The sequence below is a fragment of the Myotis myotis genome, unplaced genomic scaffold (assembly GCF_014108235.1).
Source record: "Myotis myotis isolate mMyoMyo1 unplaced genomic scaffold, mMyoMyo1.p scaffold_m19_p_1, whole genome shotgun sequence".
In the NCBI taxonomy this organism is placed as follows: Eukaryota; Metazoa; Chordata; class Mammalia; order Chiroptera; family Vespertilionidae; genus Myotis; species Myotis myotis.
Window position 1 is genome coordinate 39,421,395 of NW_023416313.1, and position 72,089 is coordinate 39,493,483.

Sequence of the window (72,089 nt, forward strand, 5' to 3'; positions counted from 1 at the left end):
CTGACCACCAGGGGGCAGACGCTCAATGCAGGAGCTGCCCCCTGGTGGTCAGTGCACTCCCACAGCCAACCTCCCACACAGGCCAACCTCCTACGGCCCCTCCCCACAGCTGGCCAAACTCCTGCGGTCCCTCCCCCCGGCTAGCTGACCTGATTAGCCCCGATTGGGGCTGGCTGGCCAGGGGGAGGGACCAGGACTAGGTGAGATGGCCCTGATCAGCTCTGATCGCTGGCCAGGTCGAGGAACCCCACCCATGCACAAATGTGTGCACCGGGCCTCTAGTCCTATCTATACTAATAAAATCATAATATGCTAATTAGACTGAACAAACTTCCAGACGTCATTCTGGACGTCCTCTGGACAAAGCTGTGGTGACAGAGGCTGAGGCAGAGGCAGTTAGGGATGATCAGGCCAGCAGGGGAGCAGTTAGGGGGCTATCTGGCCAGCAGGCAGAGGAGGTTAGGGGCAACAAGGCCAGCAGGCAGAGGAGGTTAAGGGCAGTCAGGCCAGCAGGCAGAGGTGGTTAGGAGTGATCAGGCAGGCAGGCAGGCTAGAGGTTAGGAGCCAGTGGTCCAAGATTGAGAGAGGGATCCCCTAAGGCCGTGGTTGGCAAACTGCGGCTCATGAGCCACATGCAGCTTTTTGGCCCCTTGAGTGTGGCTCTTCCACAAAATACCAACTTCTGTGCATGGGCCACGAAGTTTCAATCGCACTGTACATGCACGCCTGCACGTGGTATGAGCCGCATTTTGCTGACCACTGCCCTACGGAGTCCTGGATTAGAGAATGCTGGGAGCTGGTCCATGCTTGCTGTTTCAAGGGACCTGGCATATATGGCATACTGTTCTTAATATGTTTGCTCACCTTCTTGGCACTATGTGTTTTAACCAAGGTCTCTGAGAAAGGTTGTTTCCCCAGGTAGGGATTTTCCCCTGAAGTTAGGGAGGGAATAAAACCTCTTAACTAAGTGCCAGGCGGGTAATTAATTACTTTAACTATGAACAATCAGGCTTAAGCTACATAATCTTTACTCCTTGGAATGGAGATAAGAAACGCCCTAACCTTTGGAATAGAGATTGATAGGATTGGAATCAACTGGTATAAATACAGATGTAACAAGACAGAACTTAGAAGACAGAACCTACACAGAACCTAGAGACAGAAGAACTTCGCTGGAGAGAACATGGCAAAAGATCCTGGACAGAAACTGGCAACAGAACCTAGAGACAGAACCTAGCGAGAGAACCTGGCTGAAGAACCTAGAGACAGAACCTGGCTACAGAACCTGGATAGAACATGGCAAGAGAACCTGACTAGAACCTGGTGACTGAACCTGGCTGGAGAACCTGGACAGAACCTGGCTGGAGAACCTAGTGAGGGAACATGGCTACAGAACCTGACTAGAGAACCTAGCAAGAGAACATGGACACAGAACCTGGCTGGAGATCCTAACCAGAACTTCGCTGGAGATCCAGACCAGAACTTGGCTGGAGATCCTGGCTAGAGATCCTGGCTAGGCTGCTGATCAACTGAATGCTGTCTCCGTGTCATTCCTTCTTCGCCGACTCCATCCACACCTTTGGGGACCCCTGGACCTGCTGGGGTTGGACCCCGGCAAGAGAAGGTACAGGCTGGGCTGAGGAACAACCCCCCACCCCCATGCAAGAATTTTGTGCACTGGGCCTCTAGTATAATAAAAGGCTAATATCCAAATCAACCAAATAGCGGAATGACTGGTCGCTATGATGCACACTGACCACCAGGGGGACAACGCTCAATGCAGGAGCTGCTCCCTTGTGGTCAGTGTGCTTTGCTCAGCTAGGAGCCCTGAGCTGGGCTCATGACTGACGAGCATAGTGGTGGTGGTGGAAGTGGGCCTAAGCCATCAGTCAGACATCCCTCGAGGGCTCCCAGATTGCAAGAGGGCACAGGCCGGGCTGAGGGACCCCTCCCCCCGCCCCTCTTCGAGTGCATGAATTTCGTGCACTGGGCCTCTAGTTGTTCAATAATTAGTTACATTTCAAACGTCTTCACTGTCCCAACAGACATTTTGTAACCTTCCAACCAGTCACTTAATCTCTTTAAGCTTCATCTTTTTAAATCTTATCTGGGATGGAATTGAAACTTTACAAGTCTATGGTAAAGATTAGGGACAGCATGGCCAGTGTGCCTCAGTGATTGAGCCTCAACCCATGTACCAAGAGGTCATAGGATCAATTTCCAGTCAGGACACATGCTGACTCATTCCCCAGGAGGAGGCGTGCAGGAAGTAGCCAATCTCATTGCTGTTTCTAGCTCTCTACCCCTCTCCCTTCCTCTCTCTCTAAAACCAATAAAAATATATTTTTTAAAAAGATTAAAAATAATGTATAGATATCACCTGGCATAATGTGCTTGTCACATAGTAACATATAATAAACATATAAATGCAATACTAATCTTTAAAAATATATTATTATATTTTAGGGAAAAATAAAATAATATTATTTTTGGACAAGTCTAAATATAAGTTAGGAAATTAGATATATTGTTCATCTATCATAGCAAGTTTTGTTTTTCTAGCCTAAAATGGTAAAAACAACACAGTGGAAAGGGAAAAAATATAATCTGAATAAAAGATAAATTCATTGTCTTTGGTTTAGCTTACCTTTAAAATGATTTATTTTATGTTTAATTTTCCCCCATGTAAGATAACAACTGACTTATCCAGTGACTTCTTTGATCAACAGTACTTATTTCTGAGATATGTACATAGAAAAGTTAGGTCTTTGTATGTTAGGTGTTGAGAACAGAAAATCTCAAATATAAGGATAGGTATGAAAAGGGCCTCCTTTTAGCACAATGTAGTAAACAGTAAGCTCAATTACGTGGAACATGGTTGGTTTATTAGTAGGCCTGTGATTTAAGGTTAATTTATGAGAAAGCATTGTTATCTTTGCTAGGTTCCCCATTTCTTCCTTGAGTGTGGCACATTCAAATCACTCAGAGGGGAAAAGGCTGGAGCTCATGACAATGTGTATTATTTTATAAGAGATGCCTCCACGTAGGCCAATTAACTATGACACACCCAAGGGGTCTGACTGATAATCCAGAGTAGGTGCAGTTTCTGAAGCAGAAGAACCTCCAGGAGATGTAGCAAAAAGTAACAGCAGTTATTTCCCACATTACATGAGCACAACATCCATCACAGGAGCGGGACAGCCGCTGAGGCCGTTTTAATGAACTGTCTCAGGGAAAAATGTCTGCTTCATAGGTACATAGTAAAAAAGCTACAGCAAAACATTCTGGGTTTCTTCTGTGCTCACATCACAAGATAATGTCACAAGGATGTAGCTTTGAGACTCAAATATCATTGCCTTTTAAATGAGCAAACAAAAAATAATGGATTTGAGAATAAAAAAGAGCATGTCTAAGCAATAAGATATTTTTACAATCATGTTTTAAGATTAATTCATAATGGCCCTAATGCCATAAGATATTGTTTTAAAAAGTAAAACCAAGTAAAGGAAAAATTAGAGTGTATAACAAAGATCCAAATGTCCAAAGAAAACAAAAGAAGAAAATTATAATAAGATTATATTCAGTAGTCTCAGCAATTTCCATGGGTTTTTGCATAGTTTTATGTGTCATGGTATTAACAGATATTGACAGCTCAATGGTGCATTCAGCACCTTCTAAGAGCATCATGGGAGCTATAGAATTATTGCCCTAAATTTCCTGCATCTGTTTTCTTTTCAAAATACTATTCCAAATCATAGGCTTTGTCCTTTGCAAGTGTTCTCTCATTAGGTCGGAGTTCATATTTCCCAAGGGTTTTGATAAATCTGCTTGCTGTATGTGCTAAAATATTAATATTGTAAGTTCATACTTGGTGTTGACTTAATAAAGAGTAACTCAGTTTTGCATCTTAACCATATCTTTTCTTCACTTTCAGTAACTTAATATCTATCTATCTATCTATCTATCTATCTATCTATCTAGTTTAAAGTATTACATATGTCTCCTTCTCTGATTGACCACCCTGGCCACTCCCACCCCCGAGGGCAAGCCCCCACCACCCCGTGTCTGTGTTCATTGGATTGGTCAAGCTAATATGCGTGCATACAAGTCCTTTGGTTGATCTCTAACACCCCCGCTCCCCTGCCTTCTCTCTGAGGTCGGACGATCTGTTCAGTGCTACCTTGTCTCTGGATCTAATTTTATTCATCAGTTTATGTTGATCTTTATATTTCACATATGAGTGAGTCATGTGATATTTATCTTTCTCTGACTGGCTTATTTCGCTAAGCATAATGCTCTCCAGTTCCATCCATGCTGTTGCAAATGGTAAGAATTCCTTCTTTTTTACAGCAGTGTAATATTCCATTGTATAGATGTACCACAGTTTTTTAATCCCCTCATCTGCTGATGGGCACTTAGGCTGCTTCCAAATTTTAGCTATGGTGAATTGTGCTGCTATGAACATAGGGGTGCATATATCCTTTCTGATTGGTGTTTCTGGTTTCTTGGGATATAGTCCTAGAAGTTGGATTTCTGGGTCAAATGAGAGTTCCATTTTTAACTTTTTGAGGAAACTCCATACTATTTTCCACAGTGGCTGCACCAGTCTGCATTCCTACCAGCAGTGCACAAGGGTTCCTTTTTCTCCACATCCTCGCCAGCACTTGTCATTTGTTGATGATAACCACTGTGACAGGTGTGAGATGGTAACTCATTGTAGTTTTGATTTGCATTTCTTGGATGATTAGTGACTTTGAGCATATTTTCATATGTCTCTCGGCCTTCTCTATTTCCTCTTTCGGGAAGTGTCTATTTATGTCCGTTTCCCATTTTTTGATTGGATTGTTTATCTTCCTTTTGTTAAGTTGTATGAGTTCCTTGTAAATTTTGGAGGTTAAATGCTTATCTGAAACTAGAGGCCCAATGCACAAAATTTGTAAAAGGGTCTCAACCCCCACCATGGCGGCCAGGGGCTTCTGCCGCCTCTGCCTCGGCCCCCGCTGCCATGGCTTCATCGGGAAGGATGTCCGGTCTAATTAGCACATTACACTTTTATTATTATAGATTGCATTGGCAAATATGTTCTTCAATGAGCTTTCTTGTTGTTTTGTTGATGGTTTCTTTTCCTGAACAGAAGCTTTCTATTTTGATGTAGCCCCATTTGTTTATTTTTTCCTTAGTTTCCATTGTCCTAGGAGCTGTATTGGTAAAGATATTGCTATGACATATGTCTGCTATTTTGCTGCCTATGGAGTCTATTAAGATTTTTATGGTTTCCCATCTTACATTTAAGTCCTTAACCATTTTGAGTTTGTTTTTGTGGATGGTATAAGTTGGTGATCTAGTTTCATTTTTTTTTTGCATGTATCTGACCAAATTTCCCAGCTCTATTTATTAAAGAGACTGTCTTGACTCCATTGTATGCTCTTGCCTCCTTTGTCAAATATTAATTGAGTATAATGGCTTGGGTCTATTTCTGGGTTCTCTGTTCTGTTCCATCGGTCTATATGTCTGTTCTTGTGCCAATACCAGGAAGTATTGAAAACCGTGGCTTTGTAATTTAGCTTGATATCTGGGATTGAGATCCCTCCTACTTTGTTCTTCTTTCTCAGGATTGCTGCAGCTATCCCAATTTCAATCCCTAAGGTCTCCCTGGGGGTATTTCAAATCTTTGTTTCCCCTCTGAGCTCAACGCTGGGTGTGGCTGAGCTACTAGGAGGAACCTGGTCTTCAGGAGAAAACTGTCTGTTCAGGATTGGAGAGATCCGACTGACCCAGAGCTGGCCTCCTGATCGCCTCTCCCTAGTTTGTTCCCCAGCTTCCACAAAACCACCTTCCCCCGCACTGCAGCCTCAGTGATAGTTGGTAATGGAAAGATCCTATGCACTGGGTTTAGCAAGTAAAAGCAAGGAAGTGATAAAGACAGGCAACTGCACCGCTGTATGTCTCTCCTCCCACCACCCTGCCCCTCGTCACTGCAATGGCCAGTGTAGGACTTCAGGCTTCCTTTCTTGGCGCAGCTTCCCAGGGCTGTCGGCTTAGATCTAGAGTCCCCCGCTGCCAGCAGCCCTGTGGACTACCTTCCATAGTTGAGCACTACATGTCTCCCCAAGGGACGCAGAGTTGGTGCAGCGCAATCTCCTTCCCACACTGTAGTCCCAGCTGCAGGTGTTTCTCCCTCCAGCCTAGATCCTGGATCCCACCTCTCTTCAGGCGACCTCTCACATTTCTATCCATGGATTTTGTTTAATTTGTCAGTTTTAGGTGGATGTTATTCAATTCAACTATATCTTCTCTCTGCTCGGTGAGAAGGTGTCAGATGGGTCAGCCTATTCATCCACCATTAAAAAAAAATATATATATATATATATATATATATATATATATATATATATATATATATTTTATTGATTTTTTACAGAGAAAAAGGGAGAGGGATAGAGAGTTAGAAACATTGATGAGAGAGAAACATCGATCAGCCGCCTCCTGCACGCCCCCTACTGGGGATGTGCCAGCAGCCTAGGACATGCCCTTGACCGGAATTGAATCTGGGACCCTTCAGTCCACAGGCCTGCGCTCCAACCACTGAGCCAAACCGGTTCGGTTATTCAGCCACCATTTTGTCTCCCCCTGGACAAACTTCTTAGGAACCTATGACGAGGGAGGCTGGAGTCTTAGTGTTCATGGGTTTGCAGCCAAGGCAGCTGGTCCCTGGCCAGTGAGGCTGTGGGGTCCCGGGTGGTGTCCGAAGTCTCCCTGGGTGAAGGTGAGGCTGGTCTCCCAGTCATAGCCGCGCTCCCCTTCAAGATGGCACGGTCTCTGTGGCAGAGCTGGCCAACCCAGGAGAGATTTCAGCCATAGTAGAGGCACCCGGTTAGGGGAGCCTGGTCCACCAGTCCCCAAGAGTCCTGTGGAATATAACTGTCCCTCACTCACACATACGCACATGCCCCACACGTCCACGCACTCCCCTTTCGCTCTCTCAGTCACTCACACTCTCTTCCTCACTGCCGTCCTGTGGGCCGCCATCTAGGCATCCAGTAACTTAATATCTTTAAAAGAAGTGAAATATCACATCTTAAATAATTGGCTAAATTGTGTATATCTGCTTCCAATGAGTCTCCACTAAATTGTCTCCATGATGTGTCTTTAACATTCTCTGTTTTTCTAGAAAATTGAAGAATTTTGCATATAAAGAAAATAGTTGATTCATCAATGAGGATTTAATAATATATAATTATGTTGAGTGGTAAGTCTAAGACTGCATATTAACATTTTAAACATTTGGTTTTATTAAAAATAAAGTGCATTTTCTTAGGAATTTGTTATTTAAATAATTTAGATATTTGATGCATAACACATCATGAGAGATTAATGGGACATTTCAATTTTCAATTAAAATCTATTTAAGTTCATTAGTTGTACAATATTAACACAGTATTATGACAATATAACAATTATTACAATATTAACTCAATATTAACTGTTCAGTAGTAAACTTTCAAGCTAATAACAAAATATTAAGAATATAATTATATTTCTTTTAGACTTTTGCTCTTACCCAATTATCTTCCATTTACTTTTTTTTTCTTTGTGGATTGAGGAATTGTACTGAGAAGTTAGCAAATTCCAATACTTATATACATATATATATTAATTCTTTCCAATATCTCTGGTGCTTATATCCTAAAATTATTTCTTTTTCAAAATAATTTAAGTTTATGTCAACCTATCTCATGTTATAAATATCTTAACTTCTCTTAATTGTCTCTTAATTTCTTAAATACAGTCATGACAATAGCTCCTAGAATACCATGGATTTCAGTTTGAGTTCAAAAATTAGGATTCTACTTTCCATCAGGCTGTTAAGAATTATGATAATGCTGCTAATGTTGTCTTGTTAGAGTGAAAATGAGTGAGACATACATATCTCTCAAGCAGCAGATTAAGACCTAAGAATTAAGTACCTTCTTAGTCTGCTTGGGCTTCCATGACAAAATACTCTACACCAACTGCCTTACACAGCAGACATTTATTTTCTCACGGTTCTGGATACCGGAAGTCCCACACCAAGATTCTGACTGGTGAGAGCTCTCTTCCTGGCTTGCAGATGGCTGCTGTATCTCCGTGTGTTCACATGGACACACATACGTAGTGAGAGCCATCTTTCTCTCTTCCTTTTCTTGGGAGGCCGTCAGCCCTGTTGGATTAGGACCTCACCCTATGACTTCATTTAACCTTAATCATCTCCTAAAGATCCTATCTCCAAATACAGTCCCACTGGGGGCTTCAACATAAATTATAGGAGGATACAATTTGGTCCACAGGAAGTACCAAGACCACATATTCAATCATACAATTTGGAAATAATTTATGCCTTGATTATTTTATTCAGCAAGTGCTACCACAGTAGCTTTTCCACTTGCTAACTTTCTGGAAGGCATCAACATTGCATACCTTAGCACCTGCTTCACATTAATTTGAACAGTTCAGCAACTCCGAAAAGAGTTCAGCAATTTTTTATGCAGCTTTAAGTGTTCAATGTACTTCACTCTATTCTTCAAGGAGAAAACTTTATGCTAGAGTAGCAGGACCAAAGGTTCTTTCTGAAATTCTTTGCCCATGGATTAAATCTCTTCATCCCAGACAATTTACTAAACCAGAAATTTTCCTTAAAGCCATGCGTTCTTCGATGCTTATATTACTGTACCCTCTTCTTTTTCCTGTGTTCCATTCTCACAAGTAAAAGATATCAGTAATGCTGGTAATAGCTCCTGCTGGCCATCTCAAAGTCATGTCCCTGTTTTATATATAATATACCCAAATAAGCATTGACATTCAAGAAACTTCTTTTTTTCCCAGTTGGCCAGAGACATCAATTTGAGTATGGTAATCGCAGCCTTGCAAAAAAGATTGAAAGCCTGGGAACAATACTAACTTGTATTATTTAATTTTTTGATGTCTTCCTGTTTTGTAATAAATACATATTTTTTTGCATAAAATATAGTAAAATTAGCATTCAGCTTAGGAAGACTTTCTCTGATTAAAAAATGAAAATGTACAGAAGCAAAACCTCCTATGAAAATGAAAGATTTTTTTTTTCAAATTTACTAAAAATCTTATGTGGGACTTTGGACTACCACAGAGAGAGGTAATGCCTGGGAAGTCATTTGTCGAATAAGTAATTTTTAACTGCATTTTTGTGTGGCTGGGAGATTCCCAGCTGACACCTGGAATACATTCATTTCATATAACTAAGCATCTATTTCCTGCCAGTTGTATGATAGAGGTACACAATACTTTGTAATATTTTAGTGGAAAATCTACTGAAAACAAGGATAAGCCATGTTTGTAATGTTGTCTTTAATTGGGGTGACAGGGACAAAAACTTTCTGGAGGTGAAATAACGAACTATTTAATACTGGTATTCAAACTGTTTGCTTCCCTACCTGAACATGAATGAGGTATAACACATTTATAGAAGCGATTCATTATTATTGGGACCTCACCCAGAAGTAGAGAGGGGGGGTGTTGAGGGTGTGTATACCTGCATTTCTGGGGCTTGTAGAGAAGACTTTGCTTATTAAAAAAATCTTTCCATTTCCAAAACTTGCCATTTTGGAGGCTAAGTATTAATCATTATTTACCAGATTGAAAGTTTGGCTTTGGCACCATAGGTTACAAAACCTCTCTCAAGATTAAAGGACAAGCTTCTCCTGACTACAAGGTCAGAGTTTTCCACTCAGTGTTCAAGATCCAGGGCAATGTCAGCTGTGATCATGAAATTTTAGCTCACTTCTCTGTAGAGAGCAGTCAACCCCTTCTCTCCCTTATGCCCCCACTGCTAAACCAGAAACTGTGAAATGTATGAGATTTCACCCAACTTCAAGCTGACAAGTGAGCCTGTCACGATTTCATGGATTACAGCAGAAAACACAGTCTTTTGGATCAAAACACAAGATAAATTTTTACTCACTGCTACCCCAGTAGCCAGAGTTATATATTGTGCCACTTCTCTGAGCCCAAATTCCCAGAAAGGGATGACAGGAGAGTTTGGTGTTGCCTGTATATGCCCCAGGTGATGTGTTGTAGGTGAGAAACCTGCTGGAAAGTTATCTATCCTCCCCTATGAAGAGATAAATTACCTTTCTGACACTGGAATGCAAGGATAGGTACACTGAGGAGGAGAGGCAGGCATCTCTACAAGGTGTCCCCAAAAATGCATACACATTTTAACAGCCCAGTGTTGAAAATAAAATGTATTGTAATAAACACTGAGTTTTAAAGTGTATGTATACATTTGGGGGGGGGGACACTCTATATACATAGGAAATGAGAGATCAAAGAATGTTCTAAATACAAATTTGAAACCTTTCCTCTAAATTAAAGAAAACTTAACCTTTTACAAATGTTTTTGTTTAATTTTGGTAAAATTTATTACTTTTCATTTACAGTTCTATGAGATTTAAAAAGCTCATCCTATCTAATAAAAGAGAAACATGGTAATTATCCATACCTCCCCTACCCTTCCCATTGGCTAATCAGGGTGATATGCAAATTAACTGCCAGCCAAGATGGCGGCTGGAAGCCAGGCAGCTTGAAGCGAACATGAGGCTTGCTTGCTTCAGTAACGAAGGAATCCAACGTTCCCCACCTGCTGCTGCCGGACTCTGAGCTTGCAGTTTGAAACATTGTTACAAATATAGAAGCTAAACAAAACCCCAGAAACCAGCTTTCAGCCAGCTGGGACCTCAGAGTTGGAGTTGAAACAGTGTTTCGATTATAGAACCCAAACAAACCAGATACCTGCTTTCAGCAGCGGAGGCCTAAGAGCTGGAGCCAAGCCTCAGAGCTAAAGCTGGCCCAGAATAAAAAAAAAAAGAAAAAAAGGAGCAGTTGGGAGCTTCAGTCACCCACCAGCCTGTAAACAGCCTTCAGCTGCTCACCCAGACTGGCCAGGCACCCCAGTGGGCACCCCCACCCTGAAGGGTGTGTGACTAGCTGCAAACAGCCATCATCCCCTCATCCAGGCTGGCCAGGCACCCCAGTGGGGATCCCCACCCTGATCCAGGACACCCTTCAGGGCAAACCAGACGGCCCCCACCCGTGCACCAGGCCTCTATCATATATAGTAAAAGGGTAATATGCCTCCCAGCACCGGGATCAGCAGAGCCGCGAAGCCTCCTGGCACCGGGATCAGCATGACAGGGGGCAGCGCCCAAACCCCCTGATCTTCCTGAGGCTCTGTGTGTGACAGGGGGCGGGGCCACAACCTCCCTATCTGCCCTGTTCTGTTCGTGACAGGAGAAGGCACCCCAACCCCCTGATCAGCCCTGCTCTGTGTCTGATAGGGGGGAGCTCCCCAACCCCCTGATTGCCCTGCGGCTCTGTGTGTGACAGGCTGTGGTGCCCCAACCCCCTGATCGGCCGTGCTCTGTGTGTGACAGGGTGTGGCGCCCCAACCGCCCCCCACCCCCCATGGGCCCTGCTCTGTGTGTGACGGGGAAGAGCCATAACCTCCCCATCGGCCCTGCCCTGAGTGTGACAGTGGCAGTGCCCCAACCCCCTGATCGGCCCTGCTCTGTGGGTGATAGAGGGTGGTGCCCCAACCCCCGCCCCCCACGGGCCCTGCTCTGTGTGTGACGGGGTAGAGCCATAACCTCCCCATCGGCCCTGCCCTGAGTGTGACAGGGTGTGGCGCCCCAACCCCCTGATCTGCCCTGCTCTGTGTGTGACAGGGGAGAACTCCTCAACCCCCTGATTGGCCCTGCTCTGTGCGTGACAGCGGTGGCACCACAACCCCCTGATTGACCCTGCTCTGTGCGTGGCAGGGTACGGAGCCCCAACCCCTCTGATGGGCCCTGCTCTGTGAGTGACAGGGGGCAGTGCCCCAACCCCCTGATTGGCCCTGCTCTGTGGGTGACAAAGGGTGGCGCCGCAACCTCCCCATCGACCCTGCCTTGAGTGTGATAGGGAACGGCGCCCCAACCCCCCAATCGGCCCTACCCTGAGCGTGACTGAGGGTGGCATTGCAACCGCCAGATCCGCCCTGTTCTGTGCATGACAGGGGGCGGCACCCCAACTCCCCAATCAGCCCTGCTCTGAGCCTGACCAGGAGCTGTACCTAGGGATTGGGCCTGCCCTCTGCCACCTGGGAGCAGGCCTAAGCCAGCAGGTCATTATCTCCCGAGGGGTCCCAGACTGTGAGAGGGCACAGGCTGGGCTGAGGGACCCCCCTCCCCCCCGAGTGCACAAATTTTTGTGCACCGGGCCTCTAGTCTATATATATAAAAGCCTAATATGCTAAGTGTCCAACCAAGCAGTTGACCAACTGGTCACTATGACATACACTGACCACCAGGGGGCAGATGCTCCAACCAGTAGGTTAGCTTGCCGCTGGGGTCCAGCTGATCAGGACTGGGTGAGATGGGGCTGGACATGCCCTGGAGTCCTCCTGCTGTCCCTCCTGCAGTTACCCCCTGGCCACCAGCCACCGGCCCCAATTGGCCCCTATTGGGACTGGGCGAGATGGCCCTGATCGGCCCTGATTGCTGGCCAGATGGAAACACCCCACCCATGCGTGAATGTCATGCACCGGGCCTCTAGCACTGACATAAAATACAAACACAATGAAGGTGCAGAACAGTTCTATCACCTCCAGAATAATCTGCTTTAACACACACACACACACACACACACACAATATATATATATATATATATATATATATATATATATATATATATATATATATATAATATCATTAGAGTTCTAAAGTCCAAAATGGGCCAGTCTCACTGGTGTTGGTAGAGAGGTTTTCATTCTAGAGGTCCCAGGTGAGAATCTTTTCCTGGTCTCTTTTCATTTGTAGAGGCTAAGTGCATTTCCTTGGCTCATAGACCCATTTGAGTATCTTCAAAGCAAGAAGACTGGGCTGAGGAGTCCTTTTCACATTACTGTCTCTCTGATTCTGTCTGTCACTTCAATCTTATAGGGGGCTTGGTGATTACATTAGCCTTACCTGGGTAATTCAGAATAACCTCCCTATTTTAACATCCTCAATTGAATCATGTCTGCAAATTGCCCTTTACATACAAAACAAAATATTCATAGATTCTGGGGATTAGGGCATGGACATATTTGGGGGGAAATTATTCTGCCTGTTACAGCATGGTTCATATGCTCTGGCTTTATGGAAGTATACTATATACTGTTACTAATTCTTTGACATTTTCCTGGTTTATAAAGAATGGTGTAGTCTATAATTCTGCTGACTTGAGTGAACAAGGTGAGTGCTCACCTTGTAGGCTTATCATCTTATTTATAACACTATCTTGGTGGAGGTTGAGTTTTAAGGCACATGATTTGATCCAAAGTATTTTTAATACATATAATGAACTCGGCTTAATAGAATGCTAATATATTTATGAAGTGTGTAATTGTGTTTCAAAGCCATTTCAAGGAAGCACTGTAGCATAGTAGAAATCACCTGGCACCAGAGTTCCAATAAGCCATTAGTTTCTTGTACTACTAATGAGGCTAGAATTTCTAACGCTAAATTTCCCCTTAAAAATATATCATCCTTATTTCATACCAACATTTTCTCCTCACTTTTATTTTGCCTAATTCTAAGGTAAATCCATGGAACCAGGGACCTAGCTCATGTTATTTTACACATTGCCAATTTCTATTTCTTGCACTGACATCCATAGAGTTCCATTTGTATGGTTGAATTCAGAAAGGAAATATATCTCTATGATCCCTGAACAATTTCTTTCCCTATGAAAATATAAAAACAAACAAAACCCCCCAAAAACAGGAATCCTAGAATTTGTTCTCAAGTTACAGGACCACTGTGATAATAATGTAACTTTATTCAGTTACCTACCTAGTTAATTTTGTCTTTTTATAAAAATCATTGTGATAGAGTAAGAATTGTAATTATGACTTTTACTCTTTCAAGGAATTATTTTACCTACTTGTGCCTAATTGCAGGACTGCTAAATAGATTATGAGTTGGTGAAGTCAAAGTCAAAACACTATTGCATACTAATCTTTGAAGAAAATTGACAATTATTTTAGGTTGGCATCTGAAGAAATAATAGACACCTATTCTCACTAATAATATTTTTCTCTTAACATAAATATGAATATATTTACAAAACATGTCTTAATGGACCTTGAAAATTACCTGTGAGAGGCAGAAGAGAAAAAAGAAAACCAGGTCTTATGCTGGTAGGTCATTCAGAACATAAAGCTATTTTAGTCCAGATGAGAGGTATTTAAGTATTGGATCAGTATTTGGATTTTATTGTCTTCCATCAGTTCTGTAAGTATGAGCTTGGTTTAAAACACATATCTTTTGGATGTTTTGAGATAACAGTTTCAACTGTAGTTTGCATTACCTGCCAGATCATTTTGGAAACTTTCCTGGAAGAGCCTTATGCCTAGCACAGAAAGACTACTTTTAAATTATCATGGCTTATTTTTCAGAATCTATTGTTTGAGATCCAAATCTTGAGTAATTTAGAACTTAAGTTTAAACTATTCCATCTGAGGTATTTGGATCATAAAAGCTAAAGTAAGAATGTTGTATTCAGCTATATTTCATATTTTAAAAGCTTATTATTTGAACTCATAGAAACATCATTTCTTATGTGATCTCAAATATTTTTTCTAAATTGCATTAGTTATATCTAATTATATAGCTACAGTTATTGGTAATCAGTCCAAGCATAGGGATGTGAATTGCATCTATTTCCACAAAAATAGTATGACAAGCTGCTGAGGATGTCTTATGTTCATTGTAATTTCAGTTATGATATTGATTACTTAATTTGATTGTAAGTAGTTGTAATGTGACAGTATGATAATTTTGTTTTCACAAATTTGAACATTAAATGTTCCCACCTTGTTAACATTTAAAACATTTATCTATATAAGTAACAAATGCATTCTGTATTGCTTTGTGATTCCACAAATAGGGAGGCCTTAATCACTTTATAATGAAGTGTAAACTCATCTCTTTTGTGAAGCTCATTGCCATCTAAGACATACATTAATAGCTTTTCCATTCCAAAAGGAAATTAACCAAAGTATTTGGGTTATGCTCCAAAGTAATTTATTATTTAGTAATTACTTAGATAGCACACTGAGTTGACAATAAAATTTGAAACATTGACAATTTAAAAAAAAAGCACTACAGTAGATGCTGTGTGTGTGGTAGCTGTATTCTGTAAAGTCTCCTGAAATGCTGAATTAGCAAACACTGCCGCATTGCTCCTATGAGAAATATGTGTGTGTGTGTGTGTGTATGTATGTATGTATCTATCATCTATTTATTTACAAACACATCACACATCGATTTTAATCTTAAGTCATAAAAGACAACTCATCCTGGTGAATTTCATTTTCTTCATTTTACAAAAGAAAAAATAAAAGTCCAGAGGTAAGTACTTGCTGAGGCTCTCCACTAACGGGTACCAGAGTAGAGATTTGAACCCCATCGAGTAGCCTCAGAGCAGGAGTTTCTTGTAGAGTACCTCCTTGTTCCCTCGCATCTCCATCCTCTGATGCCTCATGAAAGCAAACTAAAAAGGCAGAGGGTTGTTTCGTCTGACCTCAGGTGGGAATTTGGTAGTTGGTCAACTCAAGTTGCCCCCGATGCTCCCCTTCAATCTGTGCATGTAAACAAATCATTCCAAAACACTGCGAGTATTGACTTAGAGGTTACAAATAAATGTTAGCTACCAGGAAAATTGACATATACAGGTTCTGCCAATAATGAGGGTTGACTCTTTTTTAGTATTTATCCTTAGGTTATATAACTAAAAATACTTGGGTATAGAAAAATTAAAGCAAGAAATGGTAATTTGAAAGAATAAAATTAATTCTCTTGGGATGATGCAAAAAAATACTCCACCCAAAATATCCACCATACTACAGTAATAACTTTGGAGTGTCTCACAGAATTTCTCTGAAAATAATATGGATAAAATATCACAACCTCATTAATCTCTGATTTGAGTATTGACATTTTGGAGCAACAGATATCAAATATCTCCATTGTATCAGGTACAATGCCTTTTGTGTTCATTGGTTTGTTTAATACTAGAGGCCCGAAGCACAAAATTCGTGCAAGGGTTTTGACCCTAGCCCCCGGGGCCTCTGCTGCCTCTGCTGCCTCTGCCGTGGCCCCCACCCACTGCGGCTTTGTCCAGAAGGAAGGATGTCCAGAAGGACTTCCGGTCTAATTAGCATATTACGCTTTTATTATTATAGATTTGAGGCTAAACTAGGAATGAAGCAAGCGTAGCTTTTGTTCAGTTAGTGAAACAGTTAAATACAGGCCAAATACATTTTCTAAGTTATAAAACCAGCTTGTGTTTGATTGAGAGTCTTGAAAGCAATGATCTGTGACTCCGAAGCTCATGACCTCTTCAGTACATCACACAGCTTTCAGGAGAAATACTTTGGAGGACGCACCACTCTTCATTAGATTTGTGTGTTTAACTGTGTGTTTTGCTTGTATGAAAGTTCTGTGGAAGGATAACCAGGGCTGTCTGGCTCCATATTTTATCTCTGGTTCCTAGTGTAGTGCCTGGCACATCATTAACAGGGTATAAATATCTGTTGATATTATAAATGAAAATGAATAGATTAATGATATCCCAGTTACAAAGATTAGCTTCCCCAAACTTTTAGATAACTACATAATTCAGTTCAGATTTTTATTTTATTTTTGCTACGTACACTCTGCCAACATTGAAAACCAAATTTTATAATTAATGATTACTTGAGTTACTTTTAGGTTTTTGAATATATTTCTGTATGCAACACAGGGCTTTCTTTTGAACCATTTCCTGCCATTACTATTCTCATTGATGACTTCCTTTGTTCTACCTTCTAAGTCTACATTGTTGGCAAACCTCAGGCAGAACACTGTGCCCATTCTTAAACAGCCATCTGCATGTGCCCAGGAAAAATAGCAAAGAACAGAAAAAACCCTGTCAAGTTCTTGTCCTTTGCCAATTTCTTCATTCCACTTTACTGTGCACTCTGAGTGCTAATATAAAGTGGGGATTCTGATAGCTTCACCCCTTCTCAATAGTTTGTATTTCAAAGAAGCAGGAAGAACAGAGGCACAGAAAAAAGGAAATATCTATTGGTGTCATTACAGAATACTGTATTAATATATTATTATACCATGGATGAGGGCAAAGGAATACCTGACAGAACATATTTTAATACATATATCTCTTAACATGTATATTCATACTCAGGCTTAAATTTTACGAATATTTGGAATATGTAGAAATATAATAATGATTACACTAGCTCAAATTCAGGGAAAATGACTAAAATAAAATGAGAAAATAAAAACTCTAGAAGGAAAAAAATTGCTTAATGGCTTCTTACATGAGTGCGTTTTATTAAAAACTTTATCCTTAAGCAAATTGGTAGAAGTTTAGAAAAAAAATAAGATTTCATTTATTTTACATAGTAGTATGCTTGCAATTACTTTTTTATTATAATTCATATAAACACATTTACTAAGCCATTCTGAGAAACATACAGATTTTTTTCTTTTTTGATACATTTTAAAGAAAAACATGTTTTGAGAGAAATGATTCTGCTGGCAGTGTCTTTCCATTGCAGGCTCTCTGGCTTTATTTATTAAAAATAGAGGTTCTTAGGATTAAAACTTTAATAATTGAAAAAATCCTTGTTGCTGAGGGGTCCAGTGGTCTTCAGTAAATCCCTTGGAGATGAAAGTTCTTCAGGAGGAGCTCAGGGGGAGCTGGGGTTTATGAGGGAGAGACCAAGCACAGAATATTTTATTAGTTCACATTATGGGGTTTTAAATAAGAGTCTACATGCTAAAACGAGTCTCTGCTAAAATTTAGAATTCTTTATCTAGTCCAACTTTCTCAGCACTAGATCATACTTAAGTACATATTCTAGTAGATTGCAAATAATTTATATTAGACACTGTGACATATTTGGGGAAAATAATATTATTTACACATTGTGGAGCACACAATCTTCTCCAGAGATTCCAAACTGGGTCCTCTACTGGTTTGCTAAATGAGACCTAACATCTATCTATACATCACTGAATCTGACTATTGATCTCAGCTCTTGTTTTTATCTCATGCCAACACAATGCCAAACACAACATAACCTCAATAAATGTTTGTTAAAATAATGAATAATAGCAGAAATCAGCGGTTCTCAACCTGTGGGTCGCAACCCCTTTGGTGGTCGAACGACCCTTTCACAAGGATCGCCTAAGACCATCCTGCATATCAGATATTTACATTATGATTCATAACAGTAGTAACATTACAGTTATGAAGTAGCAACAATAATAATTTTATGGTTAGGTCACAACATGAGGAGCTGTATTCAAAGGGACAGAAGGTTGAAATATATATACAGAAATATATATATATATATATATATATATATATATATATATATATAGTCGATTTCAAAGAAGAAGGGAGAAGGAAAAACATCAATGATGAAATGATGAGAGAGAATCATTGGTTAACACGCCCCTCACTGGGGATCAAGCCAGCAATCCGGGCATGTGCCTTGACCAGGAATCAAGCCATGACATCCTGGTTCATAGGTTGGGCACCATGTTTTTATTTTTTATTTTTGTTTTCCATAAAGGAGAACAAAGTTCAGCTCCTTTTTGGAAGGGAGGAGGGGCTGATGAACACTATGTGCTGTCTTTCTACTACCTTGCTCACTCCCCCCTTTAGAATGATGAGTGCCTTTCTGATTTCTGAGTTTCACATCCATTGGCTCCGCTTTTCAACATAGTTGTTGCTATGAATTCATTCTCATTCTCTTGCCCTCCCACCTTCAAAGTGTACTCTCCTTCTTGGATTCTTATTCTCTGGCCCAAACCTCCAGGTCCTGAGGAAGTGTGTTGTGCCATTCTCTGGGAACTGTACCTAAATGAATCAGGGTTGTGTGGGTCTGGAGGTTAAGGCCCAACTGAGAGAAAAGACTCCATCTGAATTCTCTATTCTCCACTGAAGCTCTACAAGTAAGAATTGATACTGCATATTAATTCCCATTTGAATTCTTATGTCTGTTACCATTTGATCAGAACTTGAAGGGGAGAAGGGATGATTAATTAGCATGTTCAAATCACAAGCAGTATTTAATAATATCTCTCACTTATTTAATGTATAATACATGTCAGATTCGTCTAAGTACTTTACATTAATTAATACATTTAGTCTCCACAGTAGACATATGAGTATGTAGGATTGAGATACAGAAGCAGAGGCACCAAGAGGTTAGGTAACTTTCCCAAGATCACAGGGCTAGTAAAATGGCAAGGTACACACACAGGTATGCCAGGTTAAAAATACCTTAAACATCCTGTTTTATTGCCTCCAAAACATTATCTGGCATTATCTACTCACCTGCAATTAACTAGAATCACATTGGATTAGAAGTCTGAAGACCTGGGCTCTGGTTTTCTGGAATCTACCATGACCTTAAAACTTTCACAGTCTTTTAGAAATACACTTTTTTTTTTTTTACAGGTTGAAAGAAGCTGCTTGTTTAATGGGAAGAAAATAATTAATTTGGCTTGGGATACACTTAATGAAATGGAATGATGAAATAATTTGATTGAACTGCAAACTCTTACACTGGAGACAAGGGCTAGGATTTTTCTTTTTTTTTGTGGGGAAGGGGTACATCTTTTGAAATCATCTTGCTAAAAATGAAGACAGGTAAACTCCTCTACTATTAAATATACTTTTACAATTTGTAAGACTTTTCTTTTTTCCACATTCACTATCGCATTTGTTACCTAAGGTGGCCCATTATTATGATTTCTATTTCATAGCATTTAGAAAACAAGCTCAAAATGGCTAACATGTATAATTCCACAAGTTTATAATAATTTGCTCTAATTAGGGACAGATAAAGAAAATGGTCCCCAAAGCTTGGGTAATATTGTATTTTAAAGAATATATTATTTTATTATTCTTGTAAAGGAAAAATGCTTTGACATATAAATTGAGTAGTGATTTTATATCACAGAAAATTTCATAATCATATAAAACATAATAACAAATATGAAAGCTTGGAAAATGTTGCTTCTTAAGCTATTCACTCACATAAGCATATACGCCCTTTCTTCGAATCATGAATTTAGCTTTAACTTTTTTTTTTATTTACATAGGGAAAAATACATTAAAGTGCTTTCTTCATAACAAAATTATCATACTTCAGGGAACTTTTTATTTCAACAGTAGTATTTAATAGTAAAGCTAAAATGTACTGGTTTATCTACTTGGCAGGCTCTGTGCTAAGGGTTTTGCATGCATCATTGCACTCATCTTTAGACGACCCTGACGAAGTAGTGTCCATGCTGGCCTACCAGAGGCAGGATTGCCAAGTAACTTAAGAGCTTGAACTCTGGAGCCAAGCTACTCAATCAGTGCATTCTGGATGATCTTGTGCAATTTAGAAAACTCTCTGGTTTCTATTTCCTTATCTCTAAAAGGGGAATCATTATTGAACTGAATTCATAACATTGATTGAAATGATGCCTGGTAAAGAGTATTCTTCAATGAATATAAGCTGCAAATGCCATTTCAGATATAAAGAAACTGAGATTTAGGGGAAATGAGTTGCCCAGAGAAATGTAGCTAGATAGTGTAACTAATCCATATTTGAGACGTTCCTTGTAATAAATGCTCTCTTCAACCTTCCAGGTCTTAATATTTGGTTCATTTGGATGCTGACCTTTGCATCCTCTCTAATAAGGCCCCATGTCCCTGTGTTTCCTATCAGATTATTTTCTGTCTGTGGTGAGCATTATTAGCCTTTCCTCCAGGTCTCGGGACTCCACAGACAATGAATAGTCACAGCAACACTAATCACAGCATTAATTGTGTGATTCCCATGGACAAAGTAATGTATTACATGCCTTATGTATTTTTATTTCATGTGATCTTAAAAATAGCCATCTAGGTCAGCTATCAATTGTTTTAAAGATGAGGGATCTGAAGTGAAAATTATTAGTAATTTGCCATAGGTCACACAGCATCTGACTTCTAACTGGAATTTGAACTCAGATCTTCTGAATCCTGAGATAAATATTGAGCCTCTGTATTATAGAAATGCTCTGAACACTAAATTGATAGGGTTCTTCTATGAGACCTTGTGAGTTCATGGTATTTAGTCAATTTGTCATTGCTTGTTTGGTTGCATACAGCTTATATAGCATCGTCATCAATGTCACAATAGAGAGCATGCTATTAGGAAGCAGAGAACATCAGCAATCCTTAGAAGTACTGGAAAGCACAGCACACATAGATATGCTAAATCTGCACAACTCTAAAGTATTAACTTTGCTAATGGTGGACATAAAGCCAAGAGCTAATATCCAATAATGAGTTTGGAAAAAAGTTAGGAAAATGCATTCTTAGGGGTTTTTGTGAATTTTGGTTAGATGTGAAGGGTGGATACAGTATTCAGCAGAATACTTCTTTGCTATTTAGTATGCAGCAGTTTGCAAATTATTAGTTTTCTTTGCTGATGCTTCTAATTTAGTTACCTTTCTTGGCTCATTATGTTAAAGAACCTTTCCAGAGAATAACTCTTTGTAAGAGCACTAACCTAATTAAGATAACTGGGTTCTTCTCCTGGCTCTGATGTTTTCCAGGGTTTGATCATAGACCAAATATACATTCTCTAGGCCTTTAATATATTTCTCTCTAATAAAATTGGAAGTAATCATCAAGGCATCTAAAATTTTCAAACTATATCTGGCATTTTGTTACTTTGGAATTCTTCAAAACAGACTTTTTATAAATATATGTAGTAGGTACCTTTTATTTTTCTCTATAGCATTCATGCACTCTCCTTTTGATAATATATTAATTTATTTCTGATGGGCCATTTCTGCTTTCACCCTTCACTCAGATCACTTACTTTCAGTAGATCTAGGGTTATGCTATTGCTCAAACTTGGCCCATTTTAGCATGATGTCACTTGACATCACTTGACCGCAATGACTTTTGTGTATGATAATAACGATAATGGAAAGGGAGTAGCAATGGCAAATATGAGCAGGCATTTCCAGGACCATGGAGAATTGGAAGTGGGGCTCACCATGTAATTGACTTGGTATGCTTAGTACAATTTAGTCAGCTATACTGCCCAGTATTCTCTTACATTTCCATTCATTCCAGAAGGAGGAAAATTTGAACATTCAGTATCTCTAACAGAACTACTTCACTAATGCTGGAAATTAAAATTTAAAAACAAAACAAAACAAAAAACTAAAGTTAAGCAAATAAGAATCCTAGAGCTAGTATTTATTGAGCACTTATAATGTACTAGGCAATATTCTGAGCACATTGCATGTATTAACTTACTGCATTTAAAAGTAATAATATAATGTGGTTCTTTCACTTCCACTGAGTAGACATAATTACTTCAATTAACCTTGGCTTTTTGAGCTAGAAGAAGAAATAAAATATACAGAGTAATATATTTGCCAAAAAGGCACATGACTTAATGAGGAAAGAGAGAGCCATATTTTGTCTAGAGAGTGAATGTTGAGTGTGATACATTAAAAGGAAATAAAGAATGAAACGGTCAGTTGGGTCAGAATGTGAACAGCTATTTGCCAAATTAAGGAGTTTGGGTTTCATTCTGTAAAAAGAAGGAACCAACGTTAGTGTGTAAACAGTGTTCTAACAGTTTAGGACTTGCGGGGGGTGGGGGGAGAGGCTTCTTGTGAGGAGAGTGCAGAAATGGACTGAGTTGGTTGCTTCAGATTTGTCTCCTGCATAATGGAGTTAAAAGCTTATTTCATTCTACTGTTTGCTTGATAAATTAGGAAACAGAGAAGTGTTGTAAGCCCATATAGTGCTATAAAATATTTACTATTGATTATTATTAAAGTAAAGGATTTAAAAAGCCTTGAGACCTACATTGGCCTTAAAGTTTTCAATGGTAATTAAACTTTGCTCAAGAAGAAAAATACTGTAATAAAGGTAGAGATTTCTTTACTTTCTTTAGTGAACCACACTGGAGGAAACTGGAAAGGGATTGAAAAAAGAGGTGCAGGAGTTCGTAGCTGGTATTGTCAATAAAAACAAAGGTAGCAGGAGAATCAGTGTTACAGATCTATTTAGAAGAGGTGAAGAGGTAAAAGAGACACACTCAACAATATGATAAATAACTGTGACAGTGATCACGTATTGCCTCTCGGCTGTGCCAGTTCTCCTTTGCCAGCTGAGCTAGTGTGAATTTTTGCCAATAGACATGCTGGGGAGGAAGGGGTTTTCTCCTCTGGGTTCTGATGTGCTTCCCACCACATAGCTTCTGTAGCTCCAGGCTCTGCAGTGCAAGGCAGCTGGCAGCACTCAGCAACAAGCAGCTCCCCTGGCATCTCTAGTTTGGTTCATTGCAAATTCTGAGTAAATGGCCATTTCCTGTGGGTGGCTTCTACAAGCATCCCAGGTGGCAGGTTCCCAGCAACTTCCAGAGGTAAGATTTCTAGCAAGTTCCTCGCACACAGTACCACAGAAACCATGTCATTCAGTGAGCCATGGCTATGCCTTCACCAAGGAGGTCTGGATCTCAGCCCTGGACTGGGGTGGGGGCAACAAAGGAAGGAGTACTAACCTGGGTGCTCGCTCTCAGCCATCGTGGTGGTGGCTGTGTTAGTCAGTTCAGGCTACGTCAACAGAAGGCCATAGACTGGAGGCTAAACAACACATTTCTTTCTCACAGTTCAGGAAGCTGGACGTCTGAGATCAGGATGCTGGTGAGGAACCTCTTCCAGGTTATAGATTGCTGAGTTCTACTTGTGTCCTCACAGGGGAGAGGGAAGAGAACAGAGAGAGGAAGCAGCTCTCCAAGACTCTCATAAGGGTACAGATTTCATTCATGAGGGTTTCAACTCATGACCTTGTTGAATGCTAATTAACTCCCCCAAACCCCAGCACCTAATACCGTCAGATGGCAGTGGGGGGGGATAGGAGTTCAAAATATGAATGGGGGGGGTCACACAGACATTCAGTCCATAAAAATTTCGATTATATATTATAAGATATTATCTTTGCTGTTATATTATTCATTATATCTGTTTCTTATGTTATTCAGAATTATATTTATGTCTTGCTAGCCAATCCCTTGTTACTTCAAGCTCCTGCTTAAATTAATAATTATTTTTTGTTGTTATTCTCATCTGAGGATATTTTTTCCATTGATTTCTTTTTAGAGAGAGTGGAAGGGAGGGAGAAATAGGGTAAGACAGAGGAAGAAAGAGAGAGTGAAATGTCAATGTGAGGGAGACACATTGATTGGCTGCCTTCAGCATGTGATGGGGATAGAACCCTTCAGTGTGCGGGCCGACGCTTCAACCACTGGGAAACACCTGCCAGGGCTAATTAAGAATTCTTTATATTAATTTTCATGTTCAAATTATTGTTTTTATCTCCTGACTGGATTCTGATTAGGTAAATGAAAGAAAATGGTTATTTGTACTAAAGAGATAAATGTTTTACATTGCCTTTTGCAGTCTCTGACTATTTGTAAAAGTTCCAAATAAGTTTGAGTGTTTTTTAATTCATCTGTGAATACTATTGTGTGTGTGTGTGTGTGTGTGTGTGTGTGTGTGTGTGTGTGTTTAAGTAAAACTTAGCCCTATGTGGCTCAGGTGGTTGTCCCTCATCCTGTGCACCCGGAAGGTTGCAGGATAGATTCCAGGTGCAGGAGGCAGCCCATTGATGTTCCCTCTCACATTGTTATTTCTCTCTCACTCTCTCCCTCTCCCTTCCTCTCTCTCTAAAAATCAATAAAAAATATTTTTAAAAGGTAAAACTTAGATATAAAATGTTACTTTGTATTTTGTTCAGTTTATTTTAATTTGTATTACAGATTTTAACACTATGTTATAGTGTAACTACCTAACTTGTGTAACTAACTTGTATGGAATATGAACTAAGAACTAACCAATCATACCAATGCCTTACAGATTTGATCTTATTAAGTAAATACTAGCACTGATCCAAATTTTTCAGACTTTTAAATGCACCGTTAAAGATAAGTTACCCCAATGTGGTTGCAATGGACACTCAGTACCAATTCAAGTTATCGATCAGAGAACCATATATACCACTCTAAAAAGTGGTTGGTTAGATCTTTTTACCCTTTTTTGGTAAAATAGCATTTTCTACCTAGTGTTTTGTTTTACTTTAAGTGATTATTTTTTTTTCTGCTATGATAAATGGAGAAGGAATAAAACCAAGAGGTTTCCTTTAATTAGAAGAAGAATCACTAAAAACTTTGGGGATGGAGGAAGGAAGATGTGATACTATGATTCTAAACTGGACAGTTTCATGATCCATTCTATCAGAGGTGAACAACTTTAAAAACAGTTATCAAATACTCAAATCACATGAAAAAACATTCAATAGTAGTAATAATTTGATATGTCTTACGTTTAAGTTTAAGATGTCAGGTGTAGTGTAGAAAATTCCTATGTAAAGGCAAATAAATTAGATTGGATTACTTTGGTTTATTTCCAATAAGCAATTTAACTCAACCTACTATATAGTGCCTTTCCTTCTTATTATTTATAATATTATTTATGTTTTATTCATTAGCAAAAGTTTTCAAATGCTATGCAGCAGCATGTGAAATTATATATAATTACAAATTACAGTAATTCTAATACATAATTTAAAAGTTAAAGCCATTACATATCTTCAAAACCCTAAGTATGAACTATTTAAACATACTTACTAATTTATAAATTCTAATTGTTACACTTAGATTTTAGAATGAGTTTTCTTTTTTGAAAATGTGACTTTAAAAAGCATAGTCTATCCTGATATCTTTCTAGTGAAATCAAAATACTCTTATACATGTGGGCATGTTAATATATAATTGCTGAACATTGTAGTAGAATAAATGAGTTTGAATTTATTGTTGTTTGCCAACCAAGTTCTTTACATCTAATCTAATATAAAGAGAGGGTAAAATATAATAGTCTTTAACTCTTCATATTTGAGATTTAGCAACCTACATGAGGAGAAACATCTGAGTAGTTTTTCTATTTACTGTGTACGTGTGTGTGTGTGTGTGTGTGTGTGTGTGTGTGTTTTAAATAGTAATTGTACTTGTAGTTATTTTTTGGCTCCAATTGAAATACTATAAAATGTTTTCATAAGCTCCCATTTAAAAGTATTTTCTTATTGAGTAATTTCAAGATAATGGCCTGAAATTGCATTAAGCATTTGGAATGAATAGGCAAGAATCAAGTGGAAGCAAAATGAATCCATTAAGCCTCTATTGAATAGAGACAGGTCAATAGAGAGAAGCTCCAAGTCAAAACATTTATTTATGTAACTGTACAAAATCTTTATTCCTGAACTTTCTAGGTAAAGCTAAAACTGAGGCTAACTTTATGCAAACTAAAAGAGTATCCCCAAATTTCCTGGGGAGATAAACATTTGTGTTGTGGTAGCTCCCTATAGGAACTCTGCTGGCATACAGGCTAGAGGAAGATGGGAATAAAATCATGGAGGTACTTTGAATCCAGAAATTGACTCTACCCTCAGAGATTAAACCTAAGGAACCCTTGATGTGATATAATTTAGTTCTAGTATGTCATTCAATAGGTAGGGGAAATGTAGGCGACTTGGGAAATTTTACTTGTATTTTAGAGGAAGAGCAAGGAAGAAATATTTTTTAAAACTATGGTTTTCATTTTTGAAATTGTAAAAACAATACTACTTTGTAATATTGTATTGTTATAAAACATGCTTGATCCCAGCATGGCTCAGTGGTAGAGCATCGATCTGTGAGCCAAGAGGTCACACAGTTCAATTCCAGGTCAGGGCACATGCCGGGTTGTGGGCTCAATCCCCAGTGTGGGCATGCAGGAGGCAGGCGCTCAATGATTTTCTTCATCATTGATGTTTCTCTCTCTCTCTCTCTCTCTCTCTCTCTCTCTCTCTCTCTCTCTCTCTCTCTGAAATCAATAAAATATATTTAAAAATAAAAATAAAATGTTTGACACTTTAATCCTAATTTGTGCCAATGAAGTTTTTCCATTTAATCCTTCTTATGTCCTGGGCCCAACATTTTAATTTTTTGTTAAACATTTTAAAGTAATTCTGAGTTGCAGAAGGTTCTAATGCCACAATTTCTCCTGGAGCTTTTAATGACTATTTTAATGTTTAAGCAACCCTGGATTGTTGTCCCAAAAGAACCGTATTTGCCACCCCACATGGAAATACTTAGCAACCTTTTTAGTATGTTATTTCTCATCAGATTATTTGGTAACCCTGACAGTGGTAACTAGTTATAGAAGTATTTGTGACTAATATTTTTAGGTAAATGCTATCTTGACCACATCCAAGTTGTTCATCCTGTGAACAAATGATACAGCTCTTCTTGCGTCCTGTCTCTTCTGGAGTCAGAGATGTTACAAACCTTAGCAAAGATATGCTCACATTTTTCTTTCCAAATCTTTACCTATGACACTGAACTATAACATACATCATTAGCCTATATTTTCACTTTCAGTCCTTTGTCCAGAAAATATAAGATTGCATTTTCCTAGACATTTAGTGTATTTCTCTTATTACAAAGAGCTTTTTTTTTGGTGGTTAAATTTCTTTAGACCTTCTCCAAAGCTAATCATTTTATATATTCAAATGTTAGTAGTTACGTTTAATTCAAGAAAAATTTCATTGGTGACTACTATATGGTATCTTCTATAGGGATGTAATGCTGAATAAGATATCTTTATCCTTACAGACACTGGATATAAAAACCATATTTTGATGTTTTTCATTTTGCCAGATATTATTCAAGCATAAATTATTTAAAAATGCTTTTGTAAATTTGTGAAACTTAGTATAAATGTCCAAACTCTTTTTAAGTGTGGGCATTTTAGAAAACAGACTCTCCTTACTCTAACATAGTCGTATGGCATTTTCTCTCATGAAGATGGTAATATTAAAGTTATTTTTAGTGTAAATTACCATACTTTTATTTTTCAAAGGCTCCTTACTTAGTTGAATTTCAAATCTACCAAAATATTCAATAGAATACACAGGGATTAGTGCCTTCCTGAGCTCTTCCAAATTCTTCAGTTATTACATGCATAGTAATAACCACCTTGAAGCAGCTCATTCACTGGAGCCAGCTGCTAGGGTCATGTCCTAAATGCAGCTTAAACAGCAGGCTCCAATCTGATGAAATCTGACCGGAAATCGTGGAGCAAACAGAAGCTCAGCAGTTGTTCATATTTAAGATTCAGCAGGCGCACAAAGCTGAAAGCACCTCTTCTGCTTCGACAGTATCTATAGGTCCAAGCCTCAGTATGCTGATTCTATCATAATGCAGAAAATTGCTTAATTCCCTCTGGAAATTAACAATAAAAAGGAAAGAGTCTCCTTGAATCGCTCTTGATATTTCTTTTGATTGGCCGATGCTATCTTCCCTTTACCTGAGGATAAAAGAAACGTTTTTTAAAAAGTGTGTCCATTTATAAGACATCTGTTCAGTTTCTGTATGTTTGAATGCGCAACGTGAGAATTGATATGTGCAAATGAAGTGAGGTGGGTGTTCTCCAAATCTTATTAGAATAGTTTCAAAAACTCATGATTTTGTGAAGATGGTTGATTCATTCTTGTAGGATTGTTGTTGTTTTTTTGTGATATGCGATGTTTGGTGTTTTGACTAGGAGACATGTTTTAAGTGCTTGCTGCAGATTTCAGATTGCTCTACATAATTACCTCCTTCTCAGGTACATTGATACATTTTTCTCTACTGCATTACAAGCTCACACACACACACACACACACACACACACACACACACACACACACACACATTATAATATCCCGATTTTGTTACACATTAGTTAAAATCTGATATAACTCAGGCAATAATTCACATGAAAACACATTGAGTAACAACATATAGAGAGATGTTCCTATCATGATACTTCTGAAGGTGACAGTTTTGATATGTGCGGGTTGCTGAGTGTACCCTACACTGGATACGTCCTCTGGCTTTTGCAAATGTGCTCAGATGCTATCTGTTAATTGTGCCACGATATCTGTAATTACCACACCTTTTAAAATTGGGACTAAATCAGTCTTCTTGTGATATAAGTGCACTGATGAATCTTTACGTAAAGGGACATTGAAAAGGATAATTTCCATATAGAATCATTTGGAAGATGAAAAATCCTTTATTTTTCTGTTTTCAGCACATGTACATTTCTTATTAATGTATTTGATTAATGGTATTTATTTGTCTTTTATGTCAGATGTAAAGTTTTCCCCTCTCCACCCCACCCCCACCCCAGGGTAAGGATTGCTACATTTTAAGCTGTCTCGTGTACAATGCCCAACACTGCACCACCATCCAATTTAAATGTGGGTTTAATAACTGCTTTTGGTTAAGATGATGAAACTGATCTAGTTTCTATTTACAGACCAGTTAGCAATAGTGATCACTTTTCAATTCTCCAGCATACCTTGTGGCTGGTAAGCACATTTGAAAGAGATAAGTACATTTAAAAAATATATGTTTTTATTGATTTCAGAGAGGAAGGGAGAGGGAAAGAGAGATAGAAACATCATTGATGAGAGAGAATTATTGATCAGCTGCCTCCTGCACACCCCTGACTGGGGATCGAGTCTGCAACCCAAGCATGTGCCCTGACCAGGAATCTAACCAGGGACCCTGAAGTCCACTCTATCCACTGATGCTCTATCCACTGAGCCAAACTTGCTAGGGCGAGATAAGTAAATTTGTTTTAAAAAACTGTTTTGATCTTCACCTTTATGATTTGTCTGCCTCCTTCACTGATCCTGGATGTTGCCTAAATTGTATTAGATGACTTTACACAGTTTTGAACTCAATTTCCTTCCTGTGGAGCAAATTCTTCCCTCTTTATTCTCACTAGTGTTCAGTTAGAAACTCATGCTCATAGGCTAGAGCAAGTAGAAATTTCTTTCAGTGGCTTGAACATCAATTTTATCTATTGTTACCATTTCAAGTTGTCGTGTTTAGTTCATTAGACAGTGTTCACTGAGGTTAGTTTATTATTATTTTTAACTAAGTAATGGGTTCCTAGGGAACATGTTTCAGTAGTTCAGTAGTACTTTAACCATCTGCCTCTACTCATCAAATGTCTACACCTCTCTCTCCTCTTCTAACAACGGTGATGCTGTTGTTAGTCCCACTAGTGGGGCATCAGCTATGGCAGATATAAATCTTCAAAGTAATAAAATATTGCTGCTACCAATCCTACTACTAAAAAAAAGTAGATATTATTTAATAAATATTTATTCTGAACCTCACACCATTATAGTTAAGATAATGTTTTTCTAAAAATCTTTATTTATGAGGTAGATATTTTTTGGTCCTAATTTATCTGGTGAGAAAACTGAGGTTTAAAAAGTTTGAATACTTTAGCAAGTCAAGGTTATCAGGGACAGAGCGGGCATCCCAGTCCAGTTTGTAGGCATTCACAGGTAAGTCTCTTAGCCCCTGTATGTTACCCTGGATTGGAACATGAGGCAAAAGTTTGAACAAGAAAAGTTTCACACATCTGGTGTCTCAGCTTTAAAATGCAGTTTCAGGGAGCCCTAATTACCTAATGCTGTTCTTTCAGACTGGCTATTGCTGGAGGGTGACTGGAGGCGACTGTCCGTACATTTCTTAAACTAAAGCCAGTGAGGACTTGTCAGAAACAGTAATGTCTGACTATGTAATCCGAATTCTGCAAGTAACTGACGCCCGTTTGGGATTGAGAGACAGCAGTTTGGGAAAGAACATGGACAGCTTCCTTCCACTCGGTTGGAGGGGAAGCTTACCTGAGGCTTAACTTTCACTCTAATAATAACGCAACACTGATATAGCTCCTACTTCAACTTGAAACATAAAATTGTGTTTAGTAATCTAACATATAATTATAATTTTTTCAATATCAGAATCAATTTCATATAAACCTATCTAGGTTGTAGTCAATACTGTTTTATAAAAAGCCCCAAATACATGCCCTGAACAATGTGAGGAGCAGCTTCTGATGCTGCTAAAAAGTATTTTTAATAAGTAAACTATGGGAGGATTTTAAGATTTATAGTTTCTATACTAAGTAGTTAAGGGAATTATACCCTTCACAAGTAATGTACCACACCTTCCCATTAACATGTGAGATTTTTTTTAAGTGATGCAAACATAGCTTCTTTTCGTTTCATTCATAATGTTCCCTAACTTTCTGTCCTTGCTACACTCTTACCCACTACACCTTTCCTCTCCCTTACTGTCATGACATCCTTACCCATACACTCTTCCTTTCCTAGCCTATATCCAGCCTAAGCAGTTTTCCCCATTACCTGAATCTGAAGTTGTCAAAAAGATAGTTTTCAAAGGGGACTTACATAAAAGGTAAAAGACAATAAGATAAGATAAATAAAAATAATGCAATATTATCATTTAGAAAATTAAAACCAATTTTCTGAATAAATAAGATCAGTGAACAAAATTTCTAAAATATACAAAAGTAAGATTGGTGGTTTAAAATTCATCTAAAATCTTTTAAAAGGAATATAACTGACATTAGTACCTATAATGTTCTGGAACTGGATTCAGATCCAGACTGGCCAATTCTCCAGCAAAGTCTATTGACAGCTACCTGGCTCACAACGTTTCTTTCCTATATGATATCAACTCTCTTAATCACGCTAAGGTTCACTTTCCCTTTCTTCATCCTTGACTGATAATCCCAAATTGATTTTCCTCATATGTCTATGCAAATACCTTGTTCAAAAGATCCAGCTGCTATTCTGCTCAACTTTTTTAAATAGAGATTTTTAACAAAATGTTTATGCTGATGGCATTAACATTTGGATACATGTTTACTGAACAATTTTTATATGTTTTGTCTAACTTTTAAAAGAAATTTTTGTGATATGTAGACATTTAAATTTAAGGATAATCACATATATCTGTAATTCATTTGCAATGTTTCCATTACTTTAGGAATTAAATAAAACTCCCCATTCCAATGATTATATGTATATATTCATCACATTTTCTCTTCATTTTGATGTTTTTCTTATATTTTTTATTCCATTACTAGAGGCCCGGTGCACAAATTTGTGCACCAGTGGGGTATCTGTCTGGCCTGCAGAATCTGGCCAAAATGGGCTCTCTGACATCCTCTGAGGAGTCCTGGATTGTGAGAGGGCACAGGCCAGGCTGAGGGACCTACCAGTGCACGATTTGGGCCAGGGAGGGAGGGACGCGGGAGGTTGGCCAGCTGGGGAGGGACTGCAGGAGGGCTACAGGCTGTGTCTGGCCTGTCATGCTCAGTCCTGGTCAGCTGGATCCCAGCAGCAAGCTAACCTACCAGTTGGAGCATCTGCCTCCTGGTAGTCATTGCACATCATAGCAAGCATATGCATATCATTTGCATATTATGTTTTGACTGGTTGAATGGATGACTGGACGACCTGACACTTAGCATATTAGGCATTTATTATGTAGGATTCAATTTGTAGTGTTATATATATAGCATACAATTTGATTCGGGGATAAAAAATTTAATTTTGTTCAAATAGAAACTGATTCAATATCTTCTGTGATATCCTCTTTATCATAAATTAAATTTTAGTAATATGAGACACTGAAAAAAATTATAATACTTAATTTATCTGTCTTAATTCTGTGTTTTTTGCTTATTATAGCTTGCTGGTATGTTTAAATATATAATGAGCAAAAAATGGTCTCAGTCTACCTTTTACAATTTTCATAGCTGTATATTTTTCTTTTTGAAAAAATTATGCAATCCTCCATCAATGAGAAATTGTCCATCACTGTCAGTTTAGGTCCTCTGAAAAGTGGTACCAGGATGGGATCAAGGATGCAGAAGATTTACTTGGGGAAATGCCTGTGAATGATGCAGAAGAAGCAGGAGAAGGGGGAGAAAGTCTTCAGACTGCAATGCAAGCCTAACACTTGTGAAAGGAAGAAGCATGGGGTAGGAAGAATCTCAGGCTGCAGTGGAACTCTGAGAAAGTCTTGGCCAGGCCAATAAAGAGATTCACAACAAAGACTTCCCTTTAGAGGAGGCCTACACTGGAATAACCTGGCTGTAGTACTTTAGCTGTGCTCAGCCATTAGCTGGATGTAGTGCAGGCAGTGAATGATTTAAAAGTAAGCACTAGTGGATTATGAAGAGGCAATGACTAGAGCCTGTCATCTAACTATACTCCTCACAATAGTTCTCTCTCTCTCTCTCTCTTTCTATTTTATTATTATTTTTTGTTTGTTTTGTGAATTCTCACCCTAGGATATTTTTCCATTGATTTTTAGAGCGGGTAGAAGGGAGGGGAAGAGACACACAGAGAGAAACATCAATGTGAGAGAGACACATTAATTAGTTGCCTTCCCCATGGGCCCCAATCAGGGCCGAGGTCTGCAACAGAGGTATGTGCCCTTGAATGGAATTGAACCCAGGACCCTTCAGTCCACAGGCTGATGCTCTATCCACTGAGCAAAACCAGCTTCTCTCTTGAAGAAAGAATTGAATGGTATGTTCTAATGGCTGCATCATCATCCTTTTGAAATTCCCTCAAATTCTACCATTATTCATAACAAATGGCTGCACTTGCATCTATAGTTTTCACTTTTTATCACATAATATTCACAGAGATATTCTTCTTACCATATACTGCCAGTTCTTCCACTGTGTTCTATGGATAGCTTGTGTACATCACCATGAATGCAACTTTAAGATATGAGTTCTTTCATTTCCCCCAGATCTTTAATTTTTCTTCCTCTATCCGTCCCTTCCCATAACTGCATAAGTGCACCAAGGCTCAACAAAATGACAACAAAATAAAAACAAAACACCATCTCCTTTCAAAACCCCACTTCAACTGAATATTGTTGATTTTCACATTCTACATTCCTTTTATGCCTTTTACTTACAGCACACTTCTTGCAAGAGTAAACTGAATTCTTCCTTTCTCCTTCCTCTATTTTGTACTATATCTTGCCACACTGTCTTCTTTCTTCCCCTGTATTTCTGCTTCCTGATTTGTCAAGTTCAGTCTGTTGTACTTTCTAATTGACTATACTCTATATACTTATATACATATTCCAATGCATGTTTATATGTGGGTTTGCATATGAGTGCACACACACACACACACACACACACTTCCCTCCATTCCAAACTGTTTTACCTCCTACTTGGATTACTGCAAAAGCCACTAACAGGAAAATCTTGAATCAATATTAAAATTATTGAACTATATCATTGAGGTAATATATAAATAAGCTGTAAAATGTCCTCCAAAGTTGATAAAATTACGGACGAGGAAGGCAAGATAGCTTCAGAAAAACAATGGAGATCTATTCTAACACAAGAGAATGAAGCTAACTGGGATATCAGGGAAATTAAAGTGTGCTGATTTTAGGATTGTTGAACAGGTTTCAATTTACTACTGTGCAAAGTTTAAGAATGAGAGAGCATGCATGTGTGGTTGATTACATAGCGTTTGTTTGTTTTCTGTTGTTAGTTGGGAATTTTTCTAAGCTAATTGGGTGGCTTGGTTCAGACAAGAAGAAATCAAGTGGTTGAGTTTATTGAGTTGATTGTTTAACATTATAAAAAGAAACACAAAGTAAAAAAATATTCTATTGTCTTCAGTTTTTAAAGAGATTGATGCTCAGAAAAACTGGAAGCCCCCCTATTTGTCACACAGCTAGCTAGTCACAGAGCACGACATAACCACAAATTCAGCACTTTTGAACCATACGTACTGACATGGACCCTGTGCCTCCAATTATTTCTTATGAAAAGAACATTGGCCCTACTACCAGATGACAGTGCAGAAAGGGGTGAGATTTCTAGTTGATCCATTAATGATCACTAGTTGTTAGCCCAATTTATCTAAGGGGGCAAAGCATTGACATGTAGTTTTTATTGTTTGCCCAGTGACTTACAGCATTATAGCTAAATGGCAATTCATTGCACAGTTTATTTGATCATATTTTCCACAAGAATTTCTAGTTAAAAAGGTAGTTTACTTCAATAATTTTGTTTAATATTGAGTGCTTTGTATTTTTTACTTTTAAAATAAGGTTTAATTCATATATTCTCTGAAGCAAATTCATTACACACTCATCATCATCATCATTATCATCATTCCTAATTCTTTCCCTTAAAGCAGAAGAGTTTGTTGTTGTTGTTGTTGTTTATTTGTTTTAATTTCTGGAGAAATGGAGCTTTATAGTTCTTATATTTGCAAAAATATAAAGAATGGATTATTTCTTCTGTGGCATGCATATTATTCTATCACCTTTGTGATATCTTCATAGTTAGCATTGCTCATAGTCATTTAGATTGTTTGATAACTAAAACTTGCAGCTAAATTATAAGTCACTTGAAGAGATACTTTTTATACACAGTGATGAAAGGCTTCTGAGGACAATTCAGGGACATACATTGTCTATAAACACTTAGTATTGGTACAAACCTTCACCACAATATGATGGTCTGCAAGGGTGTAAATGTGTAATTATGATGACATTACTGGTCAATGAGGACAAATAGTTATACCCTTAACTCTAAATTATACAGTTTATATGTTTGCAATTTCTGTAATTTAAGGCAGGAAAGGGTGGATGGATGGGAAGAGATCAACTAAAGAACTTATATGCATACATGCTTAACCCATACACACAGACAATAGGATGATGAAGGCCTGGAGTGGGGGATTGGGGGATCTAGAAGGGGTCAATGGGGATAAAAGGAGGGCATATGTAATACTTTCAACAAGAAAGATATAATTTTAAAAAAGACTATATATATATATATATATATATATATATATATATATATACACACACATATATATATATATATATATATATATATATATCCTATCTAATAAAAGAGAAACATGGTAATTAACCGTAGCTCCGACATGCTCCCCATTGGCTAATCAGCGAGATATAAATTAACTGCCAACCAAGATGGCGGCTGGCAGCCAGACAGCTGAAGTGAACAGACAGGCTTGCTTGCTCCAGTGACGGAGGAAGCCAGGTTCCCCGCCTGCCGCTGCCGGCCTCTCAGCTGCTCTGTAAGAAACTATGTTACAAATATAGAAGCTAAACAAAACCCAGAAACCTGCTTTCAGTCAGCCGGGACCTCAGAGCTGGAGTCGCAACAAAGTTTCAAATACAGAAGGTAAACAAAGTCCAGAAACCTGCTTTCAGCAGCCGAGGTCTCACAGCTAAAGCCGGCTCTCAGCTCCAGTGACAGCCATAGAAGGTAAATAAATCTCAGAATTAAAAAAAAAAAAAAAAGGAAAAAAGGAGAGGTTGGGAGCTTCAGTCACCCGCCAGCCTGAAAACGGCCCTCAGCCCCTCACCCAGACTGGCCAGGCACCCCAGTGGGGACCCCCACCCTGAAGGGGGTGTGACCAGCTGCAAACAGCCATCATCCCCTCATCCAGGCTGGCCAGGCACCCCAGTGGGGACCCCCACCCTGAAGGCAGTGTGACCAGCTGCAAACAGCCATCATCCCCTCATCCAGGCTGGCCAGGCACCCAAGCGGGACTCCCACCCTGATCCAGGACACTGTTCAGGGCAAACTAGCAGGCTGCCACCCGTGCACCAGGCCTCTATCCTATATAGTAAAAGGGTAATATGCCTCCCAGCACAGGGATCAGCAGAGCTGCAAGGCCTCCTGAACCCGGGATCAGTGGAGCCGCGAGGCCTCCCAGCACCAGGATCAGTGGAGCAGTGAGGCCCCCTAGCACTGAGATCAGTGGAGCCGCGAGGCCTCCCAGCACTGGGATCGGGGGAGCCGCGAGGCCTCCTGGCCCCTGGAGCAGTGTGACAGGGGGCAGTGCACAAACCCCCTGATAGCCCTGTGGCTCTGTGTGTGACAGAGGGCGGGGTCACAACCTCCCTATCCTCCCTGCTCTGTTCATGACAGGGGACCCTGCTCTGTTCATGACAGGGGAAGCCTCCCCAACCCCCTGATGGGCCCTGCTCTGTGCCTGATAGCGGGGAGCTCCCCAACTCCCTGATCGGCCCTGCTCTGTGTGTGACAGGGTGCGGCGCCCCAATGCCCCCATGGGCCCTGCTCTGTGTGTTATGGGGTGGAGCCGCAACCTCCCCATCAGCCCTGCCTTGAGTGTGACAGGGGGTGGCGCCCCAACCCCCCAATCGGCCCTACCCTGAGCGTGACTTAGTGTGGCATCGCAACTTCCTGATCCTGCTCTGCTCTGTGCATGACAGGGGGCGGTGCCCGAACTCCCCAATCGGCCCTGCTCTGAGCCTGACCAGGGGCTGCGGGGTAGGCACCTAGGGATTGGGCCTGCCCTCTGCCACCCGGGAGCGGGCCTAAGCCAGCAGGTCGTTATCTCCTGAGGGGTCCCAGACTGTGAGAGGGCACAAGTGGGGCTGAGGGATACCCCCCTGCCAGTGCACAAATTTTTGTGCACCGGGCCTCTAGTATATATATATTAGGTGTACCAGTTAATAATGCAGAATTTTTCAATAGATGAAGTTACACATATGTTGATATATATGTGATTTGATATGTATGCTATTTTGTTGTATGGAGAGCAAGCTTCAAAACTTCATATGTCAAATTTGCTGAAGTTGTTAATATCATAGATATTTTTTACGCTTAAAAATGTCGAATTTCGTGCCAACAAAAAAGAGCATTTGTGGGAAGTTTTAATTCATTACTTTATTTTGAAGAAAAGTGCTACTGAAAGTTATTGTATACATCAGGAAGCTTATGGTGAACATGCTCTATCTCAAGATACTTGTGAACCCTGATTTAAATGCTTTAAAAGTGATGATTTCTATATGAAAGACAAAGAATGTCCAGGTCAACCAAAAATGTTTGAAGACCAACAATTACAAGCATTATTGGATGAAGATGCGTGTCAAACTCAAAACAACTTGCAGAAAGATTAAACATTGTTCAGCAAGTTCTGACCATTTATAAGCAATGGGAAATATTTTAAAGGAAGGAAAATGGGTGCCACATTAACTGAATGAAAAACAAATGGAAAACCGAAAAGTCATCAGTAAAATGTTGCTTCAACAGCATGAAAGAAAGTCTTTTTTGCATTGAATTGTGACTGGCGATGAAAAGTGGATTTGTTTTGAGAATCCCAAATGCACAAAATCATGGGTTGATCCAGGTCAACCATCAACATCGACTGCAAGGCCAAATCACTTCGGAAAGAAGACAATGCTCTGCGTTTGGTGGGATCAGGAGGGTGTGATGTATTATGAGCTTCTAAAACCAGGTGAAACAATTAATACTGATCACTTCGGACAACAAATAATCAATTTGAACCACGCTTTGATTGTGAAATGACCAGAATGTGCCAGAAGACACAGAAAAGTAATTTTGCTTCATGATAACGCACCATCACACACTTCAAAACCAGTTAAAGACACATTAAAAGATCTTGCCTGGGAAGTATTAACCCACCCGCCTCATTCACCAGACCTTGCTCCTTCAGATTACCACTTGTTCCGATCAATGGCACACGCACTTTCTGAGCAGCACTTCAAAACATATGAAGAAGTGGAAAATTGGGTCTCTGAATGGTTTGCCTCAACACAAAAAAAAGTTCTATTGGAATAGTATCCACAAATTACCTGAAAGATGGGGAAAATGTGCAGCTAGTGATGGACATTACTTTGAATAAAGCACTTTTTATGTTTCTCTTGAAATTATCGTGTTTTCTTTGATTACAAAATCTGAATTATTAACTGGTACATTATGAATCTATATATGTATATATATTCAGTTAACCAAAATACTCTAATTTCTAAAATTTACATTTCTTTATATCCACATGCATCTTATCTCATCATTAATACCTTCACTTTGGGAAAACTTGCAATTGCCTGTGTGTGTGTGATGTGAGGTAATGATCAATGGATATATATTCCATTGATCAAAAACAATTTATTGTGAAAACTTCTCCTGCTGCTCTGGCATGCTACTTTGACATAAATTAAATGTTGTGTTACATCAATTTATTTGGGTTCTCCAATAACACCAATAGCACACATTCCTAATTACTGAAGCTTTAAAATAAATCTTGATCTCTACTGAGTTCTCTGCCAGTGTTTTGCTTCATCAATATTATCTTGGCTAATATTGGTCCATTTCACTTCCATTTTAATTTGGGAATAAACTAAACAAATTCCAACACACATATTCATATACATACACACACAACACACCACTACGTTGTTTAGGTTTGCATTGAATCAAACCTGTAAGTTAGTTCTTTATAGTACTGAATTACTTAATCATGGAATAATATATTCTTAAAATTTTAAGGAACTTTTTCTCAATAATATTTATGGATTTTGGTATAATATTTTAAAAAAATTCTTACAACTAAATTTACTCAAAGTAATTGCTTGTGTATTGTTGTTGTTAGTTATCAGTTGTTACATTTAAATATTCTATTTCTTATTGTTTCTTCAAATAGAGTTGATATTTAGATATTAAAATTTTATGAATTGACCTTACTAAATTGCCTCTAAATTCTATTGGCACATTTTATAATTTGGATTTTTAGTGAAACTGTAACATCTGAAAAAGATAAAAGTTTTATTTGTTTTTTTTTTTGAATACTTATATTTATTTTTCTTATATTAAATGAAATATCCAATAGAATCCTATATAATAAAGAGGTAATATGCAAATTGACCATCATGCCCTCACACAAACTGGCCACCCTCATGTGGTCAAAGATGGCCGCCCCCATGTGGTCAAAGATGGCCTCTGAAAGATGGCCGGCATGGGAGGGCAGTTGGGAGTGACTTGGCCAGCAGGGGAGGGTAGTTAGGGGTGACAAGGCCTGCAGGGGAGGGTAGTTAGGGAAAACCAGGCCGACAGGGGAGGGCATTTGGGGGGACCAGTGCTGCAGGGGAAAGCAGTTGGGGGCAACCAGGCCTGCAGGGGAGGGTGTTGGGGGTGACCAGGCCTGCAGGGGAGGGCAGTTAGGGGTGACCAGGCTGGCAGGGGAGGGCAGTTGGGGGTGACCAGGCCTGAAGGGTAGGGTAGTTGGGGGGGAACGGGCCAGCAGGGGAGGTAGTTGGGGGGGACCGGGCCAGCAGGGGAGGGCAGTTGGGGGCAATTGGGCCAGCAGGGGAGCAGTTAGATGTTGATCAGGCTGGCAGGGGAGTGGTTAGGGGGTGATCAGGCTGGCAGGCAGAAGCTGTTAGGGGCAATCAGGCAGGCGGGCAAGTGGTTGGGAGCCAGCTGTCCTGGATTGTGAGAGGGATGTCCCCCAAGGGGTCCCAGATTGGAGAGATTGCAGGCTAAGCTGAGGAACACACCCTCAGTGCATGAATTTCATGCACTGGGCCTCTAGTGTTGATTATAAATGCTAAGGGACACTTTTTTAAAAAAATTAAGGCAAATTATTTTTTAAGTGTTTATTTATTGATTCTAGAGAGAGGGAGAGAGAGAAACATCAATTTGTTGTTCACTTATTTATGCATTCATTGGTAGTATCTTGTGTTTGCCCTGACCAGGTATCAAACCCACAACCTTGGCAGATAGGGAGGACACTAACCAACTGAGCTACACAGTCAGGGCTTAAGACACATTTTTATTATACTTTCATCTTATATAAAAATATGTTTTATATTTCATTATTAAAGATGCTCTTATTTGTACCCATTCTATATGTTATTATGCTAATGAAGTGCTCTCTATTACTAGGTTACTAGCAGTTTTATTATAAATTAAATTTTGAATTTTTTCCCTATGTCTATTGTAATAAGGATATGGATTGTTCCATTTGATTTTGGTTATATGGATATTATACTTTTTAATTTTTAAGTATGAAGTAAATGTCTTAGATAATGTCCTAAAATAGCAGTGACTAAAGCAAAAATTAAAATGCTGACATTTTATAAAGAAGGCATCGGACCGAGCAGTAAAGGTGATGAAAAATAGGGAAAGTGAGGCAAGGAAAAGCTCAAAGCAGTGTGATGCAATGCATTATCTAATTGATTTTCCCTTTACAGTCAGCCAGGATGAGTTCCAGAATGTCACTTAGTAGATCTATTTGCTTGGCACTCATGGTTTCATCACTTGATAAAAGAGGTGTCAGAGGCAGAGGTAAATGTAAAGTTACTTTTCACCTTGTAGTGAAGTACATGGTATTTTAAAACATTCTAACCCTTTACAAACTTTTAAATTATGCATCAATACATTTTTATTAGTATAGACCAGTGGTCGGCAAACTGTGGCTCAGCAAAGCACGGCTCACGAGCCACATGGGGCTCTTTGGCCCCTTGAGTGTGGCTCTTCCACAAAATACTGGCTCTTCCACAAAATACCGACTTCTGCGCATGGGCCACGAAGTTTCAATTGCACTGCATGTGCGCCCCCGCACGTGATATTTTGTGGAAGAGCCACACTCAAGGGGCCAAAGAGCCGCATGTGGCTCGCGAGCTGCGGTTTGCTGACCACGGGTATAGACTCTTTTTTTTTTTTTTTTAATATATTTTATTGATTTTTTACAGAGAAGAAGGAAGAGAGATAGAGAGTTAGAAACATCGATGAGAGAGAAACATCGATCAGCCGCCTCCTGCACATCTCCTACCGGGGATGTGCCCACAACCCAGGTACATGCCCCTGACCGGAATCGAACCCGGGACCTTTCAGTCCGCAGGCTGACGCTCTATCCACTGAGCCAAACCGGTTTCGGCAAGGGTATAGACTCTTATTTTCAAATTTTATTCAATGTACTGGAAACTACTTTAAATTAACAAGCAAACAAACAAACAAACAAATGCATTGAAGATAAATTTGTCCTAGTAGAATTCACCAATGAAGCTATTTGGTCTTGGGCTTTCGTTTATTGGGAGGTTTTTGATTACTGATTCAAACTCCTTACTAGTAATTTGTCAGTTCAGATTTTTATTTCTTCTCTAGTAGCCCTGCGCATGAATCCATGTGCCAGTAGGTTGCTGCCGCCCTCCTGTAGCTCCCCCCACCCACTTCATAGCTTGTTGCCCTACCCTCTCCTATAGCTCTCTGCCTCCCACTTGCTTGCTGCCCTGCCCCATCCTGTAGCTCTCTGCTGCCTACTTGTAGCCAGTAGGTCACTGCCAGCTTCCTGTAGCTCCCCCACCCCCGCCCCCTCATCCCCATCGCCCCGCCCCTACCTCATAGCTTGCTGCCCTGCCCCTCCTGTAGCTCTACATAGCCCGCTGGTACCTCACTGGCCCACCCTCCTGCTGATCCGTGATCTGGTCATGACATGCTTGGTCATTATGCCCAAGGGCATAACTGCTAATTAGCATATTGCTATCTTATTATATAGGATGAGTAGTTTTGGGAGGTTGTGTTTCTAGGAATTTATCTGTTTCATCTTGGTTGTCCAATTTGTTGATGTATAATTATCCATAGTAGTCTCTTCTGATCCTTTGTATTTATGTGGTATCAGTTGTAGCATCACCTCTTTCACTTTTTATTTTATTTGAATACTCTCTTTTCGTTTCTTGATGAGTCTGGCTAAAGGTTTGTCAATTTTGTTTATATTTTCAAAGAACAAGATCTTGGTTTTATTGATTTCTTTTCCTATTGTCTTTTTTAGTCTTTATTTTATTCATTTTTGCTCTGATTTTTGTTACTTTCTTCTGTTAACTTTGGGTTTCATTTTTTCTTATTTTTCTAGTTTCTTTTTAGGTGTACATTTAAGTTGTTTGAGATATTCAAAACGTTTGTACCTATACCACCTTACATATGGAGAACCTGAAATATGATTGGGTCCAAGTTCCAGGGAAGAAAATTGTACTAGGACCTGTAACTTAGTGTGAACTATTCTTTTAAAATGGATTTAGTTTTGCTTGTAAATATTTAAAATCCATTAAAATGACAATATTCTGCCCTCTGGATTCATGCATAAGATTAGATCCCTGGATTTTTGTCATCTTTCATATTTCAATAATTGACTTTTCTTGGGCAATCAAGAAAGATACAGGATTATAATTACAAAATTAAAAATATAGATATACATGTAAATAAAATATGACAACCTAATCTAAATTTTATTTTCAAAAATATTAAATAAAATAATCAAATTTAATGAAATCTGGCATTTGTTGTCTTAACCAGCAACAAATATCATTAATGATTAAATATATTTCTTAATAGCTATGACTAGGTTGGCTGATATCAAATTAAATGCTTTCTCTTATATTTTATAATAAATCTAATGTGTTGGCCTATCATCAGTTAGTTATTCAAGCTTACAGATATTAACCTGTAAAATAAAGACATTAATAAATTCCTATTAGTCTTCTATTTGTAAATACAAATGATAAGACACATTCTTCTGGGAAATAACAGCAGCAAAAGGAAAGGAAAGACAGTTAATCAAAATGTGAACTTATTGAAAGACAGAAGTGGAAGTAGCACAACTCTGTTGTATCCTAATAACTAATTATTTCCAGTATCTGTCTAATGAGTAAAAATAAGTTCCACTTTACAAGTAATACAAGTAACCATTAGATTATGTAATGTGTGAAGCTATTTCTACATTTGAAAATTTTGCTCACAAAACAAACAGGCAACGTTTGAAACTGTTTAAAGCCATCGGTACCATATAAGACTTTAGTGACTCTTTCAAATATCTTGAAAATCTATTATAAGTACATGAATACTGCATCTTTATGCTAGTCCTATAATTGGGGATGTAACTGAGAATGAGATTTCACTGTGGAAGTGTTAAACATTTTTAGTAGCTTCTTTGCAATTTGCTCCAAATTAAAGTTTTAGTAAATTTATAGTAGACTATATCCTTTTTATCTGCCTATATCAGTGTTTACTTAATATTTGATCTACATTTTATTGGTTTCATAACTCAGCATGCACTGCGAGAATGAGAAATAATATTATTTTCATTCTGAGTTTAAAATGTAAAGTGACAAATGGGCTATATTTACCAACATTGCTACCACCAAGAATTTGTAAATCTAAACAGTCTAATATTGAGCCCTGTAAGCACTTTATTCCTTGGCCAACTTTTCTTCCTTTATGTAAAAAGGATAAAAGATGAATATTATTTGTTTGGTGCCCTTAGGAGGAAATTAAATATTTATTCAAGATATGTTTTTTACTTTGATAACAAATCCAATAAACAAGTGCTTTGATTAATGAATATTAGCATTTCTTATTGTAAAATGTATGGATTACTTATAGCTTGAAGGCAATTTTAGGCACAGCTTTGTGGAGGAAGAATTGGCATTTGTTCTAGCATTGAAGTTTTCTAAGACGGAAGTGCAAAAGTTGTAGTCTTGATCCAGCACTGACATCTTTTGACTAAGTGACCTTGGATAAGTTGCTTAATGTCCTTAAACTCAGTTTCTTCATTTCAAAATTGGGATTAATATAGTACTTAAAATATTACCATGTAACACAACCTGACATGGTAGAATACAAGGGAAAACATTCAGACACTACATATAGTATGTCATTATTATGCTTAGGATGCAAAAAAACAACATTGGATAAATGGGTTGCTTGCAAACTCTTCTGTGACTTTAGTAGTGTGTATTTTCTCACCCTTTTCAGCTGTATATTCTATTTATGGATGTGCAATGTAATATATTTTTAGACATATTTAGACTGGTTTTGTTTTTGTTTTTGTTTTTTTAATTCTCACCAAAGGATATATTTAGAGAGAGGAAGGGAGAGAAAGAGAGAGAGAGAAAGAGAGAGAGAGAAAGATCAATGTGAGAGAGAAACATCGGTCCTCCTGTATGCACCCCGCCTGGGAGACAAACCTGCAACCGAGGTATGCACCCTGACCAGGAATCGAATCCACAATCTTTTTTGGGTGTATGGCACAATGCTCCAACTTACTAAGCTACCTGTCCAGGGCTGGGTTGTTTTTAAGTATTCAGGAATCTATTCTATATTTCTCCTTTTGCTTCATCCACTTTTTAACCCATCCCATCAATAGGCACCTGCAGCTCTACCTGTCTGCTCACCATCTCCTCTGTTACCACTCAAGGCAAATCCACTAGCTTTCACCTGGCAGTCTGTGATATCTCTCTCACTAGTTCCCCTATTCCAGTGGTTCTCAACCTTTGCTGCACATTAGAATCACCTGGGAATCTTTTTAAAATCCTGATTTCTGGGCCTCATCCTCCAGAAATTCTGTTTCTTTGTTATGGGGTGGGGCCACAACATTAGTAACAAAGAAACAGAATTTCCGGAGGATGAGGACCAGAAATCAGGATTTTAAAAAGATTCCCAGGTGATTCTAATGTGCACCAAGGTTGAGAACCACTGCCCTATTCCATACATTCTCATTTACAACTTAATCATCTGCTAATGTTATATTTTAAACATATAATTAAGATGATATCAACCCATTTTTAAATATCAACCAATAGAGTCCTATTCTTAAAATAGAACTGTAGTCTTTTCCATGTCCTATGCTATGATGCCCTACATGAGCTGTTAAACTAGCCTTTAAATCTCCTGTTGTACTACATTTTGTTTCATATAATATGCACATTGGCGTACTTTCCATTTCTCTAACATGCCTCATTCTTTCTTCCTCCAGCTCTTTGCACTTGTTCTTTCTCTGGCTCCAGCCCTTCTAATGGTAGAGCTATGCTTCTCCTCAATGAGCTCTTCATTTATCACTAGAGGCCCGGTGCACAAAAATTCATGTGCTCAGCCTGGCCTATGCCCTCTCACAGACCAGAAGCCCTTGGGGGATGTCCGACTGATGGCTTAGGCCCACTTCCCGCAGGGAGCGGGCCTAAGCCACAGTCTGGCCTCCCTCTGAAGGCAGTGACCTGTGGGCCAATCGGAGGATGGCACTGGCCAACAAGCAGCCAGCCCTGCCCTCTTATCACCCCTCTGCCACACCGGTTGCCACCGCACCCTGATCTCTGTCCTTTCCCTCTGCCCGCTGGCACCTGCCTTGGCTGGCCTGGCTCTACCTGCTCACCAGCCCTGCCCCCCTGCCAACTGATCATTCTGCTGTTTAGTCAATTTGCATATTAGGCTTTTATTATGTGGGATGCTATTTAGTGTTGCCACTATTGATCATACCCATCAATTACACCGTGGTACTTAATTCTGCTTATTTCCTTCATGATGTTATCACTCTCTAAAATCTTATTGCTTATGGGTTTCCTTGTTTATTGTCAAATTATTCTGCTAGATCATCAGCTCCATGAAAAATACTGCTTTTTGTCCTGTTCACCTTGCTATAACATCATGAGCAATATCTGGCACAAAGAACAGCATCTTGTGCAGTGTCTGGCACATATAACAAATATGTTGTAAATGAATGAATATATAAACTTAATCGGATGAATCCAAAATATCTTCTCTAAAATGTAATTTGATGAAGTTACTACCTGCTTAAAATTCTACAGTTGTCCCCCATTACTGGTAAATACAAAAACAAGCAAAATCCCACTTTAATTTGAGATGTAGTATTTCATAATTTGCCTCCCATCCATTGAAAAGCTAGCCTTACTAAACTATGTGCAATTTTCTCTATATAAATCCAATTGCATATCCCTAAATGCTGGTTCCCTTGAAGTGACACTGATAGAAGAGTTAACTAAATGTTCCAAGTCCTCAGTCTGTACAAGTACAAAAACTTGAGGATTTTATAAAACATTCAGATGTGACTGACATTTCTGACTTGTTCCTATTCAATTTTTTTGTATTACCTTCCCCTCCACCAACATTTTTTTTTTTTGGGGGGGGAGTTCTGCTTTATAAAATTGTCTTCCATTATGCCAATTAATTATATTGCAACAGTTGCTTTTCTTTATCAGGAATTTTTGGTTATTGCAAATGAATCTTAATGAAACCTGGGACCAATATTGTCCAAATTATACTCAACCTGGTATTCAGTGGAAAACACAATCTAGCAATCAAAATTAACCAAAGGTAATTCAATCCTTATTTTGTTCTTTAAAGAATTAACAAAGAGAGGTGTGTGTTCTTAAGGCAAGAAAATACTAAACATGTCTCCTGATTAAGACCTACTTTACTATCTTTCACACTGGTGGCAGCTGCTATCTAAAATTGACCAATTTCCTCTAAATTAATTCTCATAAAATAATAATAATCATATATAAAATATTTAATACATGGCATGCATTCTTATATTCTAATAATTTTACATATATGAATTATTTAATCCTAGAAATTCTATACAAAATAATTATGTTTAAAAATTTAAAGATAAATAAGAATTTATCTAGTACATTTTTTGTTGTTATTGTTTTGGATAAAGCCAAAATAGAAGAAACAGCTCATGATTTCAAATACCTTAAATCTTTAGCTGGAAATGTTTAAAAGACATGAACATATCTGCTTTTATCCTCTCACCACCCAAATTTATATCCGCATGTTGTATACTATGCTGCAGACTAAAGGAGTATGTTAGTTTGGCCTAATCTGCCAGGTGAATATCCTGTGATTAAAACAATGCCTGTTATGAAATCCCTTAAGGTGACAGGTCATGAATCCTAAGCAGGCAGTAGAGAAGAAACTTGAGGCTGGCAAAGATGTTACTGTTCAGTTTCTATCATAAACTCCTCAATTTGACTTACTTCCTAAGAAACCCAAGATGCAAATTTCCGGTACTATAATTCTTAGAAAGTATTGAAATAAAAAATTGGCTGTCATTACATCAATATTCTAAGACCCAGCCATCCAAGGCAACATCATACAGTAGGTAGGACATTATCTATTCTTTATGAGATGATTAGAAATGTAACATGTGGAGAAACAGGGTGGTTAGAGCAATAGGATTAGTTTAGACATTCTAAGTAAAGACATTTGAAGATTCAGTGACATTAAATCTTCTCAAATAATTTTTTGTTGGAAATAGGGGAAGTCTGTTTAACTATCCTATTGACATTATTCATTCAAGTGTACATATGGAAATGCATTGTTTTAAAATATGCTACCATAAACTATGTCATAGTTAAAGATGAAGGTGCAGTTTTAAAACATTAAATTTGAATGCATTCATAATATCCTAATTATCCTTTAAATAGCCTTAAATGTCATGTTAGCTACAATTATAAATTGCTATGGAAATTTTTCAGCAAAATCTAATGTAGATATACTCACATGTTTCCTCAAATACATCAATATTAAAATCTTTGAAATCTGATTATATATACAAAAAAGTTATGCAATTCTCCTAATTATATGTTGGCAACAGTCAATATTGATAAGAAAAATAAGTGTTAGACTTTAATATCTGTGCCTACAATCATATTATTCATAAAATTTTAAAAGATAAATATGATCTTAACTTAGTCTAAATACTAATTCACAAAAGCTAAATTAATACAAATAATTTAACAATCTTACCTCTTTTCCCCCCAAGGAATAATTATGGAATGAAATTATTAGTGTATGAATTAAAATTACCTAGTTTTACAATGTCCCTGTTTAGTAGTCTGTACATGCAGATACTGAATATAAAAAATATTGTTATGAAGAAATAGAGTGGCCCTGTATTGTCTTACCAGTTAAAAGAAAGTCCAGAGTCTATGAAGACCTATGTGCAATAAAGACAGAGTTTTAGCAATGATCTTTAATGCATGCTAGTTTAGAAAATAGTTGTAACAAATATAAGAAATTCATTAAGTAGTTCATATTGTTGATATTTGAACACTATGGGTATAAGTTCCATAATATCCCATAATATATAAAACAATAACAGCTACAAAAGGGGGGGGGAGTACTAATGTGATATAGTTAATTAATGTGATGCTTTCAATTAGGTATGTTCCAAACAATGCATTTAGTTGACTCAAAATACTCTCATGTAATAGATGTTTTTTTGATTTCTAAGAACACATTGATTGCCATCTTTATGCTTTTAAATGTAGAGTTTAACAATTCTAATTTAAACATAATGAAATTAAGTTGAAAAAAACTTTAAATTTTGAATCAGTAATATATGTGTTATGACAGGATTATGGTCTACTATGTTTATGAATGTATTTTATATTTGAAAATACTCAAACAATGCTTAGATTTTATTGCTTAATCAATACATTTTACCATAAAGATGATTATATTGTTTTATTATGACTCTAGTGAAATTTTGTTTAGAAGAAATCATATTTAACCTTTTGATATATATATAATAGTTCTTAAATATTGTAAAAATAAGTATTGTATTATTTTTTCTTACATGAATATACACATTAGAAACCTGAGCATATATTAGAAAATTCCTTTTTATTTATTGTGTAAGTTCTATGACACAGAAAGGAATATACAGGGTGGGACAAAAGTAGGCTTACCTTTTTGAGGATGCAAAACAGAGTTCATTCTTGTATTATTCTTTATTATTGTATTATTTTCCATGCAAAGGACTAAAAACCTACTTTTGCTCTCCCCTCTCCCTCCGCCCCCACTGTATATTTGGTCTTTGCCTTCAGTTCCTGAGAGAGAGCTTCTAAAAGCCTTGGAATCTCCTAGGAACATCTTTTGTTATTCATAAGATGCCCTTTCAACCACACCTGTGTATATTTTAATAAGGTGACTTTCAAACTCCTAGTGGGCCCTAAGTATCTTCAGGATCGGTGCTGGTCTCTGGAAGGACCAAGGTATGTTTAGAGAGTTGAAATTTTTAGCCCCATTCCAACCTTTGTGTCAGGAACAGGTCTGGAGGTTGAGTTAATAATTAAAGGCCAAAGGTTTAATCAATCATGCCTACATAATAAAATGTCCATAACAGTCCCTAAATCAGTGGTTTTCAACCTTCCTAATGCCACGGCCCTTTAATACAGTTCCTCATGTTGTGGTGACCCTCAACCATAAAATGATTTTCGTTGCTACTTCATAACTGTAATTTTGCTACTGTTATGAATCATAATGTAAGTATCTGATAAGCAGGATGTATTTTCATTGTTACAAATTGAACATAATTAAGGCATAGTGATTAATCACAAAAACAATATGTAATTATATATGTGTTTTCCGATGGTCTTAGGCGACCCCTGTGAAAGGGTTGTTCGACCCCCAGGTTGAGAACCGCTGCTATAGAATATCATGGCGCTTTAAAGATGATTAATTAGACCTTTATGTTGACACAGAAAGATACTTAAGATATGTTTTTAATTGAAAAAGTAAGTTGCCAAACCAGATGCATAGCATGGTCCTATTCGTATAAAATGGAAAATGTGCATATATGTATGTAAATGTTCTTCATGCAGTTAAAAGAACTGACGGATACACCAACTATCCATATATATGTGGGGGTAGAGGGAGAGTGCTCGCAAAAGAGGACATTCAGACATTAATATTATTCTTTATTCGATAATTTATGAAAAAACAATGCAGGTTGTTTATAAGAGACAAATGAAAAGCATCTTCCCTCAAAAATATTCTATGTTCTCTTATTATTGTAATCAGAGATTCTAACATTCCATTAATATACTCATCCAATGTACGTTTTTGGTCTTTGATTGTACAACAGATACTCTGTTAACATTTCAGAAAACCTTTATATTTACTCCTTTTGAATATAAATTCTTTGGCATCCAATTTCCTGAAAAAGATAGCTCAATTTGTGTGAGTGACTCTGGGGAGATCTAGGTGAGTACGTTTAATAACTTCCCTGTTACAACTGATGCATTATTACCTGCTGTTTCAAACAACCCAGGTGTAGAGAATGTGGTGCTGCTCTGGAATTCACTGGCTGTGCAAATTTGTCATTTGTTTAATGTTTCCCTCCAACAAATATCCCAGCCATCATCACGAGGGAAACATGATTCTCTATCAAATATTTCCATTTTCTCCCAGTCTATTTGTCATAATGCTCTATTATGAACATGTTACCTAGCTGGAGCAACATTGTTGACATTTCCTTGCTAATAGGCCAGTTTGTACTGGACATTCGTGTGAGTAGAATAGCAGAAGGACCAGCAAAATAAGGTCTAGTGATAGTTGATAGCAAGACTGCAAAAATGAACTGAAGCTACAAAAACCTAGATTCATGCTAAATATTTTTTCTGTTAGTATATAGCGCCACCCAGTGTTATAGAATTCTCCATGGGGCACTCTACAACGTAGGCTATTGTGCCAAGGTGGAAAGGGATGCAAATGAGCTCCATATAAATATGTTCGTTTTGAAATTTGTTTAGGAATATTGCATATGCTAGCTTATTAGAAGACATTAAGTTAAAATAAAATAGCAGTAAAAACAAACTGGAGTGGTCACTCCAATCTCCATACTAGTATGCTGGGAATGCTCCTCTTTTTGGATCTTTGTTGCTTGGGGAAAAAAGACCGGGAAAATTGTTACAGTTTTATTAATTCACTGTGTATTTCAAGGTATTTTATGACGTTCCAAAGAGATAATTCTAGAGGCCATTATAGATTCGGGCATACTTTATGTTTCTGCAAGTATAAAATGATTACCTTTCTTTCGAATTAAATGCCAGATGAAAACGAAAACGGATTTACAGAAAGAAGCAGTGGAATTTTTAGTTTTCCAAAGTGGCTTTTACTAGAAGGATTCAATGGTGTAGAGAGAGATGCTATTTGGCAATTAAGCAACACAATTAGAGCATAAATAGTCACATTAAGGAAGATCTAGAAATAAAAAGTAATGTGAAAAAGATGTTGCTTCATTACTCATTTGAAGTGATAAAGAAAATGTGAAATTCTTTATAAGTTCTCTAAAACTAGGTAGTTTGATTAAAGCAACTAAATCTGAGGTAAATTACACTATATATTTCTCATGTTATTTTGTTTCTTGCATGTTCTTCGAGATTCTGCTCCACCTTGCCTTACTGCCTTTATAAATTTTGTCTCCATTAATGCCTGAAAATATATTTCACTTGCTTAAGAGGCCTCAGGAATTCTCCATCTGCATGGCTCATAATCGCATCGAACTTGAATTTCTATAACTCAGTTATTTTCCTCATGATAATTGCTCTCTTTCCAAGTTCTGTCACTGGCACTCACATTGTTTCATTTTCCTCTGTTTGAAATATTTCAGCCAGCACTTAGCAAATGCAACCTGTTGTGACTGTTCTTGCTGCTGTTGCCCTGTTGTTCTCATGATCATCATGTTTCCCTCTGGTTTTCTGCATTTCTCAGGTCCTGTCTCATGATATGTTGATTCCTTTTTGTTGTGTTTCTTGGGCTACTCTTTTTATTCCAATGTCATCATTATGATTCAGGCCCTGATCTCATGTTGTCATTACTATTTTCTTCTACCTAGTCTCTCTGTTGCCTACATCCTCTTCTTTCAAGCTAACTTGCACAAAACAAAATTAATGTATGGAAAATTTTTCTCATTGTCTTTCTAAATATACTGCAACTCCTTAAGGTAAAAATTATACCTTTCAATATACACTACCAGCGTTTGACCCTGTGCATACTGATTTGACCAATGTGATGCTGACTATGGAGTAACTGAGGGGGCAATACAGAGCAAATTACTGATTGTGAGTAGAATGCAATGGTGTTAAATGGGAAGAGTCATGGTGTTTACATTGTTTTGCCATTGGAGAGCATTCCTTCAATTATAATACCTGTCAACTTTTTTCCACCAAAGGTACTTGAAAAAGTCACTGATCAGTCCTAAGCAGAGAAAGAACACAGACCTCACTGAGGGAAGTGCACTTCCATGGATCTGGTTAGAAAGAAAAAGAGAGAAGTATCATATAGCCATTACCAAGATTAAGAAGGAAAGGAATAATGGCCATCTGTGATTAATGATGAGAGACCCAGTGCAAGACATATGGCAGGGCAACCAGGGTTGCACAACAGGATCAAATATATACAACATGGAGACTAGTCAGAGGCCAGAGCATACTCTTAGTTCAATAGGTTTAGATTGAGCCTCTGTTCCTGGATAAGGAGAAAATAGAAGCTCTTATTAATATATATCATTAGATAACATACATATTATTTTATAGATCTTTATGCAATGAACTTTACATGTTTCAGTAACTGTGTTTCAACTCTTTCTTAAAAGTGTATATATTTTATTGCATTTTTACAGAGAGGAAGTGAGAGGGATAGAGAGTTAGAACCATCCATGAGAGAGAAACATCTATCAGCTGCTTCCTGCACACCTCCTACTGGAGATGTGGCCGCAACCAAGGTACATGCCCTTGACCGGAATCGAACCTGGAACCCTTCAGTCTGCAGGCCGACGCTCTATCCACTGAGCCAAACCGGTTAGGGCTCAACTCCTTTTAATGAACATTTTTGTTTTCTTTATACAGTCCCTGGCTGAAGACCCTTTATAGTATATAGTTATCTGGAAAAAAAATAGATGTTTCCTGATAAATAGAGTCAAGACATTGATGTCTAGACTAGAGGATGGGGGGTACATAATTACGGGGAACATAAGAATAGTAATCTCTCAGAGAATTTCTGGTCAAGATGGCTTTGTTAATTCACACTTCAAGCTTCCCCTTTTCTTCCACACATGACAGAACTAAAATGAAAATATATTTATCATGAGTTATTCCTAATTTCATAAGTATGCTAGTGTTAAGGACTCTAAATAAGCAAAGGCATCATCACATTTCAACTCCTGTGAGGTAAAGATATTGAATGACAAATCACTTGGACAGAGAACAAGAACCAGCCACTTGGTATAGAAATGAGAGCTACTTGCTATCCATGCAAAAAATAAGACTAAAAAAAAGATTTTATAAATCTACTAATCTTGAAAGAAGGAGGAACTACAGAAATTATCCCAGAAGTCTGGGATAAACTAGCTGTTAGTTCAGTGGCTAGATCTAGAATAGCCCTGGATCACTACAGTATGGGAGTTGGTATCATTCCAGTTGCTAATCCAGGTCAAAGGAAATGCAAAACCACTGAACAAAGATGAAGGGAGGAGGCATGGGGAGAGAGGTAAAGAAGGGTAGAAAGAGAGAAAGAGAGATAGAGGTAGAGAGAAAGAGATAGAGACAGGGAGAGAGAGAGAGAAAGAGAGAGAGAGAGAGAGAGAGAGAGAGAGAGAGAGAGAGAGAGAGAGAGAGAGAAAGCGAGAGAGAGAAAGCGAGAATTTCCCATGTGAAATTTTTGCAAATATTTCAAGGACATAAGGAAAGCTAACAGTAAAAGAATTAATCAGCAAAATCAACAATTTAGAAATTGCAGCAAGTAAATAAAGTGCAAACATTAGAGCAATTTCAAAATAATTTTAAAGTATGTTGAAGTTAATAAAAGAGAACGTTGAAAACAAATAGTATCCCTAAACACAGTAAGAAATTTGAAACAAAGACTCATATAAGAACTGATGGATTTTAAAATGAAATTACAGATCTTGGATATTAAAATTCAGTAACTAATATGAAAAGAAAACTTTCTTTATGTCCTTCATAATGTAAGTATCTGATAAGCAGGATGTATTTTCATTGTTACAAATTGAACATAATTAAGGCATAGTGATTAATCACAAAAACAATATGTAATTTATATATGTGTTTTCCGATGGTCTTAGGCGACCCCTGTGAAAGGGGTCATGTGTGCCATAACCTTCAGTCTGAACACAAAGAGAGATCAATTGTATGGGAAGATGTGCCAATTTTACCTGTAACACAGCAAAGAATGAAAATTTAAAATAAGAAAGAAATTGAGAGTCAGAGAGAAAATACTTATGACTCAACCATAGCTAATATAAGAGACAGTAGGTGGAAAAGCTTTCTTAAAGTGGAATGTCTAAGAATGTTTCTGAGTTGAAGAATTATCTTAGTCTTCAGATTGAAAGTACACACAAACTGCCAGGAAGGATAAATACAATGAATCCACCCCCAGCCTATTGTAGAGATATGGCAGGGCAGAGTGAAGAAAAGAATCTTTAAAGCTATCAGAGATAGAAGAGAAACAATTACTGAGAAGGAATGACAGATATTCTGAAAACAAACTTCTCATCAGCAAAAATTAATACCAATGAAATGTGATATTCAAAGGACTGAGAGGAAACATACACTGATGCATACAGGCACACAAATGATCATTTTTGGATGAGTGTCAACTGTGAGACTTAATAATTTATTTGATTTTCCTTAAAGAAAGCTTAAACAAACAGAAAACACCATGAAAAAATCAACCTTTCTTTATGTAATATAGTATTTTGAAAATATAAAACAATTGTAAAAATCCAATTATCCAGCTGTTTTATCTAGATGCTATTTTTGTTTTAGAAATTTCTATAATCTTCAATGGCCCATTTAGAACCAATATTCCAAATTATTTTCTGGAGTTAAAAAAATTAATGGAGTAATCTATTTAAACCATAGTTACATAAGGAAATCAGGCATTAGGTTCCAGTTTTTTATTGCTTCATAACAAAACTACTTCGAACTTCATGGCTTAAAATAACAATTTACTCTGCTCACAAGATAAGACACAGGATTTTGGAAGGTGAGTGGCTGCATGATTTGTACCTGACTGTGGTATCTGTCAGTTGGGGCCACTAAAGCTGGAAGATCCACTTTCAAGATAGCCTTTCGCTGACATGTCAGGTGTCTTGAAGCTCCTTGGATTTGATTGATCTCTTTCCACCTGGTTTCATTCTCCGGGGCACAAATGTCTTCTAAAAATGTCTTGGGTTTTTTATAGCTTAAAGAAACCAGTTGACACTTTCAACTTCCTGTCTGGCTATCTGCTCTGGTCTATCAGTTCCTTAAAAACAATTTCTGCCCTAGCCGGTTTGGCATAGCTGATAGAGCATAGTCGACCTATGGACCAAAGTGTCTCGGGCTTGATTCCAGTCAAGGGCATGTGCTTTGGTTGCAGGCTCCTCCCTGGCCTAAGTCTTGGTTGGGGCTCATGCAGGAGGCAACCAATGGATGTGTTTCTCTCACATAGATGTTGCTTTCTGTCTTTCCCTCTCTCTTCTACTCTCCCTAAAAATCAATGGAAAAATATCCTCAAGTAAGGATTAACAACAACAACAAAGTTAAAAAACAAACAAAAATAGTTTCTACTTTCCATGTTATCACAGGCACCTATTTCACTAAACCAGTTTGACCAGTACATAACACAATCAACTTTCTCAAGTCTGATCACAATTTCCTCCCTGTCTTCCCAGTTTTCCCTACAATCCCCCTGAGACCCTTCCTGGTTCCTCTCACTGGCTTGTTATGGCAGCCTCCTGCTTCCAGTAAACAAATTCCATGTGAGTCATTCATAGAAAACTACCCTGCACGTAATCTTATCAAATTCATTTTAGGTTGCCCCGATTTTTATGTCAGAGATTCTGGAAAAGTTCATCTAGGTGGTTTATTTCTGACCCATGTGGCCGTGGCTGAGATGACTGGGGACTAAGGTTTCACTTTCAAGATGAAGGTTTATACTCAAACATCTGGCACTTTGATGACTGTTTCTCTGTCTCTATCTCCCTCTCTTTATCTCTGTCTCTTACTCTTTATTTCTCTGTTTCTATTTCTATCTCTAATTTCTTTCCTCCATGTGATAGTTCACCCTCCAGGAGCCTGAACTTTTTTACATCTTCACAGGTTTCAGGGTAATTGTACTTCATAAACTGGATCAGCCTTCCAGTGGCAGACAGTAGAAGCTTCCAGGCTACTTAATGTCTACCTGTGGAACTGGCTCAGCCTCACTTCTGTTGTAGCTATTGATCAATGGAGTTACAGGACCTACCAGGTTAAAAGGGATCCAGACTCTTATCTCTTGATTAGAGAATGACAGTGTCATATTATAGATAAGTGTGTCTCATAGGAGATAACTTATAAATCTTCTTGGGAAAACGTAATTATTCACAATTATCATCCTTTATTATAACTCGAATATAAAATAATAAAATATTCAGCTAGACAATTGTGTTAGTCTGTTAGGGCTACTTTTAAAAAATACCAGACTGGATGGCTTATAAACAACAGAAATTTACTTATCACAGTTCTGGAGGCTGGAAATCTGAGATCAAGGTGGAAGCATGGTGGAGTTCTGATGAGAAGTCTCTTTTGGGGAGCAGACTGCTGACTTCTTGTATCCTCACAGGTCAGAGAACAGAGAAAAGCAAGCTCTCTCATGACCTGAGCACTAATCCCATTCATGAGGGCTCCAGGCTGATGAGCTAAACACTTCCCAAAGGCTCTACCTTCTAAACCAGTGGTTCTCAACCTGTGGGCCGTGACCCCCTTTGGGGGTCAAACGAACTTTTCACAGGGGTCGCCTAAGACCATCGGAAAACACATACATAATTACATATTGTTTTTTTGTGATTAATCACTATGCTTTAATTATGTTCAATTTGTAACAATGAAATTGGGGGTCACCACAACATGAGGAACTGTATTAAAGGGTGGCGGCATTAGGAAGGTTGAGAACCATTGTCTAAACCATCATCTTGGACATTAGTTTTCAACATATACATTTTGAGGAAACACAAACATTCAGACCATAGCAATAACTGAAGTTAATATCTTAACTGGCTAACATGAGTATTCTTAAAATATTAATATTTTCTAAGCAAATGTGAAAATTGGCAGTTACTTAACAGATTTCATCAAAGAATAGCTCCAATGGGGATATTATGAAGTCATATTTTAAAAATAAATTAAACCTTCTATAATGTATGGTAGAAGAATCTAGACACAGTAAGTATAAGAACACAGAAAAGAAATGTCTTTGTTACAAAAATGATCTCTTAACAAAAAGGGATTACATTATATTAATCTTTTAAGTTTTTACCTTAACTAAAGCATTATTATTTTCTTTGAATTATATGATTCTATTAAATTTAGAAAGAATTAAAGATGAGGCAATGTGAATAGTTTAAAGTAGAATCCATAATCCATTTCACATCATTATCAAAATAATAATTCTGTGAATGAGGTTTTCATTGTTATTGGAAAATCAATTCATTAGGTTTACCCAATTTAAATAAACAGCAGACGATTTTCATAGTTGAAACATGCTCTTTATGGGCTAAATGTTTATTCTTATGATGTGGTGTTAATGGTGTACATAATTCCTCTTTCTGAAGTCAGAGTTAAGTTTTCTTCATATTTTACCTGTTTCTTTTTATTTTAAAATACATAAATATTATTTTAGCATTACTATTTGTTTTCACTTTATCATTGACTAGGGGCCCAGTGCATGAATTCATGCACCTTGAAAGGAACTGTGGGCTGTGAAACTGAGATGGGCACAGGGGTGGGTTTCTGCCCATCCTCCATGCCCCTGCCCAGCCCCTCCCACCATGGCCCCCGGTCCCCTGTCTGCCAGCAACCCCGCTCCTACTGCCACCGCTTCTACACACTGATGGCACAGAGCGATTGGGGCCAGGACCAGCAGCTGGTGTGAGTGGTGCTGGCACCATCAGTGGGTGCGAGTGGCAGCTGCTGCCCTGATCACCTCTCAGGAGCAGGGGAAGGTGGAGAAGCCCTCAGGGCTGATTGGGGCCTGCAGCTGCCGTTCACCCCCACTGATAGTGCCAAGCAATCGGGACCAGCGTCAGGTGCCAGTAGCAGGTGTGAGCAGCAGCTCTGTTGTCAGCTGCAGGTGTGAGCAGGGGCAGCGCCGGCAGTGGGTGTGAGAGGAGGCTCCAGTGCTGACAGCGGGTGCAAGATGTGGCTGCCAGCCCTGATTGCCCCTCAGGAACAGGGGGAGGTGGAGAAGCCCTGAGGGACAATTGGGAACAGCAGCTGCCACTCACACCCACTGACAGCACAGAGTGATTGGGGCCAACGCTGAGTGCCAGCAGTGGGTGCAAGTTGCAGCTTTGGTACTGGCAGCAGGTGAGTGCCAGGCGGGACTGCAGTGCATGGGAGCAAAGAATTTTCAGTAACCACCAGAGGCTTGCCCCGATGACAGCGACCAGCACCCCACATTGGTCTGGAAACCTTGCTCACCTGCTCCATCATCCCCTGTGCTCTGCTGCCTGTTGCTGACACCCGCCATGTTCTGTGTGTGCCCCCTGGTGGTCAGCACACGTCATAGTGACTGGCTGTTTGGTTGTTCTGCTGTTTGGTCTATTTGCATATCAGGATTTTATATGTATATAGATTGTAGTCATATAATCATATTGTGAAGTCACAACAACTGATTAATATTACAGGATTACTTATGTTCCCATGAAAACTTATTTACAGTGTTTTATCAATGCAGTTATTTAAGTGTAGTTTCATGTAAGATTTATTTAATGTAGTTAAATGTGTTGTATGCCAATATCAGAAAAATCCACTTCATGTAATATAGTTGTGCAAGCAAAGAATTCTTTAAACTCTATCCTTCAAAATTCCACTGAAATTGTCCTAAGAAAATGGTTGAAAACAAGATAAATTCAATTTTATTTCTTAAGGCACTGTTGTCTGCCAGGAAACTCACCAAGCGAGAGTAGTGATTTAATTGTCTGGATGGCACAGCAAGAGATCCTCTGAAGTTAGACTGATGTTGGCTCTGTAGTATCTTGCTTCCTTTCACACAAACACACACTTTCTTTGGGTGCTCAGCATGATATCCAGTAAGTATAGATATGAGAGGCTGACAAAGAAGAAAAGTTGTTTATTATTCATCACTATCCTGGAGTCTCTTGCCACTTGAAGTTAACATGCTCTCATATGAAATATTTCACTCTCAATGGTTCTCAGGTAAAACCACAATAGACAATGTACATCAGTCAAGAAAAACAGCATTAAGAGCTTCAACTTTACCAATTTAAATATTTTATTTAAAAAATTACTAAACAAAGGCTATGTGAATAATTCCTATTTACCTTGAAAAGATATTAGAATTAATCTCTAGAAATATTTACAGTAAATTCTCAAATTTCCTTAGGCACATGATCCACATTGTCAAAATAGCTTTCTTAAATAAATGTATTCTTGATTGCTACTTGTTTGTTGTGTTAGTAATTTTTACTCTTTATTTACAAATACTTTGAAGATATTCTAAAAACAAGCAGAAAAGAAAACATTAACTCTGTGATCCACAAAAGATCTGAGGAAACCATTGTTCCACGAGTATGTGCTAGGGAGAGCATTGTTTAGATCTCACATGCAGATTCTTTACTTATTATTAAACTAGAGGCCTGATGCATGAAATTCGTGCATGGGTAGGGTCGCTGGGCCTGGCCGGTGATCAGGGCTGATGTGTGGGTCGACTGGCAGGGCGTTCGAGGAGGGGGGGCTCCCACTTGCACCCGCCTTGGCCAACCTGGCACTGACCACTTGAAAGCACCACCCCCCGCCGCTGCCCGCCAGTCACCTCCCTCTGTGGGGTGACCGGCTGGCAGGGTGATCAGGGCCCCTGCTGGCACCTGCCTTGGACAGACTGGGGCCTGCGGGCTGGGGCAGCTCCTACATTGAGTATCTGACCCCCGGTGGCCAGTGCGCATCATAGTGACCAGTCGTTTCAACTGTCCTTCCACTGTTTGGTCAATTTGCATATTAGGCTTTTATTATATAGAATTCTTTTGAGGAGGGAGTCTGTGTTCAAACGTAGAACTTTAATTTTTTATTCTTATTACTGGAAAGAAGAAAATACATTTATATATTGACTGCTATAATAGTTTTTTATTATGATATAACAAATTACCACAAACTTAGTGGCTTAAAACAACACTCTACTTATGATGGGTTAAAAGTCTAGGAATAGCTTAGCTGTGTTAAAGAAAAACTTGGCCAAACATTAGTTAAAGCAGTAAAACCAGATTTTATTCAGGACTATTGTAGTAGGGGAAAAGAGAACTCAGTATAGAACCAAACTCAATTCCAAATACAATATGGGCAAGTGCAGATTTACAGCCAAGTAGCAGAGCTGGGGGAGTCAGTGGGTAGAAAAATTACCAAGAGGAAACATCAAGGGTAAGAAGGGATTGTGGCAAAACAGTTTTAACAGGATTCTTGCTAAAGGCAGGCCAGATAGATCAGACACCAAGGAGGGGGAAGGTTAAGAAATTTGATCAGATATTGAGGGTGATCAGATATCAAAGATGAGGATTCTTGCTAAACTGATTTAGCACAATTTTTGCTAAAATTTGTTAATGCAAAGGTGGACATGGAAGTCCAAAGGTCAAGACCTGGCTGAGAAGAGGGGTCAGAGGAACCTGACTCAAGTTTGGTCAGAAAGGACATCTTGCTCTGCTTGCAGGCTTCTAGCAAGGTTGCGATAAGAGTTTCAGCCAGGCTAAATTTCATCAGAGGTAATACTGGCGGAAAATCACTCCCAAGCTACCTCAGATTGGTGGCAGAATTTATTGCCTTGTGGCAATAAAATTCAAGGTGGCATACTTCTTGGAAGCCAGAGGGAGAGAGAGTAGCTGACTACAGGGAAGGCACCAGTCCTTCTTTTAAGGTTTTTGACTAAATCAGGCCCAACTAGGATAATTTCTTTTTGAGAAACTCAAAATCAAGTGATTTGAGATCTTAATTATATCTGCAAAATCCCATCACCTTTGCCACATTCTGCTGGCTAGTAGCAAATCAAGTTATATCCTCACTCAAGGGGATGGCATTATACAAGACTATGAGTCAATGGGGTTCCCTTAGGGCCAGTGGTCAGCAAACTGCGGCTCTGCAAACCGCGGCTCTTGAGCCACATGCGGCTTTTTGGCCCCTTGAATGTGGCTCTTCCACAAAATACCGGCTCTTTGACAAAATACCGACTTCTGCACATGGGCCACGAAGTTTCAATCGCACTGTATGTGCACGCCCGCACGTGGTAACAGCACCAAACACAATGACAACATTAAAAATCAAGAAATTAATTCCATGAACTTACTTTTTGTTTTTGGAAATGGCAAACATAAAACAGTAGCTTTTCTTTTCTCCCACTATTTCTCACTTCCCACATTTGCCACATGCTCTTGTTTAGCCATTTCTATATTTTTGTTGACAATATTGCATCCAAATAACTTAATATTAGGGTTCACTCAACAATTTTTACCTTTAATTTCTTTTTATTAAAATTTTCCCTTATACCTTTACTGAGAGGAATGCTTTCTGATATTTTTGGTCGTTATAATCTGGTACTTTATTCATCAATATCTCCTGGATATTTACCATCTTTCAAAGTCCTAAAATCAGTAGGTAAAAATATGACAACCCTGTGTGTGTGTGTGTGTGTGTGTGTGAAATCTATTTTGATCTTTCCCACTTTCATATCAGCCAATAGCAATGCCAGGCACAACTATTCATATATTCATAATTCAAGTGGCAAGGTTTACTTTCCATATCTTCATTAGCTCTTTCTCAAGCCACTCTTCCCAAAAGCACAAGTTTCAGATTTCTTTCTAGAACTTGAGAAATCTGAAAGGGGATTTTCTACTATTGTTTCTGTTATTATTCTTACATATCATATCACCTCAAAAGGATGAAAGAGACAGATGATTATTTTTTTTCTGCCAAGCCAATCTTTACCCTTAATTCAACTAGTTTTCCTTTTAATGACAATATATTAACCTAAACATGCTTCTGAACAAAAATTGATTTACCCTTTTTTGATATTCACACTTTCTAGTTCACACTTTATTCCATTTCACTTTACCTTTAACTCATATAGGATAGCATTCTCATATCTCCCAGACCTTCCTCATAATTTAACTTATACTTTGGTAGATCTTCACATAACATTCCAGTCTTTTTTTTTCAATGTTTCCTTGAATATCTTTGCTCCTTATTCCCAACTTCCTCTTATTATTGTATTTTCTTTTGCTCACTTCAATACCTGGGCCAGACAGCCAATTAAAATCTATCAAAGTCTCATTCAGCAGGCAGAATCTGTCAAATTTCCTTCTATCTATAAACTACTAACACTTTTTTCTTGCATATATGCCATTCCCTTTGTGTTCAAATGCAGACTTCTCTGGGTGAAAACAAGTCAGTTGGAATCCTTGCTCCAGTAAACCCCAAGATGCTGTATTTCTGTGGTGTGGTGACACAATTAGGCCATGGTAAATATTTTTTTCTCAAAGGACCTTGGGTTTATTTGCAATAAAACTTTATTTTTTAAAGAAAGTCTAGATTCTGAAAGAAAATAATTAAATTTACATGTAATAAATAAAGGTATTGATAATAAAATAATTCCTTATAAAAACATACCATCTTTTGTAACACTTAAAAATAAATGCATGATGACCATTAAATATATGTTGATCATAGGCAAAATCCTTTGAAGTCATGAGATCATTATGTATAGTAAATAATCACTCAATTATTCATTTGCTGGTTTAATAGAAATTCCCTTGCTCTTATGTAGCTAACATTGTTACACAGATATTAAAAAGCAACAAATGAATAAACAAATGACTACAGAAATAAGTAAAATTGAGCTAAATGGTCATAAAAAATATGGAGAAATGTAAAGAAAGGGAGGGGAAATGTGAAGTTTCAACAATACTGATCGGGGTAGATGGTATTTTACAATTTTAAATAGGTTGTTCCTTAAGATTCAGCACAGAACTAGAAAAAGTGACAGAGATTCCATGAGGATATCTTTGTAAATAATGCCCCAGGCAAAAGAACGAGCAAATTAAAAAACCCTAAAGTGGGCTTAGGTGTTCAATGCCAGTGTGTATACAGCAGAATGAAAGGAAGAGTAAGTAGGAGATGAATGAACCTATTCCTCTAGAATGTGAACTTCAAAATAATTTTTCAGATTTTTTTCTCCCCATTTAGGTGGGACAGATTGGCTAAGTGGGCTGGGATTGGATACTCCCCTTTTCCATGTGGAAGGCCAGAGCCAGCTGGGGTTAAGTATTTCTCTTCCCCAGGTCAATTGGGAGCTGATAATATCCGCCAGGTTAGGCTCTACTTAACTTGTTTCACCTGAGGGCGGGCCTTATTAAGAAGAAGGGAGTTCTGTGGTGTAACTCAAATGGCTCTTCTTCCTCTCCTGCTGGAAGCAGGAGGGTATTTTTCTGAAATTTACTGTGAGAACCTAGTTGAGCTCCTGGAGGCAAACAACAAAAAAGTGTGTGGTCCACCCCAAGCCTCCGTGACCCAGTCCTCATGGAATTTTAACTCTCAGAATTACCTACACAAAGCCTCCAGGCATTAGTCAATTTCAATTCAGATTTCCATCCGGCACTGGTCCTGGTAGCAGTTTTCACTCTTGAATTCGGTAAGTCGAGACTCTCTGTCTTCACCTTTGTGTCCCTGCTATCTTGCATGTAGCAGTTTGCCCTGTGTTCCCCCTTTCTTTACAGATCCAAGAAAAGTTGTTTATCTTTTATTATCTTCAGCTTTTTTACTTATTGTTAGGATACAGTGGCAACTTCCAAGCTCCTGCCAAGTGGATTAGAAACCAAAATTCCAGTATTTTTCTTATTTTTCAACCCCTTCTCATCATCCCCTTTATTCCTATTTTGGAGGTCTTCTGGCTTAATTTGAGTTTTCCTGGTTACTAATGAAGTTGACAATTATTCCATCTGTTTACTGGTCAATTGAGTTTGTTTTCAGTAAAGTTCAAGTTTCTTACTGTTAGGGGTAGGAATATAATATTGGGGACTAGCCATTTGCTATAAGAAATTAAAAAAAATATATTAATCATAATTTGTTAACCATGATAGTTCTGTTCTGAGAAAGCACATTCTCACCTGGCTGAGAGTTGTATGCCCTGGGATGTGGGAGGTAACATTGGAATGCAGTCCATCCTCCTGTCCCAAGCACTGCTTATCAATATGGAAAGATTTACAACCTCGTGGCTGAAACAATCTAGTCCAGGAGGCACCTGCTTTTTACAGCTCCTAGCCCCTATTACCTGTAATCTGGTCCCAGGTGCCTAGAGGTGCCCAATTTCCTGCCACCCACCCACCCCCCAAGCCTGCATGACTTGTAGCCTGTAATGATTACCTTGTGCCTGCGTTCCCATGCCTGTAAAGCCTACTTCCCCAAGTAATCTTTGTCTTTCTACCCAATATAAGCAGCTGGCTATGGTGGGGTGCAGAGCAGATTTTTGTGGGTGACCTGCTGCTCTCCCATACTGCTGGCAGTATTGGAATAAATGCTCATATGTGATTCAACCCTGTCTCTGCTTAATTGGCTCAAGTAGTGACAGGCAGCCCGGAGCCCTAGGTTGTTTGATTACATGACCATATTTTATATTGCATGGTCTGACTTTTCTTGGAAATTTAAAGGAATTCTTTATATGTAACATAATACTATATGTTTCAAATATATTCCCTCACTCTGAACCTTTTCTTTTTTAATATATTTTATTGATTTTTTACAGAGAGAAAGGGAGAGGGATAGAGAGTTAGAAACATCGATGAGAGAGAAACATCGACCAGCTGCCTCCTGAACACTCCCTACTGGGGATGTGCCCGCAACCAAGGTACATGCCCTTGACCGGAATTGAACCTGGGACCTTTCAGTCCACAGGCTGACACTCTATCCACTGAGCCAAACTGGCCAGGGCTGAACCTTTTCTTTTCTTACTTTCTTGGTGTCTGGATGAATATATCATAAAGATAGTCTCCTAGATTATCTTATAAGATGTTTGCTGCTTTGTTTTTTATATTTAGAAGTCCAAGTAATATTATTTTTCAGAATGGTTACACCTTTATCCCAGCATCATACACTGAAAAAAATTATGTTCTCATTGATTTTTCAAAGCCATCTCTTACATATATGAAGTGTTCATATATGTATAAGCCTATTTCTGAATGCTCTTATTTTATCTAGTTTTCTTCCAATATCACTATATAATTTTGTATTGCTGCTGTTATAAATTGCCATAAACTTAGTAGCTTAAAACAGCCCAACTTTATTATTTTAAAGTTCTGTAGGTTACCAGTGTGATACTGGTCTCACTGGGTTAAACCAAAATGTTGGTAAAACCGCCTTCTTTTCTGGGTTTTCTAGAAGATAATCTGTTTTCTTGCTTATTTAATATGTTGGCAAAATTTGTTTTATGTGTGTTTGTAGAATAGAGAGCTATTCTCAATTCCTAGATGCTACCTGTATTCCTTGGTTACATCTTCAAAGCCAGCAATGTTGGATCAAGTCTCTCTGATTTTGAATCTTTTCTGCCTTTGCATTTATAATTGCATCCCACTAATTCTTCTGCCTTTCTCCTCCATTTTTATAGATTTGTGATTAGGATGAGTCTACCCAGATAATACAGAGTAATCTCCCTATTAGATTGGCCTACCCAGGTAATCCAGGATAATCTTCCTACTTTAAGATTCCTGACCTTAATCACAACTGCAATATCCCTTTACCAAATAAAGTAACAATCTCAGTTCCTGGGAATTAGAGCATGGATATCTTCAGGGGATCATTATTCTGCCTACCATGTTATCCAAGTAATATTATAGTAAGTCTAGAAATCTTGTAGCGTCAATTCTTCCACTTTCTCCCCCCTCAAGGATATTTTTTTGTTCTTAAATTTTAGGATAAGCTTATTTCATTTCACAAAATATGATGCTGATATTTTGAGTGGGGTTATATTGAATCTATAGATCAATTTCAGGAGAATTGGTATTTTGCATTATTGAGACCTAATCATAAACACTGTGTTTTCCTCACAATTATCTATGCCCTTTCTAGGTTTTTAAATTTAATTTCTCTGAACAAAGTTTTAGTTTCTCTTAGAGATCCTGTTGTTTAGATTTATTCCTAAGGATTTTGTACTTTTTTATTCTAATGTAAAAGGCATTTAAAAATAAATTCCAGTTATAATAATTTGACTTCACACTGGAGATATGTATAAACTGTCATTAAAAAATCATTGCCATTCCAGTTGAAACTCTCTCTTCATAGTCCATTCACATACAGTTTTGGCTAACTCCTGTTTGAGCACCTTAATGCTCAAAGGTTAGTGTCTTGATGGCATTTTCTTGGGTATTAACCAAACTATATCTCTAGTTTCTTGAAATAAAGAACACAATATCTTCAGGGTGACTCCATAAACAGGTTTATATGCTAAAACAATATCATTCATGGGCTATAATTTAATGATTCAAATGATAAGTAAGGGTGTCAATAATAAAAATTATGACATCATTGCCACTATTCTTACCCCAATGTAGATAGTAATGCAATAATTAACATTTTATTTAATACCCCTGTCTCTAGTAATTACACTTCTTTCTAAAACATCGAAGTTATCTTTTCAAAATATTGGCACTCTTAATTCAAATGTTTTCTTAATTTTCCTGGCAAATTCACAATACAATCTAATGTCTTGAATTTTTTAAATTTAAGATTCTAAAAATATATAGGTTTAAAACAATTCTCTCACTTTTCTGTCACCAATTTTCTCTTGCCCATAGGTCGCCTCATGACACTAATAATTGGCACCTAAGTAATATTGTAATAATCTGATCAATGCCATGCCTATATGTTTTTTTCATGTTTTTTTCCTTTAGCTAGAATCATTTTATCTCATTCATCAAAATCACAAAAATTCTTCAATGCCTCATCAAGTGCAATATCTTTTTAAAGCTTTTACTCATCTCTACCATCAGAACTAAGCAGTCTCTCTTTTGTGTTTCCTAGTAACCTAATTTTTGATTTAGCTTATTAAGAATAGTAAATTTATTGAGACCAAGATTGTTTTGGATTCAACTTTTTATTATCTGGGCACAATAAGAATGCCTTGTGTATAGTAGGCATTCATTGTTTTTTTTTTTTTTTTAAAAAAGAATAAATCATGCTTTATTGTTTATAAAAAGCATCTATTTATAAATGTATTTGTTATGTTTATATGAATTCAAGACAGTGAAATGCCTTTCATATTTCAGTGTGCATAGTTATCATGTATAAACTAAACATGGATCAATTTCTATGTTACTCTCAATAAAACAAGCTGTGTCTCATATTCTCTGTTCTCTGAGGTTGAATTCTGTTAGATTTTAGAGAATAAAGAGATTTGGAATCTGCCAGTTCTGGAAACTCTACAACTGTTTCTCTTAAAAAATGTCTAAGATTTAATTGAAGGGAATCTTTCCTCCATGCCAAAAAAGTACACTGAGCCAGTTTGAGGGAGTTATGGATAAGGAGAAGTGTAGCCATTCTAAATGCAATATTAGATGAAGGGTCCTAAGTATAAATGTTTCCAACAACTTTAAAGTGTTCTTTTTCCCTATGTTATGTAAATGCAAAGCACATCCCAGTGTGTCATCTTTTCAAAGTGAAAGGAATGCATATCTGAGATATAGCTCTGTGCTAAAAGGGAATAAAATAAATTCTATGGAATCCAAGGAGAATACAGATCCTACATCTCAGAGATGAGTTAGAAAGACAAATAAGAATTTTTACAGTTGAATACCTAAAGCCTTTTATAACATTATATACTTTGCTCTCCAACACAGAGTTCTTATCATGAAAATACTTCTAATATTTTCTATAACAAAAACGTATTCTGCAAGAGAGATTCATATATTAAATAGTAACTCCAAATATAGAAATGTAAAGAGAAGTTTAAAAAACTACAGTGAGTTAGGTAACATGTTTGGAATAACCTAGTAATGTTGCTTAAGTGACTATTGTTAATTCTACTGAAGAATAGTTAATTTCAGATTAAATTAGTATGCTTTCTTCCCCCACTGCCTTTGGAATATTTTTGTTATTCTGATATTTTCTTGTTCAATAAATGTTACAATAGGGTCATTTTTTTCTTAATTTGAGAAACATTTATAGCAAATTGTATACTTTTAAAACCAGGTTTTATCTAATTTATTACATTCATTCAAAAGAAAATATATCGAGTGCATATCTTGTATCAGGTACTATTCTAAGTCTTGGGATGTACCAGTGAATAAAACAAGACAGTAAACTAAATCTTATTACTTGAAGCCTACAGTTTAGAAAGGAATCATAGATGCAAATTAATAAATATAATAAATATGTAAAATAAATTGTATTTTCAAAGGAGATAACTGCTGTGAAAATAAAGAGAGAAAAAAAGTAGATCAGGTTAAGAGAGATGATGGATACTAAGAGAGGAATTGGGTGGGTAAGATTCAGAATTCCAGATAGGCATTGATAAGGTCAATTTTGAGCAAAGGCTTGAAGGATGCGACTGAATTGGTCATGTGGATTTATGGCATACATATAATATAACCCAATTATTTTATAATTTACTTATTTTTTCTATAGAAACACACAATATTAAATAATAAGATAAAATTATGTAGGATGAAAATTTCAGGACCATAATATTGATTCATTAAAAAATTTTAATGACAATGAAAGTAGAAGAAATTAGGCACATATTTTTTGAATTATGCTGTTTCTAAATATCAAAGATTCAAGAAGTTTTTATTTCTCAAATATTCATGTTTTTAACAAAATTTATTTTAAAGAAAGACATATGAGGATGTAATTGAGACATTGATGGATGTTTTAATCTAGGAAGCAGGTTTTCCAGTCATGTGTACATCTTGCCAATTATCAGTAGTAGCTTTGCTTTCATCCTCAGTTCATTGCACTAGTGTGAAAAAAGAACCAACAAGGGATGTTGCTGCTTGCAGACACTACATGACCCAAGAATTGTTGTCTGTGGGAAAGTGACAATGGTACCACCTTTAACAGGAATGATTAATTGCTGTGAGGGATGAGTGGAAGTATTTTTTAGAATATTAAACTTTGAGATTACATTTTAAGACAGATGAAAAAGATATTGAGTTAAAATAACCACTTTCTATTTTGTCCCACAATTTTTTTTATAATTCACCACTTCTGCACTTTACCGTTCACTCCCACAAATTCATTTTGTATTTGCTAATATAGAGCAAGAGCAATTCTTCTTCATCTAATGCTTTGCAAATGCCAGGCCTATTCAATCTTTCTCTCTTTGCTAGTTTTCAGATCAATATTCTTAATATTCACATGCACCATACAGACATTATAATAATTGATTAGGATTTGAATTAGTGGCATAAGTTTCATTTTAATCACAATTTCCTAGAGAAATTATAATGTTTTTAGAGTGTTATGGAGGTGCTTAATTCCATCTCCCTTTCTCATCTTAGTTTTTCCCTTCTTGAGGTAAATTTGTTTATAACTTAATCAGAGGCTGAGTGCACAAAATTCATGCACGGAGAAGGGGGGTCCTTCAGCCTGGCCTGCACTCTCTGAGGATCTGGGACTCCTCTGGGGATGTCCAACTGCTGATAGGGCCTAAAGTGGCAGTCAGACATCCCTCTCACAATCCAAGACCGCTGGCTCCTAACCGCTTGCCTGCCTGCCTGCCTGATTGCCCCTAACAACCTCTGCCTGCCTGCCTGCCTGATTGCCCCTAACCACCTCTGCCTGCCTGCCTGAGCACCCCTAACCGCCTCTTCTTGGCCCTGCCACTATGGCTTCCTCAGGAAGGATGTCCGAATGGCATCTAAAAGGTTGTTCATCTGTCCAGTCTAATTATCATATTACACTTTATTATTATAGATAAGAAACAAAATATATATAAAACAAATAATTCCTTAGTGAAAGTTTATTGAAGTCAATCGAATATCTGAGAAGGTTGTGGTTGGCACAATTGCAAGCTGCTTTTGAAAAAGAAATAAGTATTGATATTTCTATTGTCTTCAGTTATTATTCTAGCTCACCTTTCAGCAATAGCAGCAATACTAACTGTTAATGAGCACTCATTATTACTGGGTCTGAACTAGAGGCTTTGTAGGTAATTTTATATTTAATTCTCATAACTGGGCTGCAGATGATAGCATTGAGGCCCACAAGTACCAACAAATTTTCCCTTATTCACACAGTTCATCTTATTAATGGAACAAGAAATCTCAAAATCTGTCTGATGCTGAAACTAGTACACTTTATATTGCTAGACAGAGTCTCTGAGTGTTCTCTTATAATGTTCATATCTATATCAGTACTCTATTTTGTATGTGGTGAGATTTTCAAATTTTTTCTTCTTTTATTTTTCTCCCAAGATATTTACTGTAAAGAATGTTGGAAAATATTAGGCAATCAGACAAAAGAGAGGTCTGGAACCTCATACTTGGGCTCCAGTCATCCCTCAACCAATTTTAAACTGTGAAACCTCCCGCACAGCACCTTTGCTGTGAGAGCTAATTTTTACATATATAATATGAACATGATAATGAACCAGACTTTGCATGAGGAGTCCATGAGATAATTTTTTAAAATTTAATACAACATATACTTCTCACACTGGTGTATTTAATACATTTATTATTAGGTGGCATTTGATTTAACATTTATATGTACTTGTTAAAATATAATTTTGTATGTTACTTTCAAACTATTGACAAGTTTTGCTTCTTAATGACAGTTTTTATTGAGAGATTGGTGAAAGTGTTAATGACATAAGAGAACCTCTGGGAAAATATAGAAACCACCAGTATTGAGACATAGATGACAAGACTAGCTTCTTTCTTTGTTGAATACAGTAATGTCTGTAGAGAAAGCCATTTCTTTACAGATTACATGTGCTGACACTTTAAACTTCTAACTCATTGCATTTCTGTTTAACTAAGAGGTAGAAGCTCTTTACTGATTTTAACATGTAGATTAATTTGGTATTGAATATACATGGTCTTATGAGGCATTGGGAATATTTTTACTAATATCACACTATCTTATCTATTTTTATTTTTGAGGATTTATTAAGATAATAGTGTTATAGTCTTAGAATTATTACTAGTGAGATATAGCCAGTTATGTGCTGGTAAATATTTAACAACCAATTCTTCAGGAAAAAAGAAACACACACACACACACACACACACACACACACACACACCTGCTTGTATTTTTTGTTGATATCATTGGTATGAATTCTCCTATAATAGTTGATTTCTTAGCTGATTCCAAAGTGACACCATCAATGTGTTGCTGGGAAGAACTGCAACACATCTCTAGTTATAGCACACTGATAAGGAAATTTGCTTGGCAAGCCAACCGAATTATGCATGTCTGAAAATAATGGTAGAGAATTTGGAAATAAAAACAAGATGCAATAAGAACATTAGAAATTACAAAATCCTTTAGTTACCAGATAACCCATACTATAATTTTTTTAATAAAGGATATCATCTGCACTC